Here is a 63,621-nt window from a genome sequence, read left to right as displayed (position 1 = left end):
CTGTACATCAGTAGTGGTCAGTGCCATTTAAGATTAGGGAGAATGATTTATTTATTTATTAGCATGGCCTTATTTCTATTACAGCATATTGGTTGACAGTCATTCATATTCCATTCACCCAGCTCAATGTAACATCAATAGGTTTAGGCTATAATGTGAACAACTAGCAACCCAAAGGTTGTGAGTTCAAATCTCATCACAGACAATTTTAGATGATTAGCAACTTTTCAACTGCTTACTACTTTTTAGTTCTTTTGGAACTACTTGGCATGTTAACTCACCCTAACCTTAACCCTTCCCCTAACCGTAACCCCCTAACCCTAGCCCTTTAACCTAACTCCTAAATTTAAACCTAACCTTAACCCTAAATCCTAACCCCTAGTCTAGCTAACATTAGCGCCTAGCCACCTAGCCAAAATTCGTAACATATCATACGTTTTGCAAATTTGAGACATATAGTTCATTGAGCAAATTTGTAACATATTGTACGTTTAGCAAATTCATAACATACAATACCAATTGTCATTCGTAACATATCATACAAAATGGGTGATGGACATCCACAAATTAATAATACCATACAAAACATACTGTAACATATCATACTTAATGGAGTGTGTCACCAGGTTGGTTGCCCAGGGGGTGCCCCAAGGTACATCAGTGGCGGTCGGTGCCGTTTAAGATTTTGGAGAACAATTTGTTTATTTATTAGCATGGCCTTATTTCTATCTCAGCATATTGGATGACTGTCATTCCTTTTCCATTCACCCAGCTCAGTGTAACATCGATAGATTTAGGCTACTTACTACATGACACTCAAATTCTCCCTATACCCATCATGATGTTGCTACAACCTAGACTATAAATGCAAGTTTACAATGTAGGTCTACAGGTCGAGAGAAAAAAATGGAGTAATCAAGGTGACAGACAGTGACACATTCAATACGGCCTTACACACTCTTGCAGGCATCTAGCTGATCAAGGGTGGATTCATTAGTCCAAAGAGTTGCAAACAAAGGTTTATGTTGGACATATTCAGGTATGTTTCTTCCCGTTTCGTTCTGTTGGATTCTGTTTAAGAAATGTTTTAAACCGAATCGGCTGAATGAATACACCCCTGTTCACCCCCAAACACAATTCACTTTCATAGCAGCCTCATCAGCATGATATCTCCCATCTACGCGCTATTCTGTGACCAAGCAAAAAAACTTTCCAAGCCAAATCTTCATACCATAACCGCTAACCACTACACACAGCCTACATCGTTGTCACCATGTTAGATAGTCATAGTCAACATAGCTACTAGAACTAACAAGTTAGTAAACCCGCTACAATCATGCAGTACAGTGTGCAGCAAGCAGTTTAGGAGTTACACTGGCATGCCTCGGTGGCAATAAATGTCTTGACTTGGAAGAGATCCAGTGTTGGATAGCCATAGCCAGCTAGCTAACATAGCATCCCTCTCTATTTGGGCCATGTGTTTGAGTAGGCTAAACTAGCTAGCTGCATTTGCTAGCTGCAATATGTAACATTTTGGGCGACCTGACCAAATTCACTTAAAAATGTGTGTTATAGATCTGTCATTATCATTGAAAGCAAGTCTAAGAAGTGGTAGATCTGTTCTATGTGCGCTATTTCTATGCTTCCCATTTATTTATGTTTCGTTTTTGTGTCTTTTACTTTCGGTTTGTACACCAGCTTCAAATGAGCTGAAAACACAATATTTCTGTGTTATGGAAAATATATTTCACAGCAGTTTAATGGTAGGTTTATTTGGACAGTGAGAGACAGAATAACAACAACAAAAAAATGCAGAAAAGCTCTTGTCAAAAATGTTATAAATTGATTTGCATTTTAATGAGGGAAATAAGTATTTGACCCCTCTGCAAAACATTACTTAGTACTTGGTGGCAAAACCCTTGTTGGCAATCACAGAGGTCAGACGTTTCTTGTAGTTGGCCACCAGGTTTGCACACATCTCAGGAGGGATTTTGTTCCACTCCTCTTGGCAGATCTTCTCCAAGTCATTAAGGTTTCGAGGCTGACGTTTGGCAACTCGAACCTTCAGCTCCCTCAACAGATGTTCTATGGAATTAAGGTCTGGAGACTGGCTCGGCCACTCCAGGACCTTAATGTGCTTCTTCTTGAGCCACTCCTTTGTTGCCTTGACCGTGTGTTTTGGGTCATTGTCTTGCTGGAAGACCCATCCATGATCCCTTTTCAATGCTCTGGCTGAGGGAAGGAGGTTCTCACCCAAGATTTGACAGTACATGACTCCATCCATCGTCCCTTTGATGCAGTGAAGTTTCCCTGTCCCCTTAGCAGAAAAACACCCCCAAAGCATAATGTTTCCACCTCAATGTTTGATGGTGGGGATGGGGTTCTTGGGGTCATAGGCAGCATTCCTCCTCCTCCAAACACTGCGAGTTGAGTTGATGCCAAAGAGCTCCATTTTGGTCTAATCTGACCACAACACTTTCACCCAGTTGTCCTCTGAATCATTCAGATATTCATTGGCAAACTTCAGACGGGCATGTATATGTGCTTTCTTGAGCAGGGGGACCTTGTGGGCGCTGCAGGATTTCAGTCCTTCACGGCGTAGTGTGTTACCAATTGTTTTCTTGGTGACTATGGTCCCAGCTGCCTTGAGATCATTGACAAGATCCTCCCGTGTAGTTCTGGGCTGATTCCTCACCATTCTCATGATCATTGCAATTCCACGAGGTGAGATCTTGCATGGAGCCCCAGGCCGAGGGAGATTGACAGTTATTTTGTGTTTCTTCCATTTGCAAATAATCGCATCAACCTTTTCACCAAGCTGCTTGGCGATGGTCTTGAAGCCCATTCCAGCCTAGTGTAGGTCTACAATCTTGTCCCTGACATCATTGGAGAGCTCTTTGGTCTTGGCCATGGTGGAGAGTTTGGAATCTGATTGATTGATTGCTTCTGTGGACAGGTGTCTTTTATACAGGTAACAAACTGAGATTAAGAGCACTCCCTTTAAGAGTGTGCTCCTAATCCCAGCTCGTTACCTGTATAAAAATACACCTGGGAGGCAGAAATCTTTCTGATTGAGAGGGGGTCAAATACTTATTTCCCTCATTAAAATGCAAATAAATTTATAAAATTTTTGACATGTGTTTTTCTGGATTTGTTTGTTGTTATTCTGTCTCTCACTGTCCAAATTATAGACAGATCATTTCTTTGTCAGTGGGCAAACATACAAAATCAGCTGGGGATCAAATACTTTTTTCCCTCACTGTAGATAGCTTTCTCTCTCCCTGTCTTGCATCTCCTTCATTTTTGAAGAAATTGTCTTTCTCTCTGTTTGAGTCAACTACTCACCACATGTTATGCACTGCAGTGCTAACTAGCTGTAGTTCATGCTTTCAGTACTAGATTAATTATCTGATCCTTTGATTGGGTGGACAACATGTCAGTTCATTCTGCAAGGGCTCTGATAGTTTGGAGGACATCCTCCGAAAGTTGTCATGAGTCTATGAAAAGGGGTGAGAACCATGAGACTCCGAGGTTTTGTATTGAAGTCAATGTACCCAGAGGAGGATGGAAACTAGCTGTCCTCCGGCTACACCATGGTGCTACCCAAGAGAGTACTGTTGAGGTTACTGGAGACCTTCATTGCAAAAAAAGTGTGTTTTAATCAATTATTTGGTGACGTGAATATTTTTAGTTTATTTCTATCTAAAAAGGTAAATTTTTGAATGTTTCACTATTTGACATTATATGATATTCACTGAGGAGGATGGTCCTCCCCTTCTTCCTCTGAGGAGCCTCCACTGAGGTACATGTATTTCTATCTGGGTAAGCTGTATTGTCTTCACAGTGCACAGAGCCTATTTCTTAGGCAAGATTTAGATTCTGGATTGATATCAGTTAGATTTTTTATTTCTTTGCAAAGATTTATTTTTGTTCTTTGTTTGTTTGTTTTGTAAGACCTTCTGTAAATCAACTCCTACCATTATTTTGATAGCAGGCCCTAAAACCAAAATGTTTGCACGTTATCCCTTTCCGCCTCCTACTACAGCCTCAGCCCAAATGTCCGCCAGATGGCATTGTTATTCCTGACGTCGTTTGTCATCCAAACATATTTTAATATACCCAGCCGGTGATGCACTCGTGTCCCCCGGCGACCGGCTCATACATAAAACATTCTCCAGCCTTTTGTCTACATCTTCTTTTTTTAAGTAGTGGGGCTGCCACTCCTTTTGCATTTATTTAGCTTTATTAAATAGATACAGTAGTAGCCTACTGTTTTGGAAAGACGGGAAAGATGGGAGGTAGCTGATATCAAATGAAATGACATAATTTTAGCTTGTGATAGCCATATCTCGCATTTCCCAGCATCTTTGCAGAAACTAGTCATTTCTCAGTGCTGCAGCCACAGTGCGAGCCAAACACAAACAAAGAAACATCTAATAGTCAAATCATCTTTTTGGCAATTTTCTGGTGGAAAAGTGAGTGGGTCGGGCATAACATGTCAACCCTGTAACACAGACAGGCTAGCCATGAACCTCGTAAAAAAAAAATATTGTGAAGCTTGCATTCAATTGCTACTCAATGTTGCACACAACAAGCTTCCATTCCCCCTGTCACAATGGATTCATGGCTGATTTAAGAAGAAATCATCAATCCTGTTACTTTATTTAGCCCTTAATAATTTCGTTTTTTTTTTATTTAACCTCTCGAGATGGGAAAACAACATGTTTTTTATGAAGTTGAGAATAAACATTGTGAAAACCTTTTTTTCGCCCAGTTACTTCTCGAAAGGCACCGAATTAGTGGAATGACCCATTCATAAACTGACTTTCCAAACGGTGGTCTGGAGACTTTCTTTCTCAGACAAAATAAAAGTTGCCCACAAGTTAGCGCTTGCTTGCGCACATATGGCAAACGTGCAGGACTTTTTGACATGAGGTGAAGCAGAGAGGAAATTATATTTATTTTACCTTTATTTAACCAGGCAAGTCAGTTAAGAACAAATTCTTATTTTCAATGACGGCCTGGGAACAGTGGGTTAACTGCCTGTTCAGGGGCAGAACGACAGATTTGTACCTTGTCAGTTCGGGGTTTGAACTTGTAACCTTCCGGTTACTAGTCCAACGCTCTAACCACTAGGCTACCCTGCCACCCCATATGTCAGGCACCTGCAGCAGACCCATGGTTGGAAAGGCCCGGTGCAGTCAAAAGGTTTTATAAATATTTCCACACTATGAGGTTGGAATAATACAACATACAATTATTTCACAAATAATTGTGCCAGATACCAATGATCACATATCCAGGGCTTGGACAGGAAAAGGAGAGGAGAGTGGGTATGAAGTTAAGTTCAGGGAGGAGGCGAGGGCCTGGTCAATAAAGTTCCCCGCGGCATCGGAATCGACTAGAGCTGTAGAGACAACACTTGAGGGACAGCCAGCCAGTGAAGTGGGAATCAAAGGGTTTGGTGGAAAACGATGATGATGGAATACTCACGCCTACCCTGTGAGACAGAAGGTCACGGGGCTGCCCCTCTTCTCTAGTGGACCCTGGGTTGTGACGTACCGGACACCACTGAAGCTGGTGCCCCTCCTGCCCGAAATAGGGACAGAGCTCGAGCTGTCACTGGCGACGCCACTCTGCCACGGAGAGGTGTGGCCCCTACCTCCAAGGGTCCAAGGAGGGAGGTGAGTGACAAGGTGGACACCGGCGCTCCCGAAGACGGTTATCCAGAATGATGGCCAGAGCGTCCAAGGATATGTTGTCATCCTGACATACCAACTCCATCTGGACCTCTTCGTACAGTCCACTGTGGAATAGTGTGGAGTCCCAGCTCATTCCATCCACTGGAGGCTGCCACAGTCTGAAAGGTGAGGGTGTACTACGAAGTGGTCTGAACACCCTGCTGGAGTTGTAAAAGTCGCTCACCTCCCTCTAGAGGACGGTCAATGGTGAAGAGAGCCATGAACCTCTCATAGGAACCCAGCTCCTCCTCTCCTGCCTCCCAGACAGCCATAGCCCACTCCAATGCCCTTCCGGTCAGCAGGGAAATGACCGTGGCAACCTTGGACATCTCAGTGGTGGGGGCTCCCGTCTGATAGACGAAATAGAATGAGCACTGGCTTAGGAAGCCACAGCATTTAGATGGAGTAACACCATACTTCTCTGGATGGGACATTCGGGCACCACTGACCTGGACGGACAACTCAATAGGCTGGGGGACTGGCTTACTGTGACGACCTGTGGTAGGAGGCCCTCAATCAGAGGTATGGAGAACCTCGCTTGTGGTGTCGAGGCAGTGGAGAATGCGGAGGACCACATTCGTGGTCGTACCCAGTAGAGCCAACTGGTCGTGGTCTTGGTGAAGTAGATGTCCCTGTTCCTCGACCGTCTGGAAGATGATGTATTTTCTACTGCTTCCATAATTTCTGAGGCAGTATTCTATAAAGTATATGCAGGGAGTCAGGAAGCAGGTGCAGAAGGTGAGTATAATAATTATCATCATCATCATCACAGGACAGGAACTGCTTACTGAACGTAACCAAAACCAATACTGCCTGATGACTGAGGCTACTGAGGGCTATATGAAGGGAGAGTAATCAGTGTGGTGATGAAGTCCAGGTGTACTTAACGATGGGGAGCAGGTGTGCGCAATGATGGCTACCAGATGTGCGCAATGTGGGTTGCCAGGACCGGTGGTTAGTAGACCGGCGACTTCGAGCGCCGGAGGGAAGGAGCAGGAGTAGGAGTGACAACTTCGCTGACCGCTTCCATATGTATTCTTTTGTAAATATATACTGTTAATAGTTCACTAAAGGTTATTGCAACATACCGGCCGCCTACTCATCTTCTTTCTTTGGATTACCTGCCATTTTAGGGGCCTACCTTCCCACTGCCATCTTGTCATCTGGAATAATACTGTGAAATTGTGAAAATTAGGATAATGTTGGAGTTTTGGCCTCTATGGTGGCAAAATTGCAAACTTTCTTATACACATGCACTGCATAAGCCTTAAACCTGTACGTTTCCACTATCTGTTTGTCTCGTGTAAGAAGAGGACATTATTTTTCCTCTCTTGTTTCTGAGTAACTTCGTCAAGCGGCCAAAGACAAAGAGCCTCTGAGAGTGACCACCGTTTTTGGTCCATCGTGTTCTTTTCCTATCTTTCATGGGCACAGCTGTGTGAAGATATAAAGAGAGCAAAGGCTAGCTTGAGCAGCAGCGACAATTCTATCAGCAGAAAGGGGTAACAAAACTGCCGTTATCACTTGTTTGTACGCTAAACTGCAGGTGAAGTTGTGTTTTCCTATAAAGGCTGAGACCCAGCTCTTGTTTGATGGTTTCTTAACACTGCACTGTTGAGTGGATTGTTAACCAGCTCCAGATTTGCAAATCTTATAATAAAAAGTTGTTGTTTTGAAGAATCTGCAGTCTCTCTTCCTTTTGATTAGAATTTCCAAGACACCTTCCATGGTGACATCAACATGTGGTAAATTATATACCAATACAAAAGAGAGCTCCAAACCTCTGCCAATAAAAGCTAATTTCTCAGACCACCCCTAGACAGTCCAAGGAAAATTCTTGCTTGAGAAATTGCCCTTTGCTAAGAATCTATTTTTGTTTCTATTTGACCATTTGAATTGAAAACAATCACTGTTAAGTCCATAATTGTTACCCAGAAATGATTTGATATTCTGTCTCAAATTCCGCCCTATATTAGAACCAAGAATCTCACATTTGGACTCATCAGACCAAAGGGCAGATTTCCAGCAGTCTAATGTCCATTGTTTGTGTTTCTTGGCCCAAGCAAGTCTCTTCTTCTAATTGTTGTCCTTTAGTAGTGGTTTCTTTGCAGCAATTCGATCATGAAGGCCTAATTCACGCAGTCTCCTCTGAACAGTCAATGATGTGTCTGTTACTTGATGTCTTCACTATTATTCTAGAAGAAAACAGGAAACCTACTGATCGTAATAGTTTGCTGAGGGCTGATAGTTGTCACCCACTTCCCTTGAAAAACAGTTTGCCCTACAGCCAATTCTGTCGAATCAAAAGAATTTGCAAAAAACAGTCCGATTTCGACAGAAATATGGCTGAGACGCAAAGAAAGTTCAAGGAGAGGGGCTACAAGAATGATCAGATTAATATTGCCATTGAGAAAATTCAAAACAAAACGAGACATGACCTTTTTCAAGGTAAATCTCGCAAAAAGACGCATTCTTGCATTCTAACTACCCGTTATTCAAAGTGCTCTGAACAAATTAAGGGAATTGTTCACAAACATTGGCACATCCTAAAATCCGATGATAGTCTTGGTAATGTGTTTTTGGACCTTCCCTTGGTCGTATTCTCGCGGGGCAGAAATCTCAGAGACCAATTGGTAAACTCTGATTTACCACCCCAAGATATTCCTGAGCAACGTCTATTTGCGCCCCTACTGGATGGAAATTACAAATGTAATGGCTGTGCTCAATGCAATGGCACTTATAAATGTAGATCCTTCAAACACCCACAAACAGGGAAATCGATCCCAATAAAAGGTGTTATTACGTGCTCCACTAAGGCAGTTATTTATCTTATAACTTGTCCTTGTGGTAAAAATTATGTAGGTAAAACAAAGCGCGAATTAAAAGTACGTATCTCAGAGCACCGTAGCACCATTAGGTGTAAAAACTTGACTTATCCAGTTGCGGCCCACTTCTTGGAGGCAGGCCACTCGATTTCGTCACTGCGTTATATTGGCATCGAACATGTCACCCTCCCTAGGAGAGGGGTGACCTTGATAATTTATTGTTAAAACGAGAGGCTGCCTGGATCTTTAATTTAAAGACCCTTGCGCCCTTCGGTCTCAACGTAGACTTTGATCTGAAGCCATTCTTGTGATTATTGTGATTTTGCCATTGTAATTGTGTGTAAACTTGTATAGTCAAATTAATCTATGATCGTATGCTATCCATTTGTTTGTATGCTGTTCTTTGTATGACATTTTAATATTTGATTATTAACCAATGATATTAGGCCACTCCTGGCCATGATTACAGACACCTGTGTCCTTTGACACTATATAAACGAGTCATCCCGCAGTGTTTGTGATTATACCCTGATGAAGACAGCTTGCCTGTCGAAACGTTGGTATTAAATTTTTGCATCTGAGCTCCAAGAGTGTGCGGCTCTCTTTTATTTTTATCTTCACTATTATTCTACAATGTAGAAAATAGTAAAAATAAAGAAAAAAACTTGAATGAGTAGGTGGTTCCAAACTTTTTACTGGTACTGTATATATGGAGACAGTTTAGTGCCAGAAATAAGTAGTTAAATACATGTACAGACACATTTTGGGGGGCTGTTGTTCCATGTAGTGAATCTGTTATAATAAAAAAAAAATATATATATATTTTTTTTAAATTAGGGAATCTGTTTTTCCATCAATGTGCTAATAGTAGTACAGTGCCTTGCGAAAGTATTCGGCCCCCTTGAACTTTGCGACCTTTTGCCACATTTCAGGCTTCAAACATGTTTTGCAAGGAGGAATGGGAAAAAATTTCAGTCTCTCGATGTGCAAAACTGATAGAGCCATACCCCAAGCGACTTACAGCTGTAATCGCAGCAAAAGGTGGCGCTACAAAGTATTAACTTAAGGGGGCTGAATAATTTTGCACGCCCAATTTTTCAGTTTTTGATTTGTTAAAAAAGTTTGAAATATCCAATAAATGTCGTTCCACTTCATGGTTGTGTCCCACTTGTTATTGATTCTTCACAAAAAAATACAGTTTTATATCTTTATGTTTGAAGCCTGAAATGTGGCATGTGGCAAAAGGTCGCAAAGTTCAAGGGGGCCGAATACTTTCGCAAGGCACTGTAAGGCCAAAAATAAAGTTTCATCAACTATTTTTAAATATATTTTTTTATACTTCAAATGGTTGTTAAAATTCTAAATCAAATAGCAAAATGACCCTTGGTATGACCTTCTTGAAACAATCCCATATAGCTTAGTAGAAATTTGACGAATTGACTTGTTGGAAAGGTGGATTCCTATGAGAGTGCCACGTTGAAAGTCACTGAGCTCTTCAGTACGGGCCATTCTACTGCCAATATTTTCCCATGGAGATTGCATGGCTGTGTGCTCGATTTTATACACCTGTCAGCAGTGGGTGTGGCTGAAATAACCAAATCCACTCATTTGAAGGGGTGTCCACATACTTTTGTATATATAGTGTACATCTCAAACGTTGTTCTCACAGATGGATTATGTTGCGAAACAGAAGCAGGGTTTGGAAGGGACCTCCTACAATGCTCACAGGGGATCCACAAAACAACCACATCCTCAGCGACACTGCAGCAGATGACGACTTCCAATATGTCAGATATGTCATTGTGCACTGAACTTGATCACACTGTCTGTGACACAAATTAATGAATTCATTTGGCTTTAGAACTACTCAAACAATTATGCCATGTGGCATGGTTAGCAGAATCTATCAAAACCAATAAGGTAAGAATACTATCTGTATAGTATTTTTCTGAATAACATTGAAGTACAATATCTTTATTCTATTGTTAGTGTTGTCAACCATTGTTAGATTTCTTTGTGTGGGGTTTGGTGTTTTTTGTAAACGCATTTGTTGCTTACATTTCTGGACTTAACCTTTGCTTGACATGAAAGTGATAGTCTTGAATGAATTTTTTTCCTTCTTCTCGACTCCAATACAGTACTATATATTTGTTTCATACACTTCCAGTAATAGTTATTTTATTTCAAGAAATGAACAACACAAGGACATATGTGATTTATTGTTTTTCAGGCTTTTAGGTGCCATTGATGATCTCAGTTATCGAACAGAACAGTCCATTGTTGCCCTCATGGCTGTGAAACAACAGCTAATCAGCTCACTGGTGTTGTGTTACCTGATTCAATATGGTAAGTTGAACTTTTTCTCATCTATTATTTGTGCCATATATTGTATTGATTTTCAAGTTATGCATTTTCTCAAACACATAACTAGTATGTGTAGTAATTAGTTAGATTAGCAGGAAATGTTTTACCACATCAGGGTACCAGCAGAGCCTTATATAGACTATGAGTCTGGGTACCATGACACTGGCATCACACTGACCACATCATCCTTTTTTTCCTGCATTCACAGTTGCATGTTTCTGCAATGTCACCTGCACCACAGACTACAATACATCCCTGAACTGTTCCTGCTTAGACACAGTGCCCTCGTCTCCCATTCTCCTTGAGGCAGAGTGCAGGTACACAATGTTCTCTATCGCTGCTGTGTTTCTGGTCTTGCGCCGATAGATTTAAGAGATCACATGTATACATATTTATGTGCTGTACAGTTTAAACATATCATTTTAAGAAAAACATCTGAATGTTACATAAACCTTTTCATATTTGTTTAGTTTTTTTGTTTACAAAAGCTGTATTTGAATATTATAATCACTCTTTTCTTTTTTCAGAGATTCTGAATACCAAGTGAATGATAGCTGTGAAATAACACCCTCACAAAGCTGGTGTATAATACAACCAGAAGATTTTTTCATGTTAATATCCACTGACACTACCTGCACTGCAAGAGTAAAGCACACAGGAAATGATGACAGAATGAAAACAGATGACTCAACTGACTGGAAATTGTATAAATTAGGTAAGTGGAGTAGACCTATGTCTTAGGATGGTTTGTACTTTCCCCTGAACATTGCCTCTGATTCAGTGACAAGATATGCATGAATAAGAAGTGTCTATTGTTAGCAGTAAGGTCATCTTATCAGCCATTCTGCTGTGACAAATTATTTTCAGCAGTTTTGAACTTTGCACAGCTTTGAAATGACAGTGTTAAACAGTCTTTACAATGAGGGTTATTGTGTGATGTGGATTGAGTGTCTTGGGTTCTTATATATCTATCACCCACATTTGAAAGCTAATATGGTACAAATTATTGAGCTTTGTGCACTTGAATTCATGCCTTTTCATATAATGGTTCCAACCCAAGCTTCTCTGCCTTTTCTTCCATAGTGAAGCCGCAGCATCCAGTCAATGTACAAGTGACAGAGAACATTGACAGCTACAACATCACTTGGCAGATGGATGAAAACATTTACCTTGATAAATTCTTAATGTACAGGGTGCGGATTACAACAAATAACTATTTAAAGGTAAACAAAATATATTTACAATGTTACATGTTTCCAATCAAAGTGTACAGTATGTGAAATACCAGGTTCCCCAAACTGTTAAATATACGTTTTTCTTTTGACCTACAGGATCCAGTCTATTACCCTGTAAGAGAAGACCAGAGGTACCTAGTGCTAAACAGCCTTCAACTGCAACCAGGAACTGAGTATGTGGCAAATGTTCAGGCCTCAGTGAACCCTGTGTGTAACTACCAAGGTCCCTGGAGTGAATGGAGCTCCACTGTAGAATGGAGGACTACAGGTACATCAATGCAGCAAGTTTAGATTTAACTGATCTGCGTTACATGCTTTTCCTGGATATATTGGATTGGGACTTAATTTTTCATGTTATAGTAATGTATGAAATGGAGTAAAAATGTTCTCTCTTTCTATACACTATGTGTATTTTTACAGAAGGGAATGCTAAGTTATGGTGTCAGTGGCCCGTTTTACTGACCATTCTCCTCTGTTTGATCCTGTGCTGCCTCTTTAAAATGTGAGTATTCCTTATTTATGATCATTTAGGTAACAGTAACTGTTTGTGTTTGCTAAGCATTTTTGATCAGACACCAACTTGTATCCTCAATTTCTTCAGGTCTGCCAATAAATGAAATGTTCTAGCCTAGTCACCATCATATGTGCTACATCCAACTTCTCTGACTTTCGTCAGATGCCCTGAACAAACACAACAGTTGGCTAAAGCACAAATTGATCTGCGACCAGGCTAGAAATGTTCAGCCTCTTGGTGTTTTTATAGAAAGCGTGAATACACTATACACTTTCCTGGCATAACCTCCCACATACACAGAAACCACAACTGATGCTCTTTACTTGCAGATACACAATGTACATATAGGGGTGAGAAGACACAGGAAGTCAGAGCTGCTTCTACATTATTATTATACCAAACCTAATCCATGATAGCGCGGTGGTTAGGTCTGCACCTACATTATTAGTACACCACTTACCCTATAAAACATTATAACACCTGCATAGAGAGAAATTCCATCCTCCCAGAAATTAAGAGTATTTGTGAAGACCTGAATAGTTCTGCTTATGTCACTTTCACATAGATTACAGTCACATATAATTTCCTTTGTGAAAGCAACCTGTTTGTCACTTGCCTCTACATCTCTTCCCTGCAGATTGTGGCTGAAGAAGCTACACTTGATGAACTATTCCCCAAGCCCAGAGGACTTTTTCAAACCTCTCTACCACACATATGGAGGGGATTTTAAGGTAAAAATACAGGAGAAAAAAAAAACTAATTGTGTCTGTGGGACTTGTTCTAAACCCCTCCAGCAGGTTACCTATAGGGGGAACTTCAGCATGGCCAGCAATGGGACTTTCCCATAATCAAATCCTGCAATGACTACACATATGAGGGGGGCATTATAATGACTCAGTCTGCAGGGGCTTCAAGGGCTTGCTTTCAACTCATATGTGGGTAGATGCTCAGTAGACATTGAGCTTATGCATTACATCAGAGCAGTTCACCCCCGTCCCCCAATGGAAAATACCACAGGTAGAAATCTAAACTAAGATGTTTGCTAGGGTTATATTTAAATATGTTCCCCTTAGAGGAGTATTTTATAAATATTCCAGTAAGGTAACCACTTATCTTTTCAGATGTGCCTTTTTATGTATTATTTACAAAACGATTGACACTCTTATGAAGGGGTCATATCCACTATGCTTAGTGAATAGTAAAAACATGTGATTTTTAAATGTAAAATGTATTGCCTTTTAATTTGGCATGAATACAACCAGTCATGATATTTTCGTCTGATTAACCAGGTTTGTATCCAACGTTTTTACGAGTAAAGTACGTCAGATAAAAATGTAATGACATGCCTGATGGAAACAGTAAACGTTTACAAATGTCGACGAAACAAAACATGCTAGACAAGGTGAGATATTTGTGTGCCGGTAAAATGAATTATGCCAAAAATGTCGTTGGATACGCTTTTATGTGCAAATATTGATACCATCATTTCGAAGTAAACTTGGAGTCACGCGATTACGTGTTGTGCGTTCCTCCCACTATGACTTGATGGGAAAGCATGCAGTTTAGTTTATTAAACTACAGATTAAATGTATTATGATTAACTTCACAGGTTGGTGAAAGTGCAATTGTTTAATAATCTCGCTCTTTTGTCCATATAATCTCATCATATTGGCTATACGTGCGCTCTAGCCAGAAGCGCGCTGGCAAGCGCAGTGAGTAGATGCCAACCGTGGGGAAACTCAGTCCGGCCTTCAATTTACTCTTGAAAGTTGTAATAGTAGAATGCAAAATGAATAATTTCGAAATGGGTGCTGCATCATCAGTTTTCCTCTTGTAATGTCAGTCATTGCATAGTTTATGGAGCTATTTTGTAACTTGTAAATGTCCATATCAACAAGTCCATGTCAGCTAACTTTTTTTTTTTGCTAGGTTTTTTAGCCCAGGTATTTTGTAGTAATGTTCTAGTCACTCAAATATCACATGCATACAGATTAGACATGGCAAAATGTATATAATTACAAAAAATAGCTTTAAAACTGCTAAATGCTCTCTGCAACCCATGACAAAATGTGTAGAATTTCAGGAAATAATGACAGTTTGTGTCATGAACAGTGCTTGTGCACAAAGAAATAGACGTGGGGTGGGGAGGGGGGTGTTCCCCAATGTTGGATGGGGTGGGGCACTGAGTGAAGACGTTTGGGAACCCCTGTGCTCGATCGCACGTATCAATACCAGAGAGGGCACACTATATTTACATTTTTGGCATTTAGCAGACACTCTTATCCAGAGTGATTTACATGAGCAATTAGGGTTACGTGCGTTGTTCAAGGGTACATCGACCGATTTTTCAAATAGTAGATTTGAACCAACTCTCTTAACCGCTCGGCTACCTGACACAAATTATCACGCAAATTATTTTGTGAGAAAACCAAGAGTTGAAAATGCGATGGAAACTTTTAAACGTATTTTTATGTGCAGTACACCATCACGCACATCATTTTATATACAACAAGTCAATTTGATGGAAACATCTCTGGTTTTCACAATGCGCATATTTGTTTTATGCGGATTCTTTGATTCGCATGAAGATCTGTAGCCAATTTCTTCAAAAAAGTAGGCTATTTGCGCACGTTTGTCCACAAACATAATCCCAGCATCCAAACAGTGCACTGTGCACCCGCCATTTGAAAATGGAAAGAGACATATCTTAGGCTACAAAACACCAAAAAGTGCAATGACAAAGTGATTGTCATAAAAGGTCTACTCTTGTAGCCTGATGCGTCTTGCTGCCCACGCATGTTTCGGTCTCGGTCTCGGCCAGTTATCTCTGCCTTGGCAAAATGTCATTGTTCACATCGAATCACATAGCATTTTGGAGCAAAGTAAATTCGCTCATTTCTATTGCGACTGACAGGCGGCAACGATAAACTGTGGTGTAATAGCCTACTGTTTTCTTGCCATCTTCAATGTGATGGGCTCATGTTTTACCGGTATGGCATAATGCCAAATTTATTTTGCTGGTAATCTGTACCGGACCATGTCAGCTTACTTTCACCCCTGAATATAATTAAACTGTCAACTGCAGTAATCTTAACTTGTAAATATTTGTATGAACATAACAAGATTCAACAACTGAGATAAACTGAACAAGTTTCACAAACATGTGACTAACAGAAATGGAATAATGTGTCCCTGAACAAAGGGGGGAGGGGGGGTCAAAATCAAAAGTAACAGTCAGTATCTGCCACCAGCTGCATTAAGTACTGCAGTGCATCTCCTCCTCATGGACTGCACCGGATTTGCCAGTTTTTGCTGTGAGATGTTACCCCCCTCTTCCACTAAGACACCTGCAAGTTCCCAGACATTTCTGGGGGGAATGGCCTGAGCCCTCACCCTCCAATCCAACAGGTCCCAGACGTGCTCAATGGGATTGAGATCCGGGCTCTTTGCTGGCCATGGCAGAACACTAACATTCCTGTTTTGCCAGAAATCACGCACAGAACGAGCAGTATGGCTGGTGGCATTGTCATGCCAGGATGAGCCTGCGGAAAGGGTACCACGTGAGGGAGGAGGATGTCTTCCTTGTAACGCACAGCATTGAGATTGCCTGCAATGACAAAAAGCTCAGTCCGATGATGCTGTGACACACCGCCCCAGACCATGACGGACCCTCCACCTCCAAATTGATCTCGCTCCAGAGTACAGGCCTTGGTGTAACGCTCATTCCTTTGACGATAAATGTGAATCCAACCATCACCCCTGGTGAGACGAAACAGCGACTCATCAGTGAAAAGCACTTTTTGCCAGTCTTGTCTGGTCCAGCGAAGGTGGATTTGTGCTCACAGGTGACGTTGTTGTCGGTGATGTTTGGTGAGGACCTGCCTTACAAAAGGCCTACAAGCCCTCAGTCTAGCCTCTCTCAGCCTACAGTCTGAGCACTGATGGACGGATTGTGCGTTCCTGGTGTAACTCAGGCAGTTTTTGCTGCCATCCTGTACCTGTCCCGCAGGTGTAATGTTCGGATGTACCGATCCTGTGCAGTTGTTATTACACGTGGTCTGCCACTGCGAGGACGATTAGCTGTCCATCCTGTCTCCCTGTAGCAATGTCTTAGGCGTCTCACAGTACGAACATTGTAATTTATTGCCCTGGCCACATCTGCAGTCCTCATGCCTCCTTGCAGCATGCCTAAGGCACATTCACGCAGATGAGCAGGGACCCTGGGCATCTTTCTTTTGGTGTTTTACAGAGTCAGTAGAAAGGCCTCTTTAGTGTCCTAAGTTTTCATAACTGTGACCTTAATTGACTACAGTTAAGAGAGTTTAAAGAATTTTTAAAATAATAATGGGAAGATGTTGCACAATCCAGGTGTGGAAAGATCTTAGAGACTTACCCAGAAAGACTGATAAATGAGGCCCCTGATGATGGAAGCACCTTTGGTGGCAATTACAGTATTGACTCAGGAGTGTAAATGAGATATTTATGTATTTAATTTATAATTTTCTTATAAAAAATGTATGAAAATGTGTTTTCACTTTGTCATTATGAGGCATTATGTGTAGATGGGTGAGTAAAACATATATCAAAGGGTATCAAAGGGTATGAATACTTTCTGAAGGCACCGTATGTGAAAAGGTATGTTTTATTGGAAACATACAATGCTATGCCTATAATAAAATGAACAGACATGAACCCCTATTGCTCAGCCCGATATCTATGTACCTCAACCCACTAACCCTACACCCAATTACCCACACACCCCAGCCCTGTAACCCCAATGCCCGTACCCTAAGACTCACATGCCGATACCCTAATATTGATACAATTTAGTCCGGATGCACCTGTATCCTAGCCATATAAGCCCTATTTCTTACCCCTGGACCACAGTTCCTTTGCCAAAATACCTCATCCCTGTTACTTGCTCATCTCAGCCCTTTTCCCCACTTTGCCTAGACCATTGAAGTACCAGTGTACTCCACCTTCCATCACCGATATGGAGCGTACCGAAGGGCCCGTTAGTAGGGAAGTCTGGTGATTACGCCGAACATCCGCTCGTTTAACTAAGGCTAGGTTAAAGCCAGGCCTGTATTCCCCAAGTATTCCGCTAATAATTTCATAGATCAACTCATAATACAGTGGTATAACACGTGCCCAAACCCCATTCACTTTTATTCCTACCACAAACTTGCTGCCAGAAAGGATTTGAATAGGCAAATAGACATCCATCCAGACCCATTTGCTGTATGAGCCTTGTGTATCCCTACACCCCATTACTCATAAAGTAAATCCATGGGCACACTCATATAAAATAGGTCTACCCCAGTGCCCAAGCCTCAACGTTCATACAAACCAGGTCTACTCTTTTTGTTTTTTGACCACTTCTTTTTGTTGTTGTCTTTTTTTTCATTGGGGTGGAGCTACAGGTACAATATTTAAATTCATATAATTTAATATTCTGTTCATATCATGTTTCCCAATCATTATTTCACACATATATTTTTGTGTTGTACCTGTGGACTGCCACTCCAGAAAAAAACAAAAACATAATTTGTATCATATCACAGTTTAAGTAATAATAAATTCAGAATGTAGAAGAACAGAAAACAAAAAATAAGTGGGCCTCCAAAAACCACCCACATCCTCCCATCCAATTCCCCCGACCCCACCCAGCTAACATGTCTCCATCCCACCTCCAAATACAATTATGATTCAAGCCCATATTAATAAATGTCAAAGAAACATGCTATGCTATCTCCTTGCCGATGGCAAATTCATCTGTTTTAACATTAGGCTATGTTTTTATTAGCCAACCATTATTTCAATTCCCTTGTGGCGCACTCAAGAGTATTTTTTGTGCATATGCACCTTTGATAAATGAGGCCCCCGCTGGTTTCTCAACTACAGTTACATCAACATCCAGTAGGGGGAAGTGATGTCCATGGGAAAATGAAAGCATTGCATGAAAATAAAATATTTTGAGATTGGCCAACATTGAAAGAATTGTAGAGAGAGACATAGATTCTCTGTCTGAAGTTAGTGAACAACCCATGGTGTCAAAACAAGTGCATATTCAGAATGCCATTATCAATTTGTACTGGGCTGGGCTTTGGTGGGGCACAATGTGGACTTGTTCTGACATCAGTCCAAAAGATCCCTTTTCATATCATCCAGAGTATAACTATTGCACACACACACATACACACACACACACACACACACGAATACGCGCACACACACACAAAACAAATAGATGATGACAAATAATTTATGGGTAGATGTAAATAATCTTTTCACATAAAATTGTGAAAATGCAAGTATTTGCAAAAAGCGCTGAAATATTTTACTTCCTCTGTGGTCGCAGAGAGTCTGGCAGAACACCAGTAGCTCAACCACAATCTTGCAAGCTATCCTTTGAAATTATCTTGAGAAAAATCTCAGAAAAAGACTCCAAGATGTGTCCATGACCAGTGTCGTAACTAGGTTTGAGTTAAAGCGGGGTCAGATATATATTTTTTGAAGTAGAAGCTTATTTACTGCATTTCTATACAAATAAAAAACTTTCAAATGCTATTCGGAGAATAGCAAAAATAAAGCAAAAATGACACCGGCCATTATCACCTTGGCTGCTGTAGGTTCATTCACCTCAATCGATCTACAAACAGATAGCCTATTAGCAATACAGTTGTAATGTTATACCCCTGAAAGGGGGAAAATATGAGACATGATTCTCACTGACACGTAGCATCAGCGATTGTTCAGTCATTTGTAATGATACAATCATTAAATCATCAACTCTTTACATACTGTAGATATCGCTTTCCTCAAATTGCAAACACTGAGTTTGTAAAACATTTGGAACACCATCCTAATATTGAGTTGTACCCCCTTTTGTCCCCAGAACAGCCTCAATTTGTTGGGACTACAAGGTGTCAAATGCGATCCAATGCTACACAGACTTGTGTCATATTGGCTGGATGTCCATTGAGTGGTGGACCATTATTGATACACACGGGAAACTGTTGACCGTGCAAAAAGCACAGCGTTGCAGTTCTTGACATACTCAAACCAGTGCGCCTGGCACCTACTACCATACCCCGCACTTAAATATTTTGTCTTGCCCATTCACCCTCTGAATGGCACACATACACAATCCAAGTCTCAATTGACACGAGGCTTCTTTAACCTGTCTCCTCTCTTTCACCTTCATTGATTGAAGTGGATTCAACAGGTTACATCAATAAGGGATCATAGCTTTCACCTCGTCAGTCTATCATGGAAAGAGCAGGTGTTCCAAATGTTTTGTACACTCAGTGGATAGTGTTCACTTTTGTATTCCTAGGCCTTACGAATCAAACTCCGCATAAACAGATATCCAACTGGAGCACACAGACAGTGGTGTAAAGTACTCAAGTACAAATAGTTTAAAGTACTACTTAAGTCGCTTTTGGGGTTATCTGTACTTTACTATTTATATTTTTGACAACTTATTTTTATTCCACTACATTCTGAAAGACAATGTACTTTTTTAATTTTCTCTGACACCCAAAAGTACTTTTCCCTGACACCCAAAAGTTACATTTTGTAAGCTTAGCAGGGCAGGAAAATGGTCCAATTCATGCACTTATCAAGAGAACATCCCTGGTCATCCCTGCTGCCTCTGATCTGGTGGACTCACTAAACACACATGCTTCATTTGTAAATAATGTCTGAGTGTTGGAGTGTACCTCTGACTATCCAAAAATACATTTAAAAATTAGAAAATTGTACCTTCTAGTTTGTGTAAAATAAGGAATTTTAAATTATTTATACTTTTACTTTTGATACTTATTTGAGAAATGACATGTATTTTTTATATTTAAGTATATTTAAAACCAAATACTTTTAGACTTTTATTCTCTGTAGTATTTTACTGGGTGACTTTCACCTTAAGTTGAGTCATTTGCTATTAAGGTATCTTTACTTTTACTCGAGTATTACAATTGAGTAGTTTTTCCACCACTACACACAGATAATCATATTATCACATTCACATTAATTATTAGAATATTACTTATGATTCTGTATTAATACCAGTGATGTAGTGGTACATAAAAGTGGGTAATTCACTGATATAAACGGAAAAGTATTCAATTTGTATATTTTGCATTTCAATTGCATTTTAATGTACGCCATGTCGAGATGATCATATTGAAACATATCTTGTTTTTAAGTTCCTACCCTGTTTGATAAGACTAGTACAAATATGGGGCAGAGACCCCCACTGCACCACTGTACTAACCTCTCTATGCTAGCTTCCTCTCTCTCCTCTGCTTCCTCCTGCATGCATTGCAGCCTGCCTCAGCCTCGATCACCACACCAATGTCTCAGTAGCAAACTCTCTGTAAAGCAAAGTTATTATGATAGCCTGTATGTTGCTCCTGCTGAGGTATGCTCCGTTTAACGTTAGCTTCTTACTTCATCCTTCTATCTGACTAAATAATACTAGCCAGAGCACTTCAACGTTGGTTAGTGCTATCCACCCTAACCCTAACCCCCACCCCTACCAAAACCTTACATAATCCTTACCGTAACTATTTTACATTTCAGCTATAATGCGTTAGGGACGTCCCAAGGATTCCTAATAGCATGGACCCTTCAAAGTTACTGCAATAGTCGTCTCTACTAGCAGCTAGCCACCTGCCTGACTGTCTATTTACCCGTTGTGCTCTCATTCTCCAAGAGACGTTTTTTGTTTGTTTGGGGGATGTCTGTAGACACGGCAGGAGTCGCGGGACGGTTTCAAAATCGCCTTTTGTCCGGCATCTCGCAAAGAAGCCGAGCAGCATCTCCATTTTTGCCTACTCAACTGAGCCGACTCCGAGCTTGGGTAGCTCGTTTCACGGCCCCAGCCTGTTCGCGAGAGGGTGGAGTTAACCGTATAAGAAAGTGGTGCATGTGCTACTAAAAAGGAATACCCAGGGGACGAAGGTGAACATAACGAACTGACAACTATTCACTAATCGTTGGCAAAGAGAATACAATCGTCTTCAATTCTGTCATTTAGCAGACACTCTTATCCAGAGCGATTTACAGTAGTGAGTGAATACAATTTCATACGTGTTTTTCTCCTCCGTACTGGTCCCACGTGGGTATTGAACCCATAACCCTGGTGTTGCAATCGCCATTCTCTATCAATTGAGCTTTGATCAATGCTGGGAGCAATATTTAGACTCATAATTGAGTTTCTTTATTGTGTACAAACTATATTGTAGCAACCTTAACCCAAAACTTAGCCAAAAGGTTTGGACCGACACTGGGCCCTATGGGACTCCCAATCACGGCCGGTGGTGATACAGCCTGAAATCTAACCAGAGTCTGTAGTGCCATAGACCACTGCACCACTCGGGAGCCCAAATGGTAACAGTTAAGGTATTGACTTGACAGTCGCTGGACCTATGTTCGAGTCCCCATTGGTGCTACACCCCCAAATTTGCTACATTGGTGTCAGAAGTGGGATGGAGCAAGGGCGGCCATCAGAAAGCAGTGTACACGTGAGGAATTAGGTATTGAGATGCGTGGAGACACACTCTCCTAAAGGTAATTGGTAATGTAGTGACCTTAACCCAACACCGAGCGACCTCATCAAGAGGTTTGGACCTCTTGGTGTATTAGTTAAGGTGTTGGCTTGACAGTCGCAGGACCTGGGTTTGAGTCCCATTTGGGGCTACCCCCTGAATTTGCTTCGGTGTCCTCATATGTAATTATGGCCATGTCCATGACAGTCACATAATTTCAAAAGATTTAGCAGGCAGGAAAGAGCTAATGAAAGATAAACCAGAGTTACTGGAACCTGTGAAAACATCCTCTTGTAGCAGCCCACAGAGATAAGACACTGATCTTGCACGCACTACAAGAACTGTAGATTGGTGTCTTCACTTTTCTGCCACACACAAGACACATTAGATCGTATTCCTGCTCAACCTAATATAAACCTAAACTAATCCGTTTTTATAAAGGATGTACTTACTCTATGTTGCCCTTTTACTAAGCAGTATACATTTCTCTGAAATGTACAGATGTTCTGTGAGAAGTTCATAGTCATGAGAATGTCCACAGGGTTTGGTTATAGTTGAGGAGCATGACATAGCTGTACTAACTATGCTGTTTTATAGCATAAGCCCAATGTCAGTGATGAACGCACATAAAGTCCCTGATCATATAGTATAAAAATAACCTCACAGCAAATTATATTATTTTAAAAAAAGAAAGCATTTTGTCAATATATGATAAGCACAGTCAGGTAGATGTTTTTAAATGTCCTCTCTCTTTAGCTCTCTGACAGCTGTTAGTGGTGCAGTATGGCCACTTACTGCTGTCTTTTCAGATGAAAAACGGTGAATAGATTCTGCTGAATTGCTCTTCACCCAGATAAGGTATTCTGGTGAAAAAGCTTGTCCATGCATATCTGTGGGAAACATCTTGTTCTAGAAGGGTTTATAGTTGTACAAAATAACTACCACCAGTTTCATAAACATTTCTAAATGTTAAAAAATAAAAAAGGTAATTCTTTCTGTGATCGATCTTCATATTGACGACCGAGGTTACCATGACCTGCTACCAATTACAGTGATAAGCTCTCATTCAACCTTTTGCATTCAAGTGTAACTCAGTTGGTGGAGCATGGCGCTTTCAACGCCAGGGTAGTGGGTTCTTTTCCCGGGACCACCAATACGTGAAAAATGTAAGCATGCATGACTAAGTCGCTTTGGATAAAAGTGACTGCTAAATGGCATGCTGTTTAAACAGTATATATATATATATATATATATATATATATATATATATATATATATATATACATATATATACATATACTGTATGAGCCTATGGGGGCAAGGGTTTGTTTCTGCACCGGGCGGGCCTGCCTTTCACCTCAAGTGTACCTATTGCTCCTTAATCATCTATTTTTTTCATTATATTTTGCAGAAATGGGTTGGACCTGTCTTCATCTTCAGTGAGCTGGATCCCTTAGAGAAAAACCCACCTACACAGAGGATGACTGAGAAGCAGCTAGACATCCTCGGGCTGTCCAGGCTGAGTGTGGAGGAAGACAGCAGCAGCAGTGGGGACCAGCGCACCTGTCACTCTGCTGGACACGTCTCCATCAATACTGTGATGGTGTCTGGGGAGGAAGGAGCTTTGTCAGGGAGTTCTTGGGTGACATACAAGTGCAACCAAGGTGGGGAAAGCTTCTCCCAATATACTGGAGGCAGCAGAGGAGGTATGGACACTGAGGCGGAGGGCCCTCTTGGTGCTGGGACAGAAGAGGAAGGAGGGTTATCTGGGCAGAGTGGAAGACGGGCATCAACGGGCCTGCCTGCTATGAAGTGGCAGTTCCAGCTACAGGCCTGCAACTATCAACCAGAGCAGATTTCATTGGACTCAGAGGACGGCTACCCTCCTATGGTGCTGGATCTGGACAGTGTGGACACCATTGACAGTGGAGTCTTTGTTGAGTCTGACTGTAGCAGTCCTGTGAACACTAACTTTGATTCTAAGAAGCAGATAGTAAAGCAGAGTCTGAGTGGGGTAGGCAGTTCCCCTTCTGAATATGTCAAACAGTGGGTGACGGGTAACACTATGCAAGAGGACACAACCAACTCAGGACAGAACAGGACGATGTGAGTTCTCCCTCATCTCCTGTGTCACTGACAGTGTTTCAGCATATTTGTAAAATTCCTTACTTTCCCTGGCATAGGTATATTGTTCATATTGTCATCATGTTTTTTTTTCAAAGTGGAGTAGGAATGATTTCTTCCCAACATAAAAATTGTTTGTCGTAGTAATACAATAATATTGTTTGACAATAGTTGTCATGTTGCATTATGTAAATAGATGTAGATTACTCATTTTGGCCTTCCCAGACCTAGATTTTGGCCTTCCCAGACCTAGATTTTGGCCTTCATGTAAATTAATCATTTTTTACGGCTTCATTTCTCATGCATTTTCCATGTGGAAAGGGTATTGTTTTTATATCATGTTTGTCATCTAATGTTTCTTATGTTTGTGACAATGGATCCAGTTGAGTTTGCATTCATTTTCAATCACTTATTAAATCTTTAAAGGGATAATCCACAGTTGCTACATCCATTTTTTTGACGTATAAATGAATAATATAAACTAATTTATTCTTGAAGAGTATAACTTGAAATGCAGCCTCAAAATATGCTTAAAATGTTGATATATTGGATGGTCATTCCTTGCAACAATAGCGCTGTCTATGAATTTATGAGTGGTTACATGTCTCCAGGCCCATCCCTCAGGTATTACCAAAACAGAGGCTGGTGGCCACTTTGTTATTTTTTCAACTAATGATTGCCCATTTAAAGTACACATTTTTTCTCATATGCATGATAATGTCCCATAGGGGTCAAAACAATATTATTAAGTTATGGGAGCATTCCAGCATTCAGATATTAGTCTCCTTTTTCTGTACGATGCATAAATGCATCAGAACACAGATTTTGGTCTGCTTTAATGCAGTTCTGTCATTTCTCTTTACCATTCTCATTTGCTGATAAGAAATTATAGCTACTTGTGACTGTGAACTAAAAGCTTGCAGCGGTAGGCTACATCTGATAAATTGACTCTCCACTAGGTATCAAATTCTATAATCTAGATATTGCCGTTGCACTGTTATCACAATGAGTTAAACCACTGTCTAGTTTCCATTAACAATCTTTGAGAAATGTGAAACAGATTGATTTGATTGCACTGAAGAGTATGATAAAACATATTTTATATGAATTTCAGGAATATTATAATAAACTATAGCTTAGTTCATTATATTCATGATGCTTAAATATGACTTGTACACCAACATATCACCTTTTTTAAATTACAAGTGTGTAATGTGAAATAGAAAATCTTAGAGATATGTTCATAAAAAAATATTACGATGGGTTAATTTGAGCAATTAGATAGTAATCAACTCTGTCACAGAGAGGCATTGAAGAAGGCGTGGAGAAGTGAACAGCTTTCATGATGACAGGACCTGACTTCCTCTCATCGTGTTTTTATAGCATTATGATGCTTGACTTCACTCATTCATTCTCTCTGAGAGATGCCCTATCCACAAGACCCATGCACAAGGTAGTATGGACCTTTCTCCGAAATATTTTCCATTATGTACTTTCCACATTACGATAAAGTGCATAATTTGCACATTATACATATACATGTTTTTCCTGGTTTAGCCCTACACTCATGCTAAAATGAAGCTTCTACTTGCACTTTGTGCAGTTTGGAACATCATGCAACTATCAGTGTGCTGCTCTTCTGGAGGTACTGTACAATAGTCCATTGTACTGTTCTTTTTGTTCATGTTCAGATTCATGTCCAGGAGTAAAAGATCATAACATAGGTGACATGGGTTGTGATAAAAGGGTGTGTTTCTTCACAGAAATGACAGATCGACTCACCTGTGTATCTGATTATTGGTTTACAATTACCTGTACTTTGAACATCACTGATGAGCCTGCAGGTGTCAACAATACCCACTACTGGTTGAATTTTACCTGGTCTGAAGGAGTTGGGTGAGCCTTATTGTGTGCTGATGATGGATTCTTATGTTATAAATCTCTTGGTTCTGTCCATTGCATGAAGTGGAGAGATGAATAGACAACATTAAATGGAAATAAATATGCAGAGGATAAATCATTTCTAATATCATTTGAATCACACAAATTATTAACATTTTTCCACAGGATTACATTCAAATGTCCACTGGTGAAGATGGGGGACAGTTATGGTTGCACATTTGTGGCCGATTTTGATAAGAATGTAACGTACCACGGCTCTTCATTTAATGAAATGGACTGTTTCAATGTACAGCTTTGTTATAACATTGACTGCCAATCAAACTTGACAGGCTTTGAACCATTCAAAAATAGTAAGTTCCCAGTGAAGATTATATTGATTTGCAATTCATGAAATATGGCATGAAAAAATTATGATTGTGCAAAATATAGCTGATAAATATGTGTAATGACTAACTCTCTGTCATCAGTTCAACCAACAGCTCCAAGTCATCTCGCTGTCCAGTGGACTTCAGAGGGTTACAAATGCACTTGGCAAAGTGGATATGAACACCATCCATATATAACAGAGTTCTCTTACCAACTCTTCTTCTACAAATACCATGGCGATAAGAGCGAGGTAAATAAAGAGCATCTTAATAAAGAACATCTTAATAAAAGTCATGCTTCAATTGTTAAAGTCAATAGTTGTTTGCTAAATTGTTTCCTGGATTTTTTTCTCAGGGGTTTTGTGTGTCCCCTCAAAACAAATCTATTTTAATTGATGGATCTAGACTTGAGCCAGATACCACATATGTTCTGAAAGTGAGATCCGGGCTATATAAGTCCTCTGGATATAAAGGACAGTGGAGTCCGTGGAGTGCATTGGTGCAATTGAGGACTGATGCAAAGGAAGGTGAGAGAGATCTGCTTTGGAGACAAACTAGTTACATATCACCTCTTTGTTATTGTCCCAAAATATGCTATGGCAAACCATTTAGGCTGTGTTTAGACAGACCAATTAGTGGAAAAAATATCAGAATTGGGCTGCTTGTCTAAACACAGCCATTGATGCATATACTAATTTTCTCCTGCAGCAGAACCAACTATAGTCCTTGTCCTCAGCAAGTTTGTATTTCCAGTTTGTGTGATTGCTGGAGTTCTGTTGTTTGTATTTTACAACCCCACGACAAGGTAACTGGTCTTCTTCAGAAACCCATACAAATACTTTAAAATTGTGTCATGAGAGAGCGAGACTGATTTGGAAGCAAACAAACACAAATCATTTGCAATCATTTGTGTCATAGAATGAAGATAAAAGCTTTCTATGATGTGCCAAGCCCAGCCCCTTTTTTCAAACCTCTCTACAAAGATAACAAACATTTCCAGGTAAAGTCTACTAATAAATATATTATTTTCCCAAAGTGGTCCTCATAACACCTTCAAAATGGTCCTTGGGATACAGTTGATATCTTAATATTTTTTTCTCTATAGGACTGGCTTGAGTCGGAGTGCAATCTGATACAAACATACAAAACAGAAGAGCTCCTGACCATAGATACTTTGATTATTGAGGCCAAACATATAGCAGAGGACCAGGACTTTTCAGCTACAACACCATATCCCCTAGCACAAGTTCACACTCCTTATGTTGGTCCCTCAGTGATGGACTGGGTCTGCAGTAACAGTCCAAATGGAAATGGTCCAGGGGACATTCCTTACACCCAGCTGCCCTGCTCTCCCCTAGAACTCCAGTTTGGAGGGATGGTCACCTCTTTCTCTCAGGACCCTTCGGTCGCCTGTGAGGGGGACTCTGGATGCGAGGACTTAACACTCAGCCCTGAGAGCAGCTTGCCTAATAGTCCTGTATCTAGTGAGCCAGAATGCATCTGTACTGATTACTGTATCCTACACGAAACCTCTAAAGGTTTTATCCCCACTGGTGTGTCCAAAGAGGTCTCATCCCTTGAATAGTTATTGCATAGAGGGACCAGGTAAGGAGGAAACCTGTGCCACTGAGTGAAGTTACCAAATGTTACATCATATGCCAATAGGACACAGACGGCCTACTTCTTGGGTTTTGATAGTGTACTGAGCAAGGGGTGTCATAGTCTTTACAATTTCCTAAATTACATAATCTTGACTTATGATCATTTGCAGTTTCTTTTTTGTAATTCTGAAGTAGAATTGTGTATACTATACTGTAATGAAATGTGTTTTGTCAGTTTTAAATATTGTACATTTTTTTATTACTGTATCAATTGTGTGATAGCTTAAATAGCTACTTTGGACCAGTTCATTTCATAATTTGTCTGCACTGATGGCACTGGAGCCATTGATCCTTCAGTATGTGAGTTAACCACCAGAGGATGCTGCGACTCAACACTTAGAGGAGAAATTGGCGAGGTGCAGTTTCTTGGATGACAATTTGAGCTCTATGTAATATTTTGAAAATAGTTTGATAATCCTGTAATTACTATGTCCTTTAATTTGTCTTGTATTACATACTTGTTTGCTATTGTAAATACAATAATACATTGGTTTGGTTTATATGTATCGTTTTCTATTTCGCAAAAAAAGTAGATGAGTAGCTATAGTTATCAGTAAAGACAATTGCAACAATATATATGTAATAGCCAACCAATGGTCTTCAACTTGCTTCATCTTTCATTCTTGGTGCAATTTCAAAACATGTGCGCGTGCTACAAATGAACGAGAGTAAAATGCTTTGTTGTGATATGACGTCATTTTTCGGGAAATGAACCCAGTATGTAGCTAGCTTGCTTTAGGACTTCCATCCATGTCAGCAAGCAACCACTGGCCAGATAGTGAGTATCTGCCTGTGTTGCATTAACTGTCAGTTGATTCTGGGAATGGTGAAAGTCAGGCAATAGTGACTTAAACTACTATTGTTAGCTAGGCAGTTTAGAGTGTGCGGGTAAGATTCACTTTCATGTTTGGTGTTGGGTCTAAGTCAGCTGCTAGCACTGGTACTGGCTAACGTCAGCTATATTGCTACCTTAGCACATCCGTGCGTGCAGATGTCTGTCTTCTCAAATTTGAGAAATGTATTGACTGACCAACACTTTTCAAACTGTGGCAGCACTAGCCGACTAAACTTTTTGTTTTTAAATATTACGGATTTCAGCAACCAAAGAATAGTCCGCATTTACAAATGACATTGTCCTGTGTGAATGTGGACTATTCTTTGGGTGCTGAAATCCGTAGTTAAAAAAAACAAAAAACGTTTTTTTTATGTGACGTCGGAGCTGCAGTCTGCCACGCTAACGCTAGTCGGAGCTCAAATAGATCGTAAATCGTTGAGTTTAGTCGGCTAAATCTGGCTAGTAACATAATGTTACATCTAGAAGGATTGTTCATATAACATAGCAATGATGTTGGTTTTGGTTATCTGCTACGGTATTACCACCAACCTGTGCCATAAAGGTCAGACCTCATGGCAGAGGATGTAGGCCAGGGTTCCCCAAATGGCGGCCCCCTGCATTTGATTTTATTTGCCCCCCCCCCCTTTTATGTTAGACATTAAAGACCTTTCAAACAAAAGTAAATCAGGTCCAAGTTATTTTAATTTAGGAAATCTGTTCCAAAGTATTCCCATGCATAATAGTGAGATATACTGTATTTGATCATATATAAATTATTATGTTTTAGTCAAATATATCTGTTTTAGCTTCTTGCGGTCAATTTTTAGTCTGCGAATTGTTTGTAATTATGTCTCGGCCCCCTGACCATCCGCACAAGAAAGAAAACGGCCTGCTACTGAATCTAGTTCCCTGATGGAGACCGATTACCCACACACAAACAGAAGGCTACAGTCCTCCTGAGAGCTGTAATATTATAGGGCCATAGAGTACCACAGTCATCATACCCCTAAAACCTAGCGGTCAAACAGGGAAATTGTTTCAATAGTTTTTCCACCATTCATAGGGAATTTTAGAACCACTTAAAATAAGGGCTTTGTTTCGTGGAGGCTGGTGTGATGTTTTAATAACCGTTTCGATCTCTCGAGGTCTATGACAAGGTGACTTTTATCAATATATTCGCCTGGATTAACCCCCCCCCCCCAAAAAAAAAAATGTGAAATGCTAATTAGCTGCTAATGTGGCTATCATAAAGAACTACAAATGCCATGATGATCTGGACGAGACTGCCGAATCAAGGAGAAGTTAAGAATCTCTGGATGACCTATCTAATGTTAATTAAATGTAGTAATTAATAAATTGGCTACATTTCTTTAATGGACAATTCTGTTAACTGTCTTGTGCAAGTTTTAAATTGGCCTGTTAGCAAAGGTGTCAGCTAGAGATGGCGTGTAGGACCTTTCATGGTTTTGTAGTTTTGCATGTCTACTTTGCTGCTAATTAGCCTTTTTGAATCTGAGAGTAAATAGAGCCGATTATAATGGGCCTATGTAGATATTCCATTAAAAATCTGCCATTTCCAGCTACAATAGTCATTTACATCATTAACTATGTCTACACTGTATTTCTGAACAATATGATGTTATTTTAATGGACAATTTTCAAAAACAAGGACATTTCTAAGTGACCCCAAACTTTTGAACGGTGGTGTATATATTGACAAAAGTCACCTTGTCCGAGATAAATTTACATGGTTATCAAAACATCACGCCGGGGTAAGCCTACACGAAACACAGCCCTTATTTTAAGTGTTTCTAAAATCCCTTATGGGAAAAATTAATTGTAGAAAAACTATTCTAACCATTTCCCTGTTTGACCGCTAGGTTTATGGGTATTATGACACCTCCACTGTGGAGCTCTATTATGGATAAGCTTGAACACAAACATTTAAGGAAGCTCTCTTTCTCACCAAGGCAAGACGTGTCACAACAGGAAACCACAATGATCTTAATCTGTTCATAAAATTATGTTGTTTAAAAATACAGATTTATGACCAGTTATTTAAGTTTCCAAGAACACAGGTCATTTACTTTTATTGGCTTGTTCACTGCTTTGGAGGTTAGACTAGGCTATGATTTCCTGTCTCTAGGACAGATGGCTTTGATTGTCCCAGTTAATTATTGGCTTTTTTGTTTTTACTGTAAGAGCTGTTTTCTTCTAAATTGTACATTTCTATGTGCAAAGGGACATACCCTTCTGGTTTCTGTGGTTTATAGTTTTGTCATGGTGTTGTTGGAGCACTACCTTCCGTGGCAGGTGTCTGGAGTGGAAAGTACCCTACATCAGGGATTATCAACTAGATTCAGTCACAGGCTGTTTCTGTTTTTTTCTTGAGTGGATGGTCAGGGGGCCGGAAAATAAGTACAAATAATTTGTGCACTAGATTCTACTCTGCTGAAATAGTATGTGCATTACAGTATTTGCATTCTAAAGGTATAATTCACAGGTAAGACCAATTTCACTATGTATTATGAAGTTTGACATGAACATTAATTTCTTTGATATTTTTTGATCTTTGAATAACTTTTAATTTAAGTTTTAGGTTCCTTGTTTAGAAATTGTGGGCTCTATTTTCAGCTGGCGCTAAGGAGTTGCAAGTGTCAAAAGCATAGTAAGTGTTCGTTTGCAATTTCGTCATGTTAAAACTGGCGCACAATTGATTGATTTATCCAGTCAGTCAATAAATAATTTAATAATACTCGTAGGAAAGGTTTTCACCTTTGGCTCACAATCTGTGGATACTATATGATTAGAAAGGTACAAAATGTATGTAAAATATCACAGCACAATTGAAAAATATATGCCACATGGAAACCAAACGAGAGTGGTCTATGGTGATAGGTGGGATGGGCTGAGCGTGGCTGAGGGGTGGGATTAAAGAGTTTATTTTCAGTAATGTGTTATTGTTATGTGATCATTTGTAGACTAAAAATGTACCGCAAGAAGCCCAAACATTGAAATTATTATGTTTTATTCAAATATACAGTACCAGTCAAAGGTTTGAACACACCTACTCTTTCAAGGGTTTTTCTTTGTTTACTATTTTCTACATTGTAGAATAATAGTGAAGATATCAAAACTATGAAATAACACATAAGGAATCATGTAGTAACCAAAAAAGTGTATATAAATCTAATATTTGAGATTCTTCAAAGAAGCCACCCTTTGCCTTGATGACAGCTTTGCACATGCTTGGCGTTCTTTCAATCAGCTTCACCTTGAATACTTTTCCAACAATCTTGAAGGAGTCCTCACATATGCTGAGCACTTGTTTTCTGCTTTTCATTCACTCTGTGGTCCAACTCATCCCAAACCATCTCATTTTGGTTGATGTCGGATGATTGTGGAGGCCAGGTCATCTGATGCAGCACTCCATCACTCTCCTTCTTGGTCAAATAGCCTTTACAAATCCTGTAGGTGTGTTTGGTCATTGTCCTGTTTGAAAACAAATGATATTAAATAAATCACTGACAGTGTCACTAGCAAAGCACCATCACACCTCCTCCTCCATGCTCCGCAATGGGAACCACACATGCGGAGGTCATCCATTCACCAACTCTGCATCTCACAAAGACACTGCAGTTGGAGCCAAAAATCTCAAATTTGGACTCATCAGACCAAAGGACAGATTTCCACCGGTCTAATGTCTATTGCTTGTGTTTCTTGGACCAAGCAAGTCTCTTTTTCTTATTGATGTCCTTCAGTAGTTTTTTTTGCAGCAATTCGACCATGAAGGAAAGAAATTCCACAAATTAACTTTTAACAAGCCACACCTGTTAATTGAAATGCATTCCAGGTGACTACCTCATGAAGCTGGTTGAGAGAATGTCAAGTGTGTGCAAAGCTGTCATCAAGGCAAAGGGTGGCTACTTTGAAAAATCTAAAATATATTTTTATTTGTTTAACACTTATTTTGGTTACTACATGATTCCATATGTGTTATTTCCATAAATAACCGGGCTCTCAAGTGGTGCAGCGGTCTAAGGTACTGTCTAAGGTAGTGCTTGAGGCGTCACTACAGACACCCTGGTTCGATTCCAGGCTGTATCACAACTTGCTGTGATTGGGGGGCCCATAGGGTGGCGCACAATTGGCCCAGAGTTGTTTGGGTGTGGCCGTGTTGGCCGTCATTGTAAATAAGAATTTGTTCTTAACTGACTTGCCTAGTTAAATAAAGGTTAAATATAAAATGTTAAAAAAGCATGGCAGCAACACATGACAACACAGCATGGTAGCAACATAACATGACAACAATGTGGTAGCAACATAACATGGCAGCAGCACAATATGGTAGCAGCACAAAACAGAGTACAAACACTCTTGGGCACAGACAACAGCACAAAGGGGAAGAAGGTAGAGCTAACAATACATCACGCAAAGCAGCCACATCTGTCAGTAAGTGTTCATGACTAGGGCTTTGAATGAAGAGATGGAGATAAAATGGTCCAGTTTTAGTGTTTGTTGCAGCTCGTTCCAGTTGATAGCTGCAGCGAACTGAAAAGGAGAGCGACTCAGGGATGTGTGCTTTGGGGACCTTTAACAGAATGTGTTGTATGTGGAGGATGAGGGCTGCAGTAGATATCTCAGATAGTAAAGACCCTTTCTCTCTTGGAGTCTTACTTGAATAATGAAATGGTATTTATAAGGAATTGGAACAACACCTGTAGTAGTCATGTGTGAAAAAAAACATCAACAAGAACCCTCCCTGTGCGGAAGCAGCACGCTAGTTTATCCGCTGTGGGTTACTCGCTGTATGGTGGTTTTCTTGTGTGTGTGTGTGAGAGAGAGGGGAGGGAGGGAAAGTGTGGTGTAGCTTCCTTTTTTTTGTTATGTGACTTGTTGTTCTGTCTCTGCACATCCTTTAAGGTATGATGCCGTTCCTATTCTGTCCAGCATCATCCTGTGTTCCTCCCCTCCTCCTTCTATGGTAAGAATCACCTGGACTCCAGTTTGTTCCTCCATCTAAGAATGGAGGGCCCTCAAGCCTCCCCAAAGCTTGTAAAGCAGCCAGAGGACTTCAAATTTGGTCGAATTCTAGGAGAAGGCTCCTATTCAACAGTAAGTCCTCATAATTTTCTATGGTGTTGTATTTTGTGTGGGGGACTTACAGATTACAGTTTCAGTCATATGAATTACTTTTTATTTTCTATTTTTGGTAAAGGGTTGGATTGTTAAAAACCAAATCTTTGTTGATTGCAAACTTGTTTCAGGTTGTGCTGGCAAGAGAACAGGCCACAGGGAAGGAATATGCTAGTAAGACACTACAAATATGTTTTCTCTTGTTGCATGAGGCTGATGATCCTCAAGTGGCGTTCAAGTGACTGTCCTGGATTCTGCTTATAACTTAAATGCATTTGTGCTGAACAATAATGCTCTTTGAAGTGAGGAAACTGGAATTTGATTCAGTCATAAACACAGAGTGAAGCATATCGGTTTGAATTGCGTTTCAGTGAAGATTCTGGAGAAGATGCACATACGGAAGGAGAACAAGGCACATTGCGTGACGCGAGAGAGGGATATCATGTCAAGCTTAGACCATCCATTTATCGTCAAGCTCTACTTCACATTTCAAGATGTGAAAAGGTTGTGTATCCTTTGAAATAATCATAACATGGGCTACTTTAAGACTTCTGGTCTCATCTATTTTGTGATCTTAGTACCATTATCCTTAACTGCCTCCTGTTAGATTTTGGCATAAACTATGCAAGAAATGGGGAATTACTGAAATACATTCGCAAAATAGGCTCCTTCGATGAGACGTGCACTAGATTCTACTCTGCTGAAATAGTATGTGCATTACAGTATTTGCATTCTAAAGGCATAATTCACAGGTAAGACCAATTTCACAATGTATTATTAAGTTTGACAAAATTAATTTGTTTGATATTTTTGTATCTTTGAATAATTTTTTATGGAATTTTTATAATGTTCCTTGATTAGAAATTGTGGGCTCTATTTCCGGCTGCCGCTAAGGAGGTGCAAGTGTCAAACGCACGTTAGTTTGCAATTTTGTCATGTAAAAACTGGCACACTGGCATTTTCCTCAAACCTAATGCCAGTTTTGGCAATTTGCCTGTCTAATATCAGCTCCCCTGCGCTGAGTAAACATTTTGGAGGTTTTTGCCCTCTGCTTTTTCATTATTCAGAATACACATACTTGCATACTATATAAACATTTTTGAAAATCTGCAGAGCACATAGGTAACGATACAATCGACAGGAGCCTAGTATTTTGTATAGACGTGCAAATGCTATGGGTAAAGACCCTTGAATTGAAAATATACTGCACATCCTAAAACATACACACATATGCCTACCTGCATACTTCATTTCACTTGTTCCAAGTATTGATCCCCAGCTCCAAAGAGCGCCTCTCATCTGGTTACCAAAGACGCACTCCTCCAAACATAATTAAATTATTCAGTCCTATAATGCAGTATCAACGGTAGGCCTAAGCTATATTTCACTTATTGAAATACAATTTACCTAGTATTTTTATTTTTTTAGGAAAAGTTTGACACATAAAGACATATAAGGCTAGGCTAAGCTCATTGAAGCCAATTACAACAATGTTGACTTCCAACTCTCCAAACATAGGCTATTGAGCAAACTCGTTACTGTAGCCTATGCTATTTAATAAACTTTAGTATCAATCCAAAATGGACCAGGACGAAATAATATTCTGTGCCTCCAGCCGAATTGGAAGTGATGACAATGCAAAGACTGTCAATAACAAACAGAACTTGAGACAAACACATGCAGTATTAAGCCATGGAACGCATTGATTGGCCCTCTTCACACCTACAACTTGTTCATTCATCAAAACCCAGCCCTTTTGCGCCACTGCCAGCTATTGTAGTCATAATTCCGCTGTGAAAATGGCAAAAATATTTCTGACACACCCCTGAACCTATAGTGCTATCGCCAGTGCTTAGATTTACCACTGCGTTAGGTTTGTTAAAATGTCATGATATGAATTTTATTTTAAGGTTTTAAATGGTGTGGCTTTTTCTTTACAGGGACCTCAAACCAGAGAATATTTTACTGAATGAGGACATGCACATTCAAATAACAGACTTTGGAACTGCAAAACAACTCTCATCAGATGGTACACAAAGTAATTTAACACATATTGCTTTGTCTTTGTGTAATTTTCCTCCAGTTTGTTGATAGACTAAGTACGGTACATTGGTTTGTTTACCCCTTATCGTATTGTGGTTAACTTATCTATCTATACCTCTCTAAAGGCTAACAGAAAGGTGTTTTTATTATTTATAGGCACATGCACAAGGGTCTCTATGTGGACTTCATAGATATGGAAGCAAATTATAGCAAATTGCTAGTTATACGGTGCTCGGAATATAATTTGAATAGGTATGAGTCAATAATGTCCTTTTAATCACAATTGACTCAAGACATCTTCAGTGACGGTACCAAATGTGTCATGTGAATAATTTGTACATACATCTAATTCATATTGTTTCTAACTCAGATTGTTTTCTTTTGCAGACAGAGCAAACTCCTTTGTTGGAACAGCTGAGTACGTTTCTCCAGAACTACTGACTCAGAAATCTGCCTGCAAAAGGTAGTTTGACTTGAATTCATTCAGTACCCTGATTTGAATCCAATATTCAAGTCATCTGTTAGTGTATCACTTCTAGCCTCGCTTGCCATGCTTTATGCAGCTGGGAACAAGACTTGTGTATTTCTGGCAATGTTTACATCACTATGATAAAACCCAAAACTGAAAAAAGTTAACTGAATCTGTCATGTTTTCTGATGTGTTTTAGCTCTGACCTTTGGGGTTTAGGCTGTATCATCTACCAGTTGGTAGCAGGATTACCTCCATTTAGAGCTGGGTAAGTTGCGTATCGTACATGATTATTTTCCTTTTTGAATATTCAGGTAACATATTTGAGAATCGTCATTGTCAGGGGCTTTGCAGAAGCACACTTTGATTTGGTAAACGATGTAGTCTATTTGTTATCGCAATCTAAAAACACTGTGTGAAATAACAGGAAGTTATGGCTGTGGTGTTTATGACTTGTTTGTGTATTGAGTGCCTGGAGGCTTGAAGAAACCCCAGTCACTCTCTCACATGGCAGCAGCTTCATGGTTCAACTATAAACCAACACATTTACCTCAAAGCCCTTTCAAAGGCAAGTACAGTGACAGTTGAGTATACTGTATGCGTCTTCCACTTCCAGGCAATCAAGCCCCAAAGAAGACATCAATATGACACAAGTTCTAACATGTGTCTTGCACTCTCATATGATCTTCTGTCTGTCCATGTGGTTGATTGTATTATTTGCTCACCAGGAATGACTACCTGAAATTCCAGAAGATTATTAAACTGGAGTATGAATTTCCTGATAAATTCTTTCCTAATGCGAAGGATCTAGTGGAACATCTTCTAGTGAGTCTAATCATAGGAATTATTCAAATACATTCGGATGTTATTCCTCAGTTCCATACTATGACCCAATGAGTGTCATTATTAACTAAGCATTGCTTTATTTTTGTGGTAGTGCTTGGATCCCTCCAACCGATTAGGTTGTGAGGAGATGGGTGGGTACAACCCTCTCAGAGCCCATTTTTTCTTTAAGGCTGTCACATGGGAGAACCTTCACCTACAGACACCCCCCAAACTCACCCCCTACCTGCCAGCTATGGCTGAGGATGATGAGGACTATTATGGAAACGTAGGTTTTTCCCTCTTGACATATATAATTAAAGGTTAACACAAATCCTTGTTGACATATTGTTTCCCCAATATGTCAAATTAGCGTGTCCTTGTTTTGTTATCTGTACTGAAAACACCCTGATCATGATGTGGTTCCATCCACAGTATGATGACCTCCTAAGCCAGTTCAGCAACATGCAGGTTGTCCATTCCCGCTCCTTTCAACCACTGTTTGTGACCAACCCCAGTCCCATCCCCAACCCTGCACCAAGGCCCAACTGCAACATCGAGCAGTACATTCATGACCTGGACAACAACTCGTTTGAGCTGGATCTGCAGTTTTCCACTGAGGTGAAGCGGCTACTGCTTGAGAAGCAGACAAGCAGAAACCCCTGGTAGGCCTGCAGTGATGTTCTCGTGAGCAAAACATGTTTTTGTGGAAAGAGGGTCAGAAGACTAACTGTCAATATTATCTCACCATAATATTGACACATACTGTAGTTGATGATCTCATGCTCGTATGTTGGGATTCCTATGTTTACTTACAATATTTACACAATTCTACCTGTGATATCTTGTAAACATAAAGCACTTTACCTAAAGACAATACAATGCCAACAATAATATGATATACTGTGTGAACTGTATCAAGAAAGATTTGGGGAATTAACTTTTTCTATCTATTAAGGAATCAGTTTGTGGAGAATAATTTGATCCTCAAGATGGGACCAGTGGACAAAAGGAAGGTAAGGATTTATGTAATCCTGAATTACTTTACAGTAAAGTTCTATTTTTCAGTTTGAAGGGGAGGAGTGAATGTCTTGATACTGTACTCTTCCAACCCTAAAGCAACATACTTCCCTCCTCTGGCAGTTGTTTGCAATTGCTGCCAGGAATCAATTTGGGGCATCTTGAACCATACTTACTGACTTTACCTACAGGCAAGGGATTTATTTTTTATATCTGAGAATTGTTCTCTGCTTTTAAAGGGACTGTTTGCACGTCGGCGCCAGCTATTGTTGACTGAGGGACCACACCTTTACTATGTGGACCCAGTTAACAAGGTTTTGAAAGGAGAGATCCCCTGGTCCCCCGCACTGCGCCCAGAGGCCAAGAACTTCAAGACCTTCTTTGTCCATACAGTAATGAATTAGTCTTTTGCAATTAATAGCTCACCCTTAGCTAACAAAACTCACTTTATAAAACTATCAGTAACAGTGACCTATCCTCCTCTTTGCAGCCTAACAGAACATACTATCTGATGGACCCGTGTGGGAATGCTGACAAATGGTGCAACAAAATTCAAGAAGTGTGGCAAAAAATCTATAACAAGCATTTTAACTCGTGCATGTAGGTTGGGTACACTATCTTTTGAAGACAGGTCTTACCCTGTAATGACAGGAGACAGAGAATGAAGGCGTTAATTCATAAATGATGGAAAACACCTAGCTGTAATGTAGCTTACAAGTCGTATTCCTATTACTCCACACATTTAATTTATTGTAGGGCAGCAGGTTCAGGACATGTTTCATTGCAATGCAGAATTTGATACATTCAGCTGGATCTAAAGCCATTCTGGTATAGAAAGGACCTATTATTTAAGAAAGTAGAATGGCTATTGCAACTATTCTAACTGATGATTTCTTAGGCTTGGATGGACTCATGTCTGACATGGTGGCCTTGGTACTCCTATGTCTTCTATAGCAGAGAATAAACTTTGGTCAAACCACATGGGCTGGTGCTGCTTTAGAAATTAGGAGTTGACTTGGATGTTGGTTGAACAGTTCATCCAAATTGCAGAGGAGGATGTTGAAGCCTGTTTTTGACTGTTCTTATTTCTGGGAGAAGTTGATTGTAAATGTTAGACAGATATTTTGTTAGTCTATTCTACCGACCATTGCTGTGATGTACAAAGTGGGATGCAAGTAAAGTGTAAGATGTATATTTTGTATTTGTTTTAGGGTTTTATCCTTTGCTGATTAATCCTCATGCTATCCAAACAGTTAAAATATGGTAATAATTTGGATTAATGTCCTGGCTCCATGTTTACATAATTTAAATGTAAATCAATTGAATGTAAATAGTTGATGATGGTAAATTATGATATTTTGCTGCCTTTTATTGTAATCTATATTTTATTTATGGATGGTGACATTGTTATTTTTACATACATAGATGTGGGCCTATTTCTTTGTGTGCAAGTTTCAAATTGTTAATTGGAAGAATGCAGCATATATATAAGGTGGCTTGATAATAAAAGCATGTGGAATTTTGACAAACGTCTTGTGTTTATTTATACTTAGCTTAGGTGAAGGCTCAGTATCATCATTTTGGGAACAAACCTTTTTTGAAGTCATGGAGTTCCAACTGCAAAACATTATTCTTATGAGAAGGATGCAGGGAGTGGGGGGATGGGTCATCACTAGCTTCAAAAGCCACAAAGTTATAAACCCCGCCCATTTCTACAATTGATTATCTTCGATTTTATTTTAAAGTTAAGCCTAACTTTAACCACACTGCTAAATTTATGCCTGACCCTAACCTTAAATCAAGACCAAGAAATAAAAACAATTTAGCCAATTTTGACTGTGGCTGTGGAATCTGACGGACGTCTAATAAAAACTGTGGAAACCGGTGGGTGGGGGTTGTCAAACTTGGATTACCGTACTTCATGACTATGCCTTGCCCAGTTTCCCGGCTCGCTTCAACTCAGTTACTGTAACTTTAGCTAGCGACTCACCTAAGTTCGAGGAGCTGGGATGGCGGAGAAGAGCCCTGACTCCAGCGGCTCAGTTGACCAGTGTCCCGCCCTGTCTCCGGAACAGAGAATGCAGTCACCTGGGATCGGGGCTTCCAAATGGGTCCGTCTGAATGTCGGTGGGACATACTTTCTCACAACGAGGCAAACGTTGTGCCGAGACTCAAAATCGTTCCTGTACCGTCTTTGCCAGGCCGACCCCGACCTCGACTCTGACAAGGTACGGATATCTGTCTAGCTAGCTAACGTTACTAGCTAGTTGGCTAATGTTAACTAGCTAACCTTTGTCTGTTTTACACATCATGTGAATGGTCTAAGGTTAATTTACGTTACCTAGCTATTATATCCAGACCGATTTACTAACTAGTTAGGTAGTTATTTTAATTGTTTAGCCAGGAAGTAAGCCAAACGGATAGCTCATTTAGATGGTCAACGTTAGTTTCTAACGTCGTTACTAGTACAGGCTAGCTAGTTCAGATGGCCAACGTTAACTCCCAAAGAACTTGTCTAACTAGCTAAATAACGTTACCGTTAACGTTAGTTTGTTTTCCTTTTTTCTTCTTCTGGATAACCCTCCTGACTACAGATCTACAGTAGCTAACTAACAAATATTAATTTGTACAGCAGCACGTTTCTACTCCAACTTAGATAACATTAGTATATAGTACTAGTCAACCATAAACTGTTACTGTAGCTATCTAGATGGTGAATATCAGAATAACGCCTACACGCAAATGGACCATAAAATACATTGCTGACAAGAACAACAAGTAGTGTGTGTATATATATATATATATATATATTTATTTATTTATTTGTAAATAATTGGGCTTATAATATACAATTGTGCAAATGAGCCCCCCTTTCTGGAAAAGGAGCGTTGCCCCCTGTAAAATAAAGTATGATAATCCACATGTTGAATATGTTTACCATCCTGATTTCCAACCCTCAAAGGTCACCATGCATCATTTAACAGGAGGATGACATTTAAAAGCTGGCAAAAGACCTTACAAGACAAGTTGGCTCAGTCATACAGATGCAGTTGCAATGAGTCTTGGGCTCTGAAAGATCCACAGTATCCCAGCAGAATAGTTTCATCCCATAGTTATCTAGGATATTTACGAAACTATGCTGATTAGCATTCCTAATTTGAAGTTGAGGTGAAAGTCTCCAATGTCTGTAATGTTCATGTGCCCAGTGTAATGTGGTAAGGATATGTATCTCTGCCTTCTGTATTGATTCTTGCTAATGATGGCGTGTGTGAAGGCTGGAGCAAGGCCGCTGTGGTGATCCTTGACGGATAATGAGACCTGCGAAATGTCAGTTACCCCATGTTGCCGCTGCTCCAAGCTCTGGACACAGAGCTGTTGTATCCATGGATTGGCTATGGGTTTATGCTATTGCACAGTTCTGTTTTGATGTTTGTCACTGTACAAAAATCGTCAATGGCTTCACACCAGATTTGTTATTGATTGTCTACTTTTCTCATTGTTATCGACTTCTCTTTCTTCAGGATGAAACGGGTGCCTATTTGATAGACCGGGACCCAACATACTTTGGTCCAGTGCTCAACTACCTGAGGCATGGGAAACTGGTGCTCAATAGAGGCCTTGCCGAGGAAGGTATGATGATAATGTCTTGGGGATATTCTGGGATATGCTGAGACATGTCTGAAGAGTTGTGCCATTCTGTCATCTTTGTTGCTGTTTCTTTTTCGCTCTAACACGTCACATGCTAACAATCACACTTATTACATTTAACACCACAGCAGTTCTCTTTAGCATACATAGTTGTTTTCAGTGATTGGGGTTTTAAGAATTGGTTAAATACATTCTGTTCCTCTCAAGGTGTACTGGAAGAGGCTGAATTCTACAATATCCCTTCTTTGATCAAGCTAATTAAAGACAAAATCAGGGAGAAGGCCTGCAAAACAGTTCAGGTGTGTGGGCTTGACTAAAATTGTCATTGGTATCTGAGTGATTTCTTTCTTCCCTGAGACTGTCCTGTTGTACTCATTAATACAGAGCTCTGGATATTAAAGGGGGCAGTGGAGTGGCATGTCAGCCTTGAGTCCTATAAGGCCCTCTAACTACTGGCGAGAGGCAAATTCTTGGCAAGCTAGCCTCCCAAGGATCACCTCTGTTTACATGGTTTAATACTGCAATGACTCTGGGCACAAGCTCCGCTTAAGCTACTGGGATTTCCAGGTCTTGTTGATGTATTGGCATTTGTCCAGAGTCTCCTTACCCTTGCCAAGTAGATGAGGTCAGGAGTTGGCACATACTGGCTATGCTCTGCTCTGGGGGGGATGGGAGATTCGTATGTATCCTATTGAGAGCACTTGCTGCTCTGTTGCATGTGAATTAACATTGCCTCTTTCTCTCTCTCCACAGCTCCCTATAAAACATGTCTACAGAGTCTTGCAGTGCCAAGAAGAGGAGCTAACACAAATGGTTTCCACCATGTCAGATGGTTGGAAGTTTGAGCAGGTAATTACCTTGAAAGGAAGACATTGGGGAGTGTTCTGCCTCCTATTTTCAGAAATGTTCCTTTTGGCTGCACTTTGACTTGTGTTGGTTGATTTACTGTTCACAGATGATGCTGAGTTCAGTGTATAACATAAATACTATAATTGTCTTAATTTGTAATCCCTGTGAAATATAACCTTGCAGCATAATTTGGTTACATAGCTGTTATTGTGGAACTGTATTTATTTTTGTGAAAGTCAGAATTGTCTGACCAACCTTTGAAAGGAGCTATGGTTGTGCCTGGTTCAAATAGACACTGGTTTCTGTCAGAGGCCAGGTTGCTAGAGTTAGATTTTGCCTAATGTTTATGGAACAGCAGATAAAAGGGGATGTTTCTGTTCATTCAGGAGGACACCCTGTACTAGGTGCATTTCTGCTACTAGCCCCCTCTCTAGACCTTGCAGGGTGTTAGGGTCTTCCCCTCAGAGAACTCGTGAGTGGGCTCAGGCTGCTTCTCACGTTTCCTTTTTTGGGAGCCAGCAAGGTGACAGAATGTTAGGCATTCTGCTCGTGGCAGCTTTGTGAAAATGGGAACCTACTGTATAGTGTAGTCTGTTTATTTGAATTAGCTACCACCTTAACGACAGATTTCACCCTATGGTCTAATCCAAGGGATACTAAACATTCAAGAGCAATGTAACAGCTCAAAGTGCTCAGGTGTCCTAGATAAAAGTCGGTGTTTGTTACTTTGACATTTAAAAGAAAATCCTTATGTAGGATAGAAATTGTCTACTGTAATCTGTTACATTGTTTTGACTGTGCCTGGCAAGCTGTTGGAAAGATTAGATTTCCCATGTGTGCATATTACCTCTAGTCCCTTAAAAACATTTCCCTTCTCATTGGGCATTGGTTTCCTCCCCCCCTTTTCCCCCCCTCAGTTGGTCAGTATTGGCTCCTCATATAACTATGGAAACGAAGACCAGGCAGAGTTCCTGTGTGTTGTCTCTAAGGAGCTACATAACCAATCATACGGCACAAGCAGTGAACCAAGTGAAAAGGCCAAGGTGAGTATTCCAGAACTGCAACAAAAACGTCTTTCATCAACTTCCTGACCATTGTTACAACCATTTATTGTGACTTACACTAAGTTTTGTATACATGTTGTCTATCACATGTCTAACATAAATGCACACAATTGTTTTATTGGTTATGGATGCTGCAATTCCTTTCTTTGCATGCTGCATTTCCTGCAGAGGACAAGTACAAGGATTGTTAAACATTTTGCCAATGAATGTATTTACCTTTCAATATTAGGGGACAATTGGTGAGATTTTGTTTAGACCCCTGCCATTGTGGCCTTAAACCTTTCTCCAAGAGCCCCTTTTCCCCTTGTGCCATATCATCCCTATGAGCCCATTACCTAGAGAGCATCCTGCTAATCATTTATCTAGACAAGAGCAAATCCTCAATAATGATTTAAACTACTTTAATATTTAATGACCTCCTGTCACTAGCTTCTGCAGTGTATGGAATTCTCCATAGCCTTAGTCTCCCTGCTTTCCAGTCAAAAAAATTGACATTTTAGGTTTCTTCCTGCCTGTTAAATGCTAACTCATACCTTTTGTCAAAGGTTTTTTGAAACATCTGTCTAGGATGAAATATACAGGCCTAAACATCTTATTTTTCTCTGACCATTTTCTTTTGCAGATTCTTCAAGAACAAGGCTCTCGAATGTGAAGAGACTGTTCAGTTCTTAGGATTGCGTCCTGCTATGATGTCCAGATATAAAGACTCAAACTACATCACATTCTGAGGAGCATTATGGCATGCAGGAGAAGCTGGCTAACTGCAGTCTACACATTGTGTACACAATTTTCTTTCAGATCTCAAATCAAAATGTGCAATCGATAGCGTTACTCTGTTTTTGGGCCTACATAGTAAAACTGGACTGTAGATTTTCACACAGAGAAGGGACTGATCACTATTGTCCACAGCATTTATACTTGGTCCATCATTTACTCAGGGTCTCTAATAGTGTTTTGGAAGATGCATTAGGTGTGCACTGTCTGGTGGGACATTGTTTCAAACATTTGTGCGTACTACATTATGCCAGTCCTTCGCATACAAAAATCAAACCTCTGAAAAATAAATTGGAAAGCAGGTTTTAAAAGTTAGATATTTAAGACTATTTATATGGAGTTGTATAGATTCATACTGTCTTGTTAGAGGTGAAGACTGTATTGACAGTTTTTTATTTATTTTTTACATGTCTTTAAACAGAGATTATTTATGTCCCTTTCCAAATATCCTTTCAACCTGCACATTATCAGTTTTTTGGAAGGAGGACATTCTTAGAACTATTTCTACCAGGGTTATTGTTTGATAATGAGGTTGAGGTGATGTTAGGGAATGCCAGATGTTAAAGGACTAAAACTTGTCTTCCATCCCCGGACTCTGGTGGGTTTTAGTTGGGTTACCTGTTAGGCAGCCACTGTGGAACTGGAACACATTGTTATATTTTAGTACATTAAACCTAGAGCCATTTGATAGGCACATTTTTTTCCACATTGACATATGACAGTGACTTATCGGCTGGTGTCGTGAAGGGCCTGTTTTCCATTTTACGTGAGAAAGAAAAATGTTTGTCTCTTGCATGAATTAGTGCATATCTGCTTATTTGTGTGTGCATACACAATCTTTACGCTTCTGCGGTTTGACTATATTGACCTTTGACAGGGCTGTATACCAAGCAAAATTACACCAAACTGTGGCAGTTTGCAATCATGCAAGTTCTGAGCAAAAATGCTTTGGTCATGTATTGATGAAAAGATTGGAAATTATAATGCGCAGTCATTACCATTGTTCAACTTGTAGATGGTTGAGCTACCTATTGAATACGTTAACATTGTCAGTACATGAAAACATTTCTTTTTTGAAAATGTTGCCATTGTTCAATGACCAAATCGATGTCTGAATTTCAACTTGAATCTGAATTTATTTTGTCAGCGATAAGGAAATTTGGTAGTCTACATGCATATCTATGAGGATTTGTACATAGGTAGTATAATAATATTCAGATGTATTATCAGTGTATGTTTTTTTTCTTCCTAACACACACACAGGGCTTTAACTAGTGGAATACAAGCTATAATTTCTGTAAAGGTCAACTGGATCCCTCCTGTTGCCTGATCAAGGTAAAGTTTACATGTCTAGTGTTTTATAATCCGGATCTTACTTACCTTGCCATTGTGACACAATGCTCTAATTTGGCATGTTTAAACATCTGTATATTACTATGTTTACATAGCAACTACCTGGGTATCTGGGATGTCAGCCATTTATCTAGTACGCAGACGTATAGTTTTCCAACATTTTCCTTGGACAGGTTTTTTCTTGTTCACTGACTTGTCTTGTGGTGATAAGTGCCTCTTGCCTCTGGGGCTTCACAGTGCATGTGAAATCTGTGTAGTAGTGATGCCCATAACCACAAGAGCTCACTGTTTGTGTCCACCCTGCAGTGACAGTGAAGACGTGTCTAGTGTGGTGTCCTTTGACTGCAGATTCTTAAACACAGAAGGGGGTGTCAGCCATTGCATGCATGGCCTGATTCACCTTCCACCATGCCCTCAGCTTTACAGGACACCACTCCACTGTGACACTTCAGCTCCTGTTTGACCGTTATTTTCTATAATGCTTATCAAGACACATTTGATCCCTCTTTGAGGCCGCTGTGGGTTTCTAATGGGACATTGTTCCAGTTTTCCGTTAAATGTATTTTTTAAATGAACAGATGCAGACAATTGTTATTTTCTCACTGCTGTTCCTATATAGTAGTATCAAATGTTTTGTATTTTTTTATGCTTACTGTATATACATACTATATATGTAATCGCATGTTTTGACTGGGGATGATGGAAATTATGGTGATGCTAGACATGGTGGATTTAATCAATAAATGGTAATGAATTCAACTCTTGTATTGTATTTGAACAAACTGTTGCAGAGCCATAGAGAAAAACTAACCACATGGCTGTCATCAATATGTTAGATGTACTGTATAGAGCAAGGGTGCACTTGAAAGGAAATATGGTAATAACTAAACATCTTTAGACACTGGTTGGCCGTTATTGTAAATAAGAATTTGTTCTTAACGGACTTACCTAGTTAGATAAATATCAAATGACAGACTCAGGTTCGGTCCATCACAGGGTTAAATCATATTGAGCTACTGTTCAAACACAGCTCCATTCAGTAGTGCACAAACAAAGACTGTACAGTATAAAGATGGGCAGAAACTGCTACTCATAGAGCCCCAAAGTGGACGTGTCATAATACCTATAAAACCTAGCGGTTAAAAAGATAAATGGTTCCATATAATCCTCACGTAATGTATAATATGTAGCCTACGGCAGGTGATCATATGATCCAATGTATTTTTATTTTACTTTTTATTATGACTTATTGTATGTTTGTGTGTGTGTGATATATATATATATACATACGGTGCCTTGCGAAAGTATTCGGCGCCCCTTGAACTTTGCGACCTTTTGCCACATTTCAGGCTTCAAACATAAAGATGTAAAACTGTATTTTTTGTGAAGATTCAACAACAGGTGGGACACAATCATGAAGTGGAACGACATTTATTGGATATTTCAAACTTTTTTAACAAATCAAAAACTGAAAAATTGGGCGTGCAAATTGGGCGTGGACAGGGAAGATGGTTAAAATTGATGGGAAGATGGATGGAGCCAAATACAGGACCATTCTGGAAGAAAATCTGATGGAGTCTGCAAACGACCTGAGACTGGGACGGAGATGTGTCTTCCAACAAGACAATGATCCAAAACATAAAGCAAAATCTACAATGGAATGGTTCAAAAATAAACATATCCAGGTGTTAGAATGGCCAAGTCGAAGTCCAGACCTGAATCCAATCGAGAATCTGTGGAAAGAACTGAAAACTGCTGTTCACAAATGCTCTCCATCCAACCTCACTGAGCTCGAGCTGTTTTGCAAGGAGGAATGGGAAAAAATTTCAGTCTCTCGATGTGCAAAACTGATAGAGATATACCCCAAGCGACTTACAGCTGTAATCGCAGCAAAAGGTGTCGCTACAAAGTATTAACTTAAGGGGGCTGAATAATTTTGCACGCCCAATTTTTCAGTTTTTGATTTGTTAAAAAAGTTTGAAATATCCAATAAATGCCGTTCCACTTCATGATTGTCTCCCACTTGTTGTTGATTCTTCACAAAAAAATGCAGTTTTATATCTTTATGTTTGAAGCCTGAAATGTGGCAAAAGGTCGCAAAGTTCAGGGGGCCGAATACTTTCGCAAGGCACTGTATATATGTATATATACTGCTCAAAAAAATAAAGGGAACAATTAAACAACACAATGTAACACCAAGTCAATCACACTTCTGTGAAATCAAACTGTCCACTTAGGAAGCAACACTGATTGACAAATTTCACATGCTGTTGTGCAAATGGAATAGACAACAAGTGGAAATTATAGGCAATTAGCAAGATACCCCCAATAAAGGAGTGGTTATGCAGGTGGTGACTACAGACCACTACTCAGTTCCTATGCTTCCTGGCTGATGTTTTGGTCACTTTTGAATGCTGGCGGTGCTTTCACTCTAGTGGTAGCATGAGACGGAGTCTACAACCCACACAAGTGGCTCAGGTAGTGCAGCTCATCCAGGATGGTACATCAATGGGAGCTGTGGCAAGAAGGTTTGCTGTGTCTGTCAGCGTAGTGTCCAGAGCATGGAGGCGCTACCAGGAGACAGGCCAGTACATCAGGAGACGTGGAGGAGGGCAACAACCTAGCAGCAGGACCGCTACCTCCGCCTTTGTGCAAGGAGGAGCAGGAGGAGCACTGCCAGAGCCCTGCAAAATGACCTCCGGCAGGCCACAAATGCGCATGTGTCTGCTCAAACGGTCAGAAACAGACTCCATGAGGGTGGTATGAGGGCCCGACCTCCACAGGTGGGGGTTGTGCTTACAGCCCAACACCGTGCAGGATGTTTGGCATTTGCCACTGGCGCCTTGTGCTCTTCACAGATGAAAGCAGGTTCACACTGAGCACATGTGACAGACGTGACAGTCTGGAGATGCCATGGAGAACGTTCTGCTGCCTGCAACATCCTCCAGCATGATCAGTTTGGCAGTGGGTCATTCATGGTGTGGGGTGGCATTTCTTTGGGGCGCTGTGCTCGCCAGAGATAGCCTGACTGCCATTAGGTATCGAGATGAGATCCTCAGACCCCTTGTGAGACCATATGCTGGTGCGGTTGGCCCTGGGTTCCTCCTAATGCAAGACAATAGACCTCATGTTTAATTTTTTAATTTTACCAGGCAAGTCAGTTAAGAACAAATTCTTATTTTCAATGACGGCCTGGGAACAGTGGGTTAACTGCCTGTTCAGGGGCAGAACGACAGATTTGTACCTTGTCAGCTCGCAACCTTCCGGTTACTAGTCCAACGCTCTAACCACTAGGCTACCCTGCCGCCCCATGTGGCTGAAGTGTGTCAGCAGTTCCTGCAAGAGGAAGACGTTGATGCTATGGACTGGCCCGCCTGTTCCCCAGACCGGAATCCAATTGAGCACATCTGGGACATCATGTCTCGCTCCATCCACCAATGCCACCTTGCACCACAGACTGTCCAGGAGTTGGCGGATACTTTAGTCCAGGTCTGGGAGGAGATCCCTCAGGAGACCATACGCCACCTCATCAGGAGCATGCCCAGGCATTGTAGGGAGGTCATACAGGCACGTGGAGGCCACACACACTACTGAGCCTCATTTTGACTTGTTTTAAGGACATTACATCAGCCTGTAGTGTGGTTTTCCACTTTAATTTTGAGTGTGACTCCAAATCCAAACCTCCATGGGTTGATAAATTTGATTTCCATTGATAACATTCAACTATGTAAAGAAAAAAGTATTTAATAAAAATATTTCATTCATTCAGATCTAGGATGTGTTATTTTAGTGTTCCCTTTATTTTTTTGAGCAGTATATATATATATATATATATATATATATATATATATATATATATATATATATATATTATTATTTTTTTTTTTTTTTTTTACGCTCATCTGTTACTGTCACTTTGTCATATTGTTGTCTAATATCTTTTCACTTTTGTTCTGAATGTTCTTAATTGGAAAATGCAAAAATAAAATATTTCAAAAATATATTTATTAAATGGTTCCAATCGTTTTTCCACAATTCATTTTTCCTATAGGGACATTTAGAAACTATTAAAATAAGGGCTGTGTTTTGTGTAGGCTTACCCTGGTGTGACGTTCTGATAACCACGTAAATCTCTCAGATAAGGTGAATTTTATTAATATATTCAGCTCTATTTTCTCTCAGATCTGAAAAAATGCTAATTAGCATTCAAGTAGGCATCATGCAAGACGATAAATCCAAGCAAGCTCCTGCACGTCATCTCTAGCTTACACATTTGCTAACAGGTATTATGTCCATTTAAAACTTGTACAAGACCGTTCACAGAATTTTCAATTTAAAGAAATGTAGCCAATTTAATCATTACTACATTTAGCTAACATTAGATAGTTAATCCAGAGATTCTTCATTTTGCTTTGATTTCGGCAGTCTCGTCCAGATCGTCATGGCATTTGCAGTTCTTTATGACAGCAGCTAATTAGCGTTTCATTTTGGGGGGGTAATATATTGATAAAAGTAACCTTGTCCTAGAGAGATTTACACTGTTATCAAAATGTCACGCCAGGGTAAGCCTACATGAAACACAGACCTTATTTTAAGTGTTTAAAATCCCCTATGGGATAAATGAATCGTGGTTAAAAAAAAAATGATAACCATTTCCCTGTTGGACCACTAGGCTTTATGGGTATTATTTAACGAGGCAAGTCAGCTAAGAACAAATTCTTATTTCCAATGACGGTCCACCCCTGCCAAACTCTAACGACGCTGGGCCAATTGTGTGCAGTCCTATGGGACTCCCAATCACGGACAGTTATGATACAGGCTGGAATCGAACTAGGGTCTGTAGTGACACCCCCAGCACCGATGCAGCACCTTAGACCTCTGCGCCACGCGGGTGGTACTCTAGAAATCCCCTATCACACTTGTAGGCAATGTCATCATGTCAGGGTCTAATGGCCCAGACTGTGCACATACATCCTGTCAAAGGCACTTCTTCAATATATAGTTGTTTTTTACGTAAATTAACTAGTCAGTTTGTCACTTTCACGAGGTTAGAGTAAAAACATGTTCCACTACTTAAGACATGGGCTCGAATCTAGGTTGTGCCTTCAGATTTTGAGAAAATGTACAACTAAGGAAGATTGTTATCACTTTTTTCACTAACTTCTCAAACCCCGGCTTGGTCTGCTTGGTCAGTTTCGCAAGCGTTCCTGGACGTCTCGCGATGTTGCACCTCTGGGTTTAGAAACTCTGTGGCACAACGTTGCAGAACGTTCGGATAGAAACACATCGATGAACTCTTTGGTAAATCAATCTAACACAAAAGTTTCAGTAGCCTACGATGCACCAAATATGTTCTAGTTCCGTTCTGGTTGCTGGTTGTACCCTCCTAAACACAATTCAGGTTTTGTGAACAAACCTCGTTTGTGAAGAGATCATCTGTATGTGTTAGAAACGAAGTAGTGTGATTATTGTCATCATAATGTTTAGCAGCTACTATATGGCTTATTAATGCATCACTATTCATTTCCACACAGAATGCAATATTTAAGTAGGAAAATACTCTCAAGTAATTACCAAAAATATTGTCATAAACTAATATTTTGGACACAGTCCTAGCCAGAAGATTCCAACCCTACTACACTTTTTTTTTTACAGTGAGCTGCACTGGGGATGGAAAGCCATCATGGTTAAATTAAGACAGCTGAGCCAGCATAAGATATGGGTCAGAAAACATACCTCAATGCAGACATGGGGTATAGAGAGAAATAGTAATGGTGTCTTTTTGTCGGCATTAACTCCGCCGTGATCCGTTGAACAAAGCCTATTAGGAAAATAAATGCTGTTTTTGTGGGGGTTTTGGATGAACAACAAAAATAAGATCTGTGGTAAACACAGGCTTAGGAGATCTTATATATTTTGTTCTATGAAATAATCTTCATAAGCTAACGTCACATTTTGTAAATGTTTAAGAATTTGTTATAAAAAAAGCTCAAATGCTTCATAATTCATAAAAGTCATGTTAACAGACTGCTATTATCGTACAGAACAAAACTAATAAGATCTCCTAAACCAGTGTTCACCTCAGACCTTTCTCCACTAATTTTTTGCATCTCAGTGCAAGAGGCGTCACTGCAGTACCTGGTTCGAATCCAGGCTGCATCACATCCGGCCGTGATTGGGAGACCAATAGGGCGGCACACAATTGGCCCGTAATCCGGGTTTGGCCAGAGTAGATAGTCATTGTAAATAAGAATTTGTTCTTAACTGACTTGCCTAGTTAAATAAAAATATAAAAATTCCCATTGGGATGGCTGAATGAACCACAGGTAACTAATTTCCGGGTTTTAGGACTACAATCTGGCGAGCTCTACCAGCACTGAACTCCAAATGTTACCTTTATCCAAACTGATACATCGAGAAGATTGAAATACAGCTTGTTTTTGTTGTTGTTGAAAAAACTGCCCTTTTTCGTCCTCATGCTATCAGTAGCCACTGGAGCCATTTTGGGATGACTGTACAATCAGTTATTTTGTTGTTCAACACGACGTGCCATTCCATAATGGCTGATGTTACTACTTCTAGTTAGCTTGAAGTTGGAAAAGGGCTTGAAAACAAACAGTATTTTAATCATCTGGTTGTATCCGTTTGGATGAAGGTCAAATTTGGAATACAGTAACATATCCCATCCCTGTATTAAGGTTTGTTTACTGACTCATATCTCATGCCAACTCTACAGTGTCTTAAATAAACTATGACGGTGTTCTGACCCCAGTGCAGCTCAGTGTAAACAAGCATAATGGTAGGGTCGAAATCTTTTGGATACATTCAGTCCCTAACTTTGGATGTACTGTCTCTTTAAATGCATAGCTGTCAAATGCTTTGCCTGAAAGTTAAAATTAAAATCTTAAATTATCATATAATTTGTACCAACATACGCTGTACCTTGCATGTTCTGCAAAATATAATACATTCATCGTATTAGTTGTGACACCACATAGTTCTCACGGAATATTCAATGTTTCATGTTTTTGTCTTGTTTGTTCTTGTTAAATAGCTGTCTCATAATACATTTTTTGATGGTAGCAAATTTGATTACATACACTCTTAATAAGCAACACCTTGTAGAGAACTAATTGTCATATTTAGTCATTAAAGCTAATTGTTTTCAGGCACTAGCAAGTAATCAGGTCCCATTTAGCCTAGGCTAAATTTCAGGGGGCTTTTCAGGAGGGAAACTTCTCTAGCCTAGCTAGATTTGTCTCGAGTTAGATTTTTTTTTTTAATTGGGCTACCCGAGTGTTCTTTAGAAATATAGCTAGTGATTTTTTTTTAATCACACTGAAGGTAAGTCTTTGTCGCCTACTGAGAATGTTTTTTATTTTTTTATCCGTAGTCTAAGTTTTCGTTGTTTTTTTGGTTTGGGGTTTATGAAGCTAACGCTTGAAAGCTTGTTAACTTGCTACTGTTAGCTAGGCTAAAGTAGTTGGCTGGCTAACTACGCTATCCAGACTGAAGACTGAAACACCTGCATTCACGCCGATCTTAAACGTCATGTTCTTTTCGGCTGGATATTTATTTGAAAGGTTAAGGCATCCTAAACTGGACTTCTATGTAGCTAACCTAGCCTCGAAATGTGACGGCTGCCCACTCTGTTGCACACTTGTTTAGCAGTTCTTCGTGCCAGAATTGCGCAGAGTTGCATTTTCGCTTTAGACAAGACTGCATTTGTATCTACTGCTTTACAAGTTATCCAATCAATATATACTTTATGGGGCATGTGTGTCAACAAAAGACACTGCTATAGCTAACGTGTTAGTTTGCTACATTTGCAACCAGCGTTACCTGTTAATGCCACTTTGTACCATTCCCGCTGAGTGATAACTTAACATCCAACAAATATCTCGGTTGTGAGAATTGAATTCCTTTAGCTCAAGGCCAAAGTTTTCCCTGTCATTAAATTCTAGGTCTCTCAATCGTGTCCGCATATTGATAGTGGCACATTCAAAAAATGAGTTGCGTTAGTCTGGTATGAAGTTTCAATACTATAGCCACAGATGGAACAATGAGATTTTTAAATATGAAGCAGCGCTTGGCGTTTCCTCTCACTACCAAATATGGTAGTGAGAGGAAGTCCACCGGCGTGCAGTGGGAGAAGATACAACGAAATAGATGTTGGTCTATATTCAGCACATTCTCTCATCGATTAAACACTTGATCTCAAAACAGTTTTCTATGTTTTGAACAGCGGATTAAATTCAGTGGACTTTAGCCTTTGCCAAAGTTTTTAAAGTCGCTTTGTTTCGGAGTGCAACGTTTAGTTATTGCACATGCGCATTTCAGAGTAGGCGTTCCCTAACGGAATATTCAGATGTATGCTAGAAATGGCCAATAGGCTCGTGTTTGGCTCTGCCCACCACCTTGCTTGTTCTGCCCACTGACTCATCTTTTCCTATTAGAATTGACAGTGTGATCCATCTTTTTTTTTTTTTTTTGCATTATTTAACTAGGCAAGTCAGTTAAGAACAAATTCTTATTTTCAATCATGGCCTAGGAACAGGTTAACTGCCTGTTCAGGGGCAGAATGGCAGATTTGTACCTTGTCAGCTATTATTTGCTATAGCTTTTCTATACCAGGGGCCCCAGCTACCTATAATATCCACACTTCCCAGATAATGTGATGTAAAATATTTTCACCAGTGTATGAATCCACCAGATTATTCAGTTTGTTTTCTTTGTCTTGTTTTATCCAGTCAGTGCTTACATTACACTCAGAGAAAAAAGGGCTCCGAAAGGGTTCTTCGGCTGATCCCATAGGGGGACCCTTCTGGGTTCCAGGCTCTACCTCGATCCAAAAGGGTTTCTGCAAAGGGTTCTCCTATGGGGATAGTTGAAGTACCAGATTGCACCTTTCCTAAGAGTGTTGGAGAACTTAAAGCCTACCTGAAAGGAAGTAGTTGTACCTTTTTACTACACACATATATGAGCAACAAGCTGCATTACAATGATGTTGAAAACAATATGAAAGAATGAGGTCATATTTAACACATTTCGACTAGGTCTCTGGTTGTGCCCCTTGGCACCTGTGGATGTGACCTAGTTGAAGTGGTTGCAGCATTGAGCTTTCTTAGCACCACATTTGGCGGTGCTGTTATCCAAAGACTAGTAACATTAATTGATCAAGTGCCAGAGAGAAATGACAACCACCTGAACTGATCTGTAGGCTGAACTTGTGCATCACATATGCATTGTTTTTCAATAGAACTGTGCACAACTGTTGATCCCTTTTTCCCAGTTGATCTGAGTGTTTCTGATTTAGGGAGTCATGTCTGGTATAGCCTTAAGTCGTCTTGCACAAGAAAGGAAGGCCTGGAGAAAAGACCATCCTTTTGTGAGTATCAAGGGACTTGGGTGGAAGCCATTTTCATGTCAGCAGTGCCTTTTCGTAGAAGCCAAGCTAGTTCTTTAAGGGCATGTGTCATTTTGGAAGACCTGTTTGTGAAAATGTGTGTTCTGGATCTTCTATTCCACATAACATTTTACACTATGCCAAGCAGAGCTGTACTGCCCTGGCCTGGTTGAATAAACTTTATTGATCCCAAATGGGGAATTGGAGTTGTCACCAGCTTAACTCTGACAGGGAGACAATACAGGCATAGGCCTACATCTGAACATGTACTGCATGGCTGTTGGAACAAATAAAATAGCCTACATTACAGGTGACTGAGCCGTTAACGGGGCAGCGCTGCCAACTGAACACATTGAGTTACGCCTCCATAGAGGGTCGGGGGCTAAGGATTTGTTCTGGGCAGGGCTGTAGTTGGCAAGTTCATGGAGTTGGACATTTAACGTGTTGAACAACATCTCGTCTTTCTCCCTAGGGGTTTGTTGCTGTGCCAACAAAAAACCCAGATGGAACAATGAACTTGATGAATTGGGAGTGTGCCATCCCTGGAAAGAAGGGGGTAAGTCTCTCTGGAGTGAGCGCTGAAATCTATATCTATTGTAGGCACCACTATGTTCAGGCTGGCGGAAGTGATCACTCCTGTGCAGCATAATAAGTTGTCATTGTATGTTTGTTTTTCAACTGGACAGCAGATCTTGTTTTAATACAACTAAGCAGAGTATTAATTGGTTGTAGGATATATTAAATACATTGAGGTGCTGGTACTAACATCTGTATAGCTGCTGGATGACCAGTGAACCAATGTTAATTGATTACCACAGTTGTGACATTCGCATTGCTTCACTATGAGTAACTCCAGTTACTGAAGGAGTGTTGACCAAATTTCTGTATTTCTCTCCACAGACCCCATGGGAGGGGGGTTTGTTCAAACTCCGAATGCTCTTCAAGGATGATTATCCTTCTTCACCTCCCAAGTGTATGTTTTCTCTTTTTTTAAAAGAGAATCCAATCAAATTTCTCTTTTTAAAAATCAATTTACAATATTACACTGATTAGCCAGATGGTGGCCCTATAACAAGAAAATGCTAACTTTCAGAGGTCATGCCCCTCACCCCATATTACATAGTCATGAAATTCGCTACAAGGGTCCCTCATAAGGAACTCATTTGCCTTGGACCCACAAGGTCCGCCATTGATAAATTTGTGAAACACCTAAGGTGCTACTCTTATGGCACCGAATGACTGATCTCCATGGAACTTGATATGGCATCTATGGCCAAAGGTCGCAACGCAATATTTTCCAGACTAGTACCTAAAACATGGCCACTATTGATGGTACCGCACAATTGACCCAGCGTTGGTCGTCATTGTGAATAAAATAAAAATTCTTAACTTCGTACGGCTGAAATCCCGTTACCGGGATTGATTTGACAACAGTCAAGTGAAAGTGCAGGGCGCCAAATTCAAACAAGTCTCATAATTAAAATTCCTCAAACATACAAGTATTATACACCATTTTAAAGAACCTTGTTAATCGCACCAGTGTCTGAATTCAAAAAAGACTTTAGGACGAAAGCATACAATGCGCTTGTTAGGTCAGCGCCAAGTCACAGAAAAACACAGCCATTTTTCCAGCCAAAGAGAGGAGTCACAAAAAGCAGAAATAGAGAATTAATCACTAACCTTTGATCTTCATCAGATAACACTCATAGGACTTCAAGTTACACAAAACATGTATGTTTTGTTTGATAAAGTTCATATTTGTATCCAAAAATCTGTTTACATTGGCGCGCTATGTTCAGTAATGTTTTGCTTCCAAAACATCCAGAGATTTTGCAGAGAGCCACATCAATTTACAGAAATACTCATGAATGTTGATAAAAATACAAATGTTATGCATGGAATTAAATATATATGTCTCCTTAATGAAACCGCTGTCAGATTTCCAAAAAGCTTTACGGAAAAAGCACACCATGCAATAATCTGCGTACAATGCTCAGGAACCAAAACAAGCCATACAGATACCCGCCATGTTGTGGAGTCAACAGAAGTCAGAAATGGCATTATAAACATTCACTTACCTTTGATCTTCATCAGAATGCACTCCCAGGAATCCCAGTTTCACAAATGTTTGTTTTTGATCGAGAATGTCCATTTGTCCAAATACCTCCTTTTTCTTTAGTTCACAAATCCAAATTCACGAGGCGCAGGCACTTAGTCCAGACAAAGTCAAAAAGTTGCATTACAGTTCGCAGAAACATGTCAAACGATGTATAGAATCAATCTTTAGGATGTTTTTATCATAAATCTTCAGTATTCCAACCCGGACAATTCCTTTCTTTAGAAATGAAAAGGAACGCAGCTCACTCACGGCTGGGCACATGACTTAGTTCATGGTATTCGCTCTTATGCCCTCCCCCTTCACAGTAGAAGCCTGAAACAAGGTTCTAAAGACTGTTGACATCTAGTGGACGCCTTAGGAAGTGCAATTGGACCAAATGTTACTGTGTATTGGATAGGCAAAGACTTGAGAACCTACAAATCTCAGATATCCCACTTCCTGGTTAGATTTTTTTTCTCAGGTTTTTGCCTGCCATATGAGTTCTGTTATACTCAGACATCATTCAAACAGTTTTAGAAACTTGTGTTTCCTATCCAAATCTAGTTATATGTATATCTTAGCTTCTGGGCCTGAGTAGCAGGCAGTTTACTCTGGGCACCTTATTCATCCAAGCTACTCAATACTGCCCCCTAGCCATAAGAAGTTAAATGACTGTTCTAGTTGAATAAAATGTTTACCGATGTGATCTGGCACATAAATGCATGTATCAGTCAAGCATGTTCATTGTAACTAAATTTGGTACGCGTATTGTAAACACTGTCAATACTCAACATATGCAAGAGCATTCATATTGATGACATGGTGGCTTTATAATGGGCACATGGTTTTATTGCTGTCTGACTCAATGATGAAATTTGGCACACATGCTCAGGGATGAGTCTAGTTAACTGACACAATATCAGACACCACGGGACCCATTTTACACCATGGGTGAGTGATACATCTTGACAAATGGATCTGTCATTTACCAAATTAGTGATTGCCCCAAAGGGGTGTTGCATTATTAGTGGGGGACGACATGTTTACTCATGCCTTGTTTTCAATTAAAATGGCCATCAAACATAAATAGCTTCTTCGTGAAGAGCAATTTTCAAGAAGGAATTTTGTTAGGACTGGTGTGTGGGTGGTGGGAAAACAGAACCAGCTGTTTGAACTCTCCTTATTGGTCTAACACATTTACCAAAACAGGCTGAAAATTCAGTCTTTTCAAACCGCTCTTACACTAAAAGGGCATTATCATTATGTTCAATCTTATTCCAACCTCTGTGCGGATAGAGGGAGATATCTATCGAAAATCACTGTTTAATGAACTGCAAATAAGTGCCATCTGGAACTTTCTCCAGATTGTGCTAATTATATTTTCTCCGCTCTTGGCAGGCAAATTTGAGCCCCCTTTGTTCCATCCAAATGTATATCCCTCTGGTACAGTCTGTCTATCGATTTTAGAGGAGGACAAAGACTGGAGGCCAGCCATCACTATCAAACAAGTAAGAGCTTTCATCCAAGACCCCTTCTCTGGTTTTAGCTTTTTATTTGCCTAGAACTCCAGGAATAGTCATACATTCTCCTCAGTATGTATTTGGACAGTGAAGCTAATATTACAAATTTGTCTGTGTACTCCAGCATTTTTGATTTGAGATCAAATGTTTCATGAGGCAGTACAGAATGTCACATTTAGAGTATTTTCATCTGTTTTAATCATTTAAAAATTAAAGCATTTTATGTATCTAGTTCCCCCTTTTCCAAAAATGCAGTGAAAGATACGGAAATAATAGAAGTGTTAAATGCACAACGAGTAACGCAAACGTGGCTATACACATGTGTACCAGTAGAGTCGCTGTGCAGGGGTACAAGATAATTGCCATAGTGCATTCACCTTGACTTATTTTAAATTGATTTTTTTTTAAATCATCAATCTAAACACACTACCACATGACAAAGCACAACAGGTTTTTAGAAATGTTTGCAAATTTATACAAAAAAAACATACCTTATTTACTTACGTGTTCAGACCCTTTGAGACTTGAAGTTGAGCTCCGGTGCATCCGGTTTCCTTGAGCTGTTAACACAACTTGGAGTCCACCGGTTATACATTCAATTGATTGGACATGATTTGGAAAAGCACACAACTGTCTATATAAGGTCCCATGGTTGACAGTGCATGTCAGCGCAAAAACCAATGCATGAGGTCGAAGGAATTGTCTGTAGAGCATCGAGACAAGATTCTGTTTAGGCACAGATCTAGTGAAGGGTACCAAAAAAATGTGTGCAGCATTGAATGTTTCCAAGAACAGTGGCCTCCATCACTCTTAAATGGAAGAGGTGTTTGGAACCACTATGATGTTTCCTAGAGTTGGCCAAACTGCAATTGGGGGAGAAGGGTCTTTGTCAGGGAAGTGCCCAAAAACCTGATGGTCACTCTGACAAAGCTCCAGAGTCCCTCTGTGGGAGAAACTTCCAGAAGGACAGCCATCTCCATCTCTGCAGCACTCTACCAATCAGGTCTTTATGATATAGGGGCCAGATGGAAGAAACTCCTCACATGACAGCCTGCTTGGAGTTTACCAAAAGGCACCTTAAGACTCTCAGACCATGAGAAACAAGATTCTCTGGTCTGATGAAACCTGCCACCATCCCTACAGAGAAGCATTGTGGTGGCAGCATCTTGCTGTTGGGATGTTATACAACGACAGGATCTGGGAGACTAGTCAGGATCCTGGCAAAGATAAATGGAGCAAAGTACAGAGATTAGAGGTTGACCGATTTAATTAGGGACGATTTCAAGTTTTCATAACAATCCTAAATTGTTATTTTTGGGCACAGATTTGGCAGATTTTATTTTTTTATTTTATTATTATTATTATTTACACCTTTATTTAACTAGGAAAGTCAGTTAAGAACTCATTCTTATTTTCAATGACGGCCTAGGGAAGGTGGGTTAACTGCCTCGTTCAGGGGCAGAACGACAGATTTTCACCTTGTCAGCTCGGGGGATCCAATCTTGCAACCTCACAGTTAACTAGTCCACCGGTATAAGGACCTGCCTCTCTCTTGTTGCACTCCAAGGAGAATGCCTGTTACGTGAATGCAGTAAGCCAAGGTAAGTTGCTAGCTAGCATTAAACTTATCTTATAAAAACAATCAATCATAATCACTAGTTAACTACAAATGGTTGATATTACTAGATATTATCTAGCGTGTCCTGCGTTGCGTATAATCTGACTATACAAGTATCTAACTGAGCGGTGGTAGGCAGAAGCAGGTGTGTAAACATTCATTCAAACAACACTTTGTTTTGCCAGTAGCTCTTCGTTGTGCGTCAAGCATTGTGCTGTTTATGACATCAAGCCTATTAACTCCCGAGATGAGGCTGCTGTAACCGAAGTGAAATGGCTAGCTAGTTAGAGCACGCTAATAGCGTTTCAAACATCACTCGCTCTGAGCCTTGGAGTGGTTGTTCCCCTTGCTCTGCATGGGGTAACGCTGCTTCGAGGGTGGCTGTTGTCATTGTGTTCCTGGTTCGAGCCCAGGGAGAAGTGAGGAGAGGGACAGAATCTACTGTTACACTGGCAATACTAAAGTGTCTAGAAGAACAGGTTAATGAAATACAAATGGCATAGAGGGAAATACTCCTATAATAAGTGGACTTAACATGAGTCTTCAATATTCTCAGGTAAGAAGTTAAAAGGAACTACCAGCTTTATATGTTCTCATGTTCTGAGCAAGGAACTTTTTATGTTTTACCCCTTTTTCTCCCCAATTCCGTGGTGTCAATTGTTTAGTAGCTACTATCTTGTCTCATCACTCCCATACGGGCTCGGGAGAGACGACGGTTGAAAGTCATGCGTCCTCCGATACACATCCTAACCTAGCCGCACTGCTTCTTAACACAGTGCGCATCCAATCCGGAAGCCAGCCGCACCAATGTGTCATCGGAAAAACTGCACCTGGCAACCTTGGTTAGCGCGCACTGCGAACAGGAGTCGCTGGTGCGTGATAAGACAATGACCGACCAAGCCCTCCATAACCCGGGTGACGCTAGGCCAATTGTGGGTCGCCCCATGGACCTCCCAGTCGCGGCCGGTTACGACAGAGCCTGGGCTCGAACCCAGAGTCTCTGATGGCACAGCTGGCACTGCAGTACAGCGCCCTTAACCACCCGGGACGCCTTGGTAAATAGACAGCGGCGAAAAATATAGATGACCACCCCCCTTGGTAAATAGTGTCAAAGGTTTAGTGTTTGGGCCTATATTCCTTGCACACCATGACTACATCAAGCTTGGGATTCTAACTCGTTTGATGCATTTTGTTTTGTCAAATAGGAACTGAATGGTGATTTGATGACTGGAGTAATTTTTATCTTGGCAAGTAGAGGTTTTTGAACACTTGTAAATGAATCCCGAGTGCTATGATTTAAGAAGCCATGAATAATGATTCCAGTTAGAGGCTACAACAAAACATACTACCATCTCCAAGAACAGGAGATTATCATTTTTCAGAGGTATGATCTTTGTACCTCTAACCTCACTTACCGTAATTCACGAATACATTTTGAGACAGTAAAACATATGTAGGAAAATATCCTTGAATAAAAGGTGACCTTCTGTACTGTCACCTCATTGGGCCCCTGAGTGGCGTATTAGAGGCGTCACTACAGACACCCTGGTTCGATTCCAGGCTGTAACACAACCGGCTGTGATTGGGAGTCCATAGGGCAGTGCACATTTGTCCCAGCGTTGTCCGGGTTTGGCCAGTGTAGGCAGTCATTGTAAATAAGATTTTGTTCTTAACAGACTTGCCTAGTTAAAACATTTTATTTAATTGACCTCAAATCCAAAATGATGGGCTATAGACATTTTTTTTTTTTTGTCCAAATGCATATGGAGTGATCTTTGCATCGGTGTGGATGAGAACTACTTGTGTATACAGGTGACTCTTGGCTGCACTGTAAATGGGTTTGCTGCAGAGGGCAGCAAGGCTTCATGGTTGTTACTTATTAGGTAAAATTGATTTGAAGCCATGGAAAGTTGCGAACACAAATTGCCATTATACTTTGTTTTCATCCACAGATATTGTTAGGAATCCAAGAGCTCCTAAATGAACCAAATATCCAGGATCCTGCACAAGCTGAGGCGTATACAATTTACTGGTGGGTCTGAGAAGATATTTTAATTAAGTGAAAGGTTTGTCAAATGTCAGTTGGAATAGGATATACACAGCTGCTGGCAATCTTCTCATTAGCTTGTGCCCCTCCTGGTCAATGGTTTGTCTAGCTGTTTGCAAACATTGTTGCAAGGTTGTTAGTTGATACTTGATATTTCCAGGAAATATCTCATTCCTCATAACATGCCTCCATCTTTCTTTCATTTCAGCCAAAACAGAGTGGAATATGAAAAAAGGGTTCGAGCACAAGCCAAAAAGTTTTCTCCATAAAGCTTCAAGACTACACAAGATAGAAGAAATTGGTTTGCTGAGGATTTTGTCTCTGCCCCCTTTTTGTCTGCCTCCAACTATGCCATTGTTCACCTATTTCCTGCTGGACTGTTTTAAAACTGAATGTGTGCCATTTCTGTCCATCACCCACATACTGATGCACCCTTTTGCTTTTTTGATTCGGAAGTCCTGGATTTGAAGGTGCACTATGCCGCCACCACAAAGGATATTCCGTTCTCCAACTGTGGTATTTCTTTTTTCAAGAGCTCACGCTTGTCAGAAAAGACTGTACGAGATGGGAGTCACTTCTGTTGATTTTTATTCATGTGTTCAATGGTAGGCAAAATAATTTTATGTTCTGATAA

The 63,621-nt window shown here is 40.2% G+C and overlaps 4 protein-coding genes across 12 annotated transcripts in view; all 4 read left to right on the top strand.

Annotated features, from left to right (window-relative positions):
• The first annotated feature begins 10,245 nt into the window (after positions 1-10,245).
• On the top strand, positions 10,246-24,789 carry LOC135555656 (interleukin-21 receptor-like). The gene is made up of 9 exons (XM_064988285.1): positions 10,246-10,486; positions 10,797-10,912; positions 11,139-11,247; positions 11,458-11,645; positions 12,014-12,153; positions 12,262-12,433; positions 12,586-12,667; positions 13,317-13,410; positions 23,645-24,789. Exons 2-9 carry the CDS (start codon positions 10,855-10,857, stop codon positions 24,341-24,343), a joined length of 1,542 nt encoding a protein of 513 aa, XP_064844357.1. The 5' UTR covers positions 10,246-10,486; positions 10,797-10,854; the 3' UTR covers positions 24,344-24,789.
• A 148-nt stretch (positions 24,790-24,937) lies between these two features.
• On the top strand, positions 24,938-39,563 carry LOC135555655 (3-phosphoinositide-dependent protein kinase 1-like). 8 transcript variants are annotated; one of them, XM_064988283.1, is made up of 22 exons: positions 24,938-25,810; positions 25,915-26,002; positions 26,121-26,253; positions 26,425-26,609; positions 26,727-26,875; positions 26,980-27,151; positions 27,333-27,429; positions 27,543-27,624; positions 27,730-29,063; positions 34,044-34,235; positions 34,388-34,430; positions 34,628-34,765; positions 34,864-35,008; positions 36,197-36,285; positions 36,687-36,762; positions 36,968-37,036; positions 37,497-37,593; positions 37,706-37,879; positions 38,026-38,255; positions 38,549-38,606; positions 38,850-39,002; positions 39,101-39,563. In XM_064988283.1, the coding sequence occupies exons 10-22, from the start codon at positions 34,146-34,148 to the stop codon at positions 39,212-39,214; spliced, it is 1,476 nt and encodes a 491-aa protein (XP_064844355.1). In that variant the 5' UTR covers positions 24,938-25,810; positions 25,915-26,002; positions 26,121-26,253; positions 26,425-26,609; positions 26,727-26,875; positions 26,980-27,151; positions 27,333-27,429; positions 27,543-27,624; positions 27,730-29,063; positions 34,044-34,145; the 3' UTR covers positions 39,215-39,563. The 8 variants fall into 8 exon arrangements, 5 of the variants coding, with proteins under 5 accessions (XP_064844355.1, XP_064844356.1, XP_064844352.1 ...); XM_064988284.1 differs by having other exon boundaries at positions 36,197-36,294; positions 37,784-37,879; XM_064988280.1 differs by having other exon boundaries at positions 36,197-36,294.
• A 790-nt stretch (positions 39,564-40,353) lies between these two features.
• LOC135555654 (BTB/POZ domain-containing protein KCTD5-like) lies at positions 40,354-47,057 on the top strand. Of its 2 annotated transcripts, XR_010457891.1 has the most exons (7): positions 40,354-40,838; positions 42,132-42,240; positions 42,466-42,557; positions 43,012-43,107; positions 44,025-44,150; positions 44,794-46,280; positions 46,605-47,057. XR_010457891.1 is itself a non-coding variant. In XM_064988279.1 (6 exons), exons 1-6 carry the CDS (start codon positions 40,620-40,622, stop codon positions 44,821-44,823), a joined length of 672 nt encoding a protein of 223 aa, XP_064844351.1. In that variant the 5' UTR covers positions 40,354-40,619; the 3' UTR covers positions 44,824-47,057. The 2 variants fall into 2 exon arrangements, 1 of the variants encoding a protein (XP_064844351.1); XM_064988279.1 differs by having other exon boundaries at positions 44,794-47,057.
• A 6,445-nt stretch (positions 47,058-53,502) lies between these two features.
• LOC135555653 (SUMO-conjugating enzyme UBC9-B) overlaps positions 53,503-63,621 on the top strand; it is an 11,987-nt gene continuing 1,868 nt past the window's right edge. The window contains exons 1-7 of the mRNA XM_064988277.1: positions 53,503-53,642; positions 55,615-55,686; positions 56,177-56,260; positions 56,605-56,677; positions 59,201-59,310; positions 62,893-62,972; positions 63,196-63,621. The exon at positions 63,196-63,621 is cut by the window's right edge and continues 1,868 nt beyond it. Coding sequence (XP_064844349.1) covers positions 55,621-55,686; positions 56,177-56,260; positions 56,605-56,677; positions 59,201-59,310; positions 62,893-62,972; positions 63,196-63,256 — 474 coding nt within the window. The 5' untranslated portion in view covers positions 53,503-53,642; positions 55,615-55,620 and the 3' untranslated portion in view covers positions 63,257-63,621. The remainder of the gene's footprint in view (positions 53,643-55,614; positions 55,687-56,176; positions 56,261-56,604; positions 56,678-59,200; positions 59,311-62,892; positions 62,973-63,195) is intronic.

This window comes from Oncorhynchus masou, chromosome 15, assembly GCF_036934945.1.
Source record: "Oncorhynchus masou masou isolate Uvic2021 chromosome 15, UVic_Omas_1.1, whole genome shotgun sequence".
NCBI lineage: Eukaryota > Metazoa > Chordata > Actinopteri > Salmoniformes > Salmonidae > Oncorhynchus > Oncorhynchus masou.
The sequence above is the reverse complement of the archived record's forward strand: the minus strand, read 5'-3'. Positions and strand labels throughout refer to the sequence as shown.

What these genes read in the sequence shown, in the direction of transcription:
- LOC135555656 (XM_064988285.1), top strand. Translation starts at nt 10,855, where the DNA reads ATGGCTGTGAAACAACAGCTAATCAGCTCACTGGTGTTGTGTTACCTG. An exon ending in CAACAAATAACTATTTAAAG is followed by an intron (nt 12,154 to 12,261) that starts GTAAACAAAATA and finishes TTTGACCTACAG; the next exon opens with GATCCAGTCTATTACCCTGT. An exon ending in CTGTGCTGCCTCTTTAAAAT is followed by an intron (nt 12,668 to 13,316) that starts GTGAGTATTCCT and finishes TCTTCCCTGCAG; the next exon opens with ATTGTGGCTGAAGAAGCTAC.
- LOC135555655 (XM_064988280.1), top strand. Translation starts at nt 34,146, where the DNA reads ATGGAGGGCCCTCAAGCCTCCCCAAAGCTTGTAAAGCAGCCAGAGGAC. An exon ending in CAGAAATCTGCCTGCAAAAG is followed by an intron (nt 36,763 to 36,967) that starts GTAGTTTGACTT and finishes GATGTGTTTTAG; the next exon opens with CTCTGACCTTTGGGGTTTAG. An exon ending in ATGAGGACTATTATGGAAAC is followed by an intron (nt 37,880 to 38,025) that starts GTAGGTTTTTCC and finishes TTCCATCCACAG; the next exon opens with TATGATGACCTCCTAAGCCA.
- LOC135555654 (XM_064988279.1), top strand. Translation starts at nt 40,620, where the DNA reads ATGGCGGAGAAGAGCCCTGACTCCAGCGGCTCAGTTGACCAGTGTCCC. An exon ending in ATGGTTGGAAGTTTGAGCAG is followed by an intron (nt 43,108 to 44,024) that starts GTAATTACCTTG and finishes TCCCCCCCTCAG; the next exon opens with TTGGTCAGTATTGGCTCCTC. An exon ending in AACCAAGTGAAAAGGCCAAG is followed by an intron (nt 44,151 to 44,793) that starts GTGAGTATTCCA and finishes TTTCTTTTGCAG; the next exon opens with ATTCTTCAAGAACAAGGCTC.